Source organism: Pinus tabuliformis, chromosome 2_1 (genome assembly GCF_031772625.1).
Source record: "Pinus tabuliformis cultivar Carrire ecotype Pingquan chromosome 2_1, CPIR1, whole genome shotgun sequence".
Lineage (NCBI taxonomy): Eukaryota > Viridiplantae > Streptophyta > Pinopsida > Pinales > Pinaceae > Pinus > Pinus tabuliformis.
The window spans coordinates 617766449-617838537 of NC_142299.1; positions in this window are offsets into that span (position 1 = coordinate 617766449).

A 72089-nucleotide genomic window follows, 5' to 3' on the forward strand; every position below is an offset into this window, starting at 1 on the left:
TGCATTCATATTAGATTGATAAATAAGTACCTCGATCCATTGTGATCACTCATCAAGAATAATATATTGCTAAGAGATAATGACTCCACATCTTCAATCCATGAATGATAGCTACCAACTCAAGATTGTGAGTCATGTAGTTCTGCTCGTGATAATTCAACTTCCCTGACTCATAACATGCTACTTGTCCTTCCTACATCAAGACTCCACCAAGTCCTCTCTTGCAAGCATATGTACATACCACAAACTCCTTATCAGGATCTGCAATATTCAATACTGGAGCATTTGTAATCAAATGCTTCAACCAATCAAAACTAATTTCACACTCTTAAGTCCATTCAATCTTCTTCCCTTTTTGATGCAAATATGTAATAGGATAGGAAATTCGTGAGAAGTTCTTGATGAACCGCATGTAATAGCATGCTAGTCCCATGGATGCCATAACCTCATCCACATTCCTAGGAGTTGCCCACTCCATGACAGCTCTAATATTTTCCAGGTCCACAGCTATACCTTCCTTGGAAACAACATGTAACAAGTAATGAACTTCCATCTAAAAGAAACTGCACTTACTAAGCTTGGCATACAACTAATGCACTCTCAAGAATCTTAACACTATTTCTAGGTGTTCTCTATGCTCTTCCACATTCTTAGAATATATCAATATATCATCAATGAACACTATCACAAACTTATCCATATAATGACACAACAAACTATTCATCAAACAAATGAAAGTAGATGGAGCATTAATAAGACCAAAAATAACTACCACAAATTCTTAATTCCCATACCTAGTAGAGAATGCGGTTTTTTAGATGTCCTCTTATTTGATGCATACCTGATCATATCCTGGTCTCAAGTCAGTCTTCAAGAAAATTGTTGCTCCCTTCAACTGATCAAACAAATCATCAATATGAGACAAAGGATACTTGTTCTTGATCATCACCTTGTTCAATTTCCCGTAATCAATGCACAACCTCAGAATTCCATCCTTATTCTTTACAAATAATACTGCTGCACCCCAAGGCAACACACATGGCCTAATGTATCTCTTATCGAGCATTTCCTTATGCTGCAACTTCAATTCCACCAACTTTGGAGTGCTCATCCTGTAAGGTGCTTTAGATGTTGGTACTTCTCCCGGCATCAACTGAATAGAAAAGTCCACTTCCATATGATGCTGTAACTATGAAATATCTACTAGAAATACATCATGAAATTGGTGTGAAACAGGGTCCCTCTTTAAGACTTCAACATCCTCAACATCCTTCCCTTTGTCACTAGAAATATGAACTTAAGAAAACACACAAATTTTCTTGCTACTGCACTTTTCTTGCATAGTTGTAACCATTCTCACTAATGTAGGCTTCTTCATACCTTGCAAGATTCTCCTCTCTCCATCATCATCCAAACACTCAATAACCTTATTATAACAATCTACCTTAGTCCTGTGAATGTAAAACCAATCCATACTCAACAACATATTGTATGATCACAATGGAAGCACATTTATATGCGTTGATGTAGACATACCATTTAGCTCAAATGCACAAGATATTTCCCAATGATGAACTATTTTCTTAGTACCTGTAGCCAATTACATCGACCAATTTCATGCACTTGTTTATTCAAGCAATACTTATCCACCAGGTTAAGATTGATATAAATATAGTTAGATCGCAAAGCTTGCGTTCCATCTTGATAATAGATGCCCAATGATTAACCTACCTATTATCTAGTGCTGCATAAATTCGAGGAATACTCTGTCCAACATCCCCAACTATTTGTACCTCCTGAGCACTATAAATCTGAGGTCTACCACCCTGATGTTGTGGACAATCTATCATGCGATGCTCTCGACCACAAGTCCAACACTGCAAGGTCTTCCTACCCTCACCCTTCTTCTTCTTGTCATACTAAAATCCTTGTCCTTTGTCAACTGCATTGAATTTCTTGTACAACACTGCATTCTCCTTCTTACCTACATCATGAGGTCTTACTTGCTTCTTATCCAACTTTCCCTTACTCTTGTCATGACCTTTCCAACCCTTCTTAGGCTCTGACTTTCACTTAAAATATTGATAAAAATGCTTCAACTTCCCAATTACTTCCTCTAATATCTGAGGCTCATCATACTCAATCCAATCCTTAAATGCTAAAGGAAATCCACCAAAAAATCTTTGAACCTTCATCTTCTCATCCCTAAGATATGGTACATACCTCAACAACTCCAAAAACTTAGTCATATACTCTTTGTCTGTCATAGATCCCATCTTAAACTCGTATAAATCCTTAGACTTATCATCATGGTATCTCTTTGACAGGTACTTCTTTCTGAAGAGTCTTTTGAACTCATGCCAACTCAATTCCTCTATCTTGATGCCTTCGACACATTTCACATCTTCCCACCAGATGTATGCTTTTCCTTTGAGACTGAAAATAGTTATCCTAGTTTTAATGTTCTATGTATAGTCATGCTTATTGAATAAATTCTTCATCCCAAGAAACCATGCTTTTGTATCTTCCGGTTTCTTCAGCTCTCCATCAAATGTAGGAGGTTTGGATTTCTTGAACTCATCCGGTAAGTACTACTTCTCATTCCTCTTGTAAGGATGATAACGATGATTACCATGTTGTATCTATGATCTAGAACTATAATAGAACCCATAACCACTACCTCTCCTATCAAGTGTATCCATCCATCTACTAGCTTTGACCATGTCATCCCTTTCTGACCTGTGTCCTCCATGAGACCTGCTATCATACGCCCTATTTTTCCTTACCTCCTGTCCATAAATGATATGTGGTTGTCGCTATCTCTAGAAGTATGATGAGGTCTGAAGGATCATTGCATTTACCTCTTCTTCCTTTTCTTGTGCCCGGGAAAGTCTTTCATGTGATTGAATGATCTTGTCGTTATCTATCTTACAACGTCTGATTTTTTCCTTTAAATTTCTCAAGGTGTTTTCTATGTCAGGAGAGTACTCATATCCCTACTTCTCATATGATCTATAAGGAGAGTCACGTGAACTATAATCCACCATTTTTCTTGTCATATTTGATCTTCTACTTCCTACAAAGATACCATATCAGATAACTAAATATTAACATAATCCAACATACCTCAATGAAGTTTAGGGGAGGTTATCTCATATACACAGTCAATATGGATTAGCACAACATATGTATATCCGGATTATAAAAACATATGTATATATAATGAAATCAACATATCAATCGTGATAACACACTAACATCATCAACCTCAACATGATGACACCAACTGTGACAGTGACCATCACGAGAAATAACCAACATGCATGCATGAAAAAAACATAAAAAATCATATATGCATACATAAAAATCACATCTACCCTGAGGGCTAGTGTTGCAACCTCACTCAGATACCAATCTATAAACACCCCTTCCCACATTTACCCAATTTCACCGGCTTACCAGGGTAAAAATGAGATGAAGAGTTACTATGACATGACTCGACCTCCAAGTTCCGGTTAAGGAAGTGAGGCCTAAAAACTGACAAAAAACTCACAAATCACAACATCCCTCAGGGTTATAGGACACTCATAGGCCAAAGGACCACCCAAGGTGACCAAACCTTGATTTGGGGCTCTTTTCACTGACCTAGACTCCCAACCGCATGCATGGTAAGGCCTGGGTGTGGTTATAGGCGTCCAACCGCAAGAAAAACACCACCTCCATGTGGTTGTGACCCAACATGCCCAGTGTAAAGGGTGAAGTCTTGATATCTGAGCCACAATTCCAGGTCAACCTCCAAACCACTACCCAAAATTGTATGAGATTTTCCATAATCATAATTGACATGACAAAAAATCTAAACATTCAAACTTGGAGGCATAACTTAACCTAGATTGCCCAGAAAACAGTAGACATTTAGTCAAACACATGGAAAACATGTAGCTATAGGTCATGAATCCATATCTGATCATAATAGTTTGAGATTCACCAGAGAATCACCAAGAAGGCCCTATGCCCTCTCTAGATAGTTGCAACAACACTTATTAGTTCATATATGTTGGAAATAATACTGAGAGGGGGGGTGAATCAGTATTATCAAGTTCTTTTAATAAATCTTCCTTATTTATACTTTGAATTATTTTTGCATGTCAGTACCATAAAATAATGAGCATGAACAAGAAAAACAGATAGTCACACCAAAGAACACCAGATATAAAGTGGAAACCCAATGTGGGTGAAAACCACCCGTTGCAATATGTCTCTATCTTCTTTCAAGTTAGAAACTCCTTTTACAATGATTTTGTACTGGTGCAGTCCTTTACCAGTACGCAGGCTGCAACCTGCAGAGAGCTACAACTCTCTCTCGTTTTCCAGTCTCTTCTGGAAGGGAGCTACAACCCCCTACTTCTTTTCTTTCAAGGACCACTTTTCATAAATTTTCAAACTGGATCCAAGAATATCAAATAATCATCAAGTACATGCAAATTACCCAAACTCCTTATACAATCAACCAAGAGTCACCCAACTTCTCAGAATGCTGTAAACAGAAAGACAGTACCAGAAATATAAACCCAGAACTCTGCAGCAATAGATAAAAGATAATCAACAAATGTTTTTAAGACAGATCCACAGTTTTTCTTTATCTGGGCTACGGGGCTTCGCACTTCACCTTCTGTGCCTCTGTGTATCCCCTCAGAGTGCCTTGAACTGCACTGCGTATCCACGCACTGTGCCTTTAAATACGCCGCATACCAATACTGTGCCCCTGCACCCATTGCTTCTATCGCACCGCGTACTTTCATTGTGCCTCCGCAGTCATTGCTTCTATCGCGCTGCGTACTTTCACTGTGTCCCCACACCTGCGGCTTCTGTCGCACAGCGTACCTCCGCGCTTCTACTTTCTCTTCACTGCGAACCACTGCACCTAGACTTCTGTTGCGCTGCGTACCCACGCACTGTGCCTTCTTCTGCTGTGCGTACCCCCGCACTTACACCGTTAATCACCTGCGAACCTCTGATTAGGGCCAAATTGGCAGTCCACCAGTGTGCCACAGATAGTCAGATGCCCAGATCTGATCATGCGCCCGAGAGATCACACTTCATAGATTCACTTTCAACTTCACTTTTATATAGATCAAGCTTTTAAACTGATAACCCAATATTTCAGATCTTAAGATATTCAATTTGCAAAAGATACTTTAGCCAAGTGATCTCCTTCCCTATTTATAGTCAAGCCCTTATTCACACCATGGGACAAAACCATCAATAACCAATACAAGGGATCCAAATCGGGGCTAAATTAGATCCTATACCACGGGCCAAAACCATAGAATCAAGAACGGCGGGCTAAATACCACGGGCCAAACATAAGAAACCCCACGTGAGCGCACTTCTCTGCCTTGAAGTGAGTGAACTGGGGGTCCGCACCTCATGAACGGGTAACCTGCGGGTATGAACGCACTTCCTGGCCGGCGTACCTGCGGGTCCGCACCTTTTGAACCATTCACCTGCGTACCTCTTAATTTCCAACATTTTGAGAGCCTGAACAGAGCATTGCCACTTGAGAGTGTTGCCATCAAGTACAACATCTGTAACATAGAGCCATACCAGAATCTGTTGAAAAGTGTGCAACAAGAAATGCTTGTTGAGAGTGCAACAAGATGATGGAGCTTAGTGAAAAGAGTCGCCTTCACTAAGTGGGCCCGCAGACTATTTTTGGCGCAAGTCTATTTTTAGACATATGGATCATGTCTATGGATTGCAGGTTGCTGTTTATGGATGATTGATCAAGTTGGGAAAAAAATAGATGGACTTCTATTTTTGATGAAAGTGTAAGTGATCACAGTGTGAGTGATCAAAGTCAAAAATAGAAAAGTCAAATATTATTATCTCACAATAATATTTGGACTATAAACTTAATCTTATTCTCTTTGAGCACTTCAGGATGAGCTACGGATGTGGTACATGCAGATCCCAGAGGGAAATACGTGGTTACCTATGGGATGACTAATATTTGCATGCATGACTTCAGTTAGAACTCAATCAGTTGAGTTTGGTGGAGTTGATGGAGTTGTGTTCAGTTTAGCTTTGTTAAACTGGTTGTATTTAGTCTAACTGATCAATAGACTAGAGATGAGTTGGGTGAATTAGTTATTAATTAATTCACAAGTTATTAACTCATAATACAACTAATGACTACATCAGTTAACTCAGTTGCATGTCAGTGCATGTTCATTTCAGCAGGGACAGGTGTTAGAGAATCAGATTGTTATCAGTTGTGACTATAGTTGTGCACCAGATCTTGCACAATAAAGGGATTGAGTATGCCAATGAGTTTGCTCACGTATTTTCCCACATTATAGCTTGTGCTCACGTCCAACAAAGTGTGAGTGACTATTTTGCAGGTGAAATACGAGTTTGGGAAGCCATTCTCATCAGTTCTTGAGCAGGTATTGAGCAGTGGAGGCAGGCAAGCAGCGGGGGAGATTTGGAGATCAAATCTGAGCTGTATTGTGTGTAACAGGTGGAGATACTTGTGAGAAGTATTATGCTGTGTAATGTTACATGATTCAATCAATATAATATACAGATAGTTGGGGTTTTTAGCGAGATGCTTTCCCCGGGATACATACTGTGTTTATGAGTTTGATTGATGCTTCTATGTGTGCCTGTGAATGTTTCTGCTTCTGTAAATTGATGATCAACGTAGAGGAGATTATGTATTATACATGTTCCGCTTATAATTGTATGATCAGGATAATCTCTGTGAATATGTGTTAAATTATTCAAAATTTCTACATGGTATCAGAGCTGCTTGATTTGTAGAAGAGATTTTTACAGGATATCAAGTGAGGATTGATCATCAGATCTACTATTCAGGAAGTGTTTACATTCTATTTCTTCAGGCAGAGTCTGTAATCGGGCCAGGTAGCCTCTGGATTCATCCTTCTTTTGGAAGGTGAGATATCCGGTGAATGCGCATATAGTCAATCTCTGTACAAGAAATAATTTGTTCTCACGAATTCTAGATCGGAAGCGGTTGAGTTTTGAGCTGGTGGAATTCGGATTTAATTCCAAAGCAAGAGATAAAACTCAGAAACATTCAGTGTGAGAATGGAGACAATATGCCCCAGTATCTCACAAAGTTCACCCAATGCCGGGATGAGCTGGGAAGTGTAGGGGTGACTGTCGGATGAGGATGGTGAGTCTAGCACTCCTTGACCTTCCTAAGAGTTGGGATAGCTACCAGGACTCGGTGAATGGAAGGGAGAAACTGCCAGGATGGGAGAGAATTTGGTCGGACCTTGTACAGGAGGAGATTAGACGGAGCACCAGAGACGGTTCTTCATCCATGCAGGATGAGGAGAACTGTGCCGTAGCGAGTAAGGCGAAGAAGGGGAAGGGGAAGGTTTCTCTTTCTGAATCCAGTTCTTCCAATGATGGGAAGAAGGTTGACAAGGCGAAGGTGAGATGCTTTCGTTGTCATGAGTTGGGTCATTATGCTACTAATTGCCCAAAGAAGAAGTCCAAGAAGGGATCCGGGGAAGGATCTGAAGGTGAGGCAGCCTCACTTGCTTCACAGTTTGAGTTGGACTTCACACTCTTCGCATGCATGGTTTCATCCATGGTGGGAAGCGGTTGGTTTCTTGACAGTGGAGCTTCTTTCCACATGACCGGTGACAAAAGTTTGTTCAGTACTTTGGAGGAGAAAGATCTCCAGATACTCATAGGGATGGGTAATGATGAGAAGTATAGTGTCTCAGGTGTAGGCACGATTATTTTTCAGAGGGAGCATGGAGCTCGCCTTACCTTGACCGATGTCAAGTATGTACCAGGACTGAAGAGAAACTTGGTGTCGATCGCGATGTTGGAAGACAGAGGCTATGATGTGGTCTTTAGTAAGGGAAAGGTTTTCCTTAGACACATCATCACTAGACAGGTGAAGCAGATTGGTTCACGGGTCAAGAACCTGTATGCTCTTGAGGTTCAAGATGCATGCAAAGCCTTGAGCAGCGAGGCAACTGATGGAGACTTGGTGGTTGAGAGGGAGCGTATATTACCTCTCAACATGCAGAGCCAGAAGAAGTCTCAGACGATTGTGGAGGAGCCACGATTGGTGCAGCAGCTTCAGGAGATTGTGGAGGAGCCACAACAGGGGAAGTTGAGAGGAGATCAAGTAGAGATATCTACTCATCCAGAGACCTCCAGTAGGGGGAAACTTCAAGCTAGGTGGGCTGAGGGATCGCATGCAGCCATACCTCCAGGTAGTAAGTGGGGTGATGTGGATTGATTGTCCCAAGGAGGAGGGGCAGGATCCTTGAGGTACCCAACCTCTTGGATGAGACCTTGCTACGGGAACCCCGATGTGTAGTAGCAGGAACTGACTGATTGGGTAGAGACGGATGCGGATGGAGCGGCAGAGAGAGCGACAATGCAGGGAATCCCAGAACAACACATAGCTAGCAGGCTGTAGCAATGCGAGAGGCACAAGTGTTTTGCACAGTGCTAGGTGGCACAGAGAGGTGTGCAATGGTGCGAGATGCATGGAGATGTTGCAGTAGCGCAGATGTCAGAGAGGGAGCACTTGTCAGCAGCAGGTAGAGTTTCAACATCAGAGGGTGTTTCTATCCCAACAGGGAGGTCAGTTGGGAGGTGCAGTGCGGATGCAATGCTGGGAGATAGAACCAGCAGCAGCACGGAGGCAGTCAGAGATCAAAGTGACAGAGGCTAGAGCAGTCAAATACTGAAGAGCACAGAGATGCAGAGTTTCAGTCGACAGAGGCAATAGCAGTCAGAGACTTTGATGACAGAGCAAGTGGACCGGCCAGATGTGTTGCATGGAGAACATTCCAGAGTTACAGGATCGGGTTTGAGAGGAAGCCTTTCTTGTTGAGAGGGAGTGTTGAAAAGTGTGCAACAAGAAATTCTTGTTGAGAGTGCAACAAGATGATGGAGCTTAGTGAAAAGAGTCGCCTTCACTAAGTGGGCCCGCAGGCTATTTTTGGTGCAAGTCTATTTTTAGACTATGTCTATTTTTAGACATATGGATCATGTCTATGGATTGCAGGTTGCTGTTTATGGATGATTGATCAAGTTGGGAAAAAAATAGATGGACTTATATTTTTGATGAAAGTGTGAGTGATCACAGTGTGAGTGATCAAAGTCAAAAATAGAAAAGTCAAATATTATTATCTCACAATAATATTTGGACTATAAACTTAATCTTATTCTCTTGGAGCACTTCAGGATGAGCTACGGATGTGGTACATGCAGATCCCAGAGGGAAATACGTGGTTACCTATGGGATGACTAATATTTGCATGCATGACTTCAGTTAGAACTCAATCAGTTGAGTTTGGTGGAGTTGATGGAGTTGTGTTCAGTTTAGCTTTGTTAAACTGGTTGTATTTAGTCTAACTGATCAATAGACTAGAGATGAGTTGGGTGAATTAGTTATTAATTAATTCACAAGTTATTAACTCATAATACAACTAATGAATACATCAGTTAACTCAGTTGCATGTCAGTGCATGTTCAGTTCAGCAGGGACAGGTGTTAGAGAATCAGATTGCTATCAGTTGTGACTATAGTTGTGCACCAGATCTTGCACAATAAATGGATTGAGTATGCCAATGAGTTTGCTCACGTATTTTCCCACATTATAGCTTGTGCTCACGTCCAACAAAGTGTGAGTGACTATTTTGCAGGTGAAATACGAGTTTGGGAAGCCATTCTCATCAGTTCTTGAGCAGTGGAGGCAGGCAAGCAGCGGGGGAGATTTGGAGATCAAATATGAGCTGTATTGTGTGTAACAGGTGGAGATACTTGTGAGAAGTATTATGCTGTGTAATGTTACATGATTCAATCAATATAATATACAGATAGTTGGGGTTTTTAGCGAGATGCTTTCCCCGGGATACATACTGTGTTTATGAGTTTGATTGATGCTTCTATGTGTGCCTGTGAATGTTTCTGCTTCTGTAAATTGATGATCAACGTAGACGAGATTATGTATTATACATGTTCCGCTTATAATTGTATGATCAGGATAATCTCTGTGAACATGTGTTAAATTATTCAAAATTTCTACAGAATCATAATGCCAACAATCTCCCCCTTTGGACTTGATGGCAACCTCAAGATCCTCAATGTCATTCTCCCCCTTTGACATCAAGGGCAAAGGGTTATGCTCCCCCTAAGAACATGCTCCCCTTGACTATAAACCAGATCTACAAAGAAGCACCATAATCCACCAAACACCATAAATGACCATGAAAGAGATAGAGACATATTGCAGCAATATTCAGACCAGTATCCATGATCTCCTTCTGTACTTCCTCTATAATGCCAACAATGCATTATATGCTCCCCTTGAACCTGTACAATTCGATCTTCGACCAATCCGCAACCCAGCATATGTACGCATATACCCCAGATGAACCTTGCGTACAACCAACAATCAGAAGAGATTCAATCAACAAGATGATGCATCAACAACCCCCAGATTTTGCCTGAGGTATTCAAAGGTCTCCCTGGGCAATGGTTTGATGAGTATATCAGCAACTTGTTCCTTAGAAGGAACATACTCCAACTTGACCTTTTGTTCAAGCACTTGTTCCCGGAGAAAATGATACTTGATTGGTATGTGCTTGGTCTTTGAATGCATGACTGGGTTCTTTGAGATGTTGATTGCACTTGTGTTATCACATAAGATGGAGATAGGTGGTGTACAAGTGATTTGAAAATCCTGCAAGGTTTGCATCATCCAAAGGAGTTGAGTGCAACAAGATGCAGCAGCAACATATTCCACTTCAGCTGTAGACAAGGCAATCAAACTTTGTTTCTTGTTGAACCAAGATACTAATCTGGAACCCATAAAGAACGCACCACCACTTGTGCTCTTCTTGTCATCCACGCTTCCTGCCCAATCTGCATCTGTATAAGCATGAAGTGTGAGATCTGTATCTCTAGGATACCATAAGCCATAATTTTGAGTCCCTTGAAGATATTTAAAGATTCTCTTCACTGCTTGAAGATGAGTTTCCTTTGGATTTGCCTGAAATCTTCCAACTATTCCCGTTGCATGCATGATGTCTGGTCGGGTACCTGTCAAATAAAGTAGACTTCCAATCATAGATCTGTAGGTTGGTTGATGCACTGCTGCTGATTCATCATTTGCACTGAGGCTACATCCTGTGACCATGGGTGTGCATACTGGTTTTGCATCTTCCATGCCATATTTCTTCAAAATCTGCTTGAGATACTTGGTTTGAGACAAGAAGATCCCTCCTTCTTTTTGTTGGATTTGCAAACCAAGAAAATATGTTAGTTCTCCAAGCAAAGACATTTCGAATTCTTTCTGCATCACCAATACAAAGCTTTGACTCATAGATTCTTCATTGCTTCCAAAGATAATGTCATCTACATACACAACAAGTATTAGCAATTTGTCATTTTCAATTTTTATATAAAGATTGCTATCTGCTGATCCTTTTGAAAAACCTTGTTGATGAAGATATTTGTCCAAACAATAGTACCAAGCCCTTGGAGCTTATTTAAGACCATAGAGAGCCTTTTTCAATCTGCATACAAGATTTGGATCATTTCCAAGAATGAAACCATCTGGCTGCTCAATGTATACTTCTTCTTCTAAGTCTCCATTCAGAAAGGCTGATTTCACGTCCATTTGAAATACTTTGAACTTTTGAAAGCTTGAGAGAGCAAGGAACATTCAGATGGCCTCAAGTCTTGCAACAGGAGCAAAAATTTCTTCAAAATATATTCCTTCTTGCTGCATATACCCTTTACAAACAAGTCTGGCCTTGTTTCTAATTACTTCCCCATTTTCATTCAACTTATTTTTGAAGACCCATTTTGTCCCTATAACATTCTTATCCTTTGGTCTAGGAACCAACTCCCAAGTGTTGTTCTTTTCGATCTGCTCAAGTTCTTCATCCATTGCTTTGACCCAACATTCATCTTTGCATGCCTCTTTTACATTTTGTGGTTCAGTGGATGAGAGTAATGCCAAATAGCTTGAAGCTTCTGCAATTGTTCTTCTTGTTTGTACACCTGCTTCTTTCTCCCCCAAAATTTGAGATTCTGGATGATTCTTCTGAATGTACCTGGATGGAGTCTTCTCTTCTATCCTTATCTGTTCCTCTGGTGCTTCTTGAGGTTCTTCTTCTTCATCATTCTGTCTTTGAGGGTAGTCTTCATCTTCTTCGATATTTTCATGATTTACTTGCCTAGGAATGTATCCCTTTTCATCAACCACAACATCAATGTTGTCAACAATTCTTCCAAGTCTTTTATTGTAGCACTTATATGCTTTGCTATGTGGAGAATAACCAAGAAGAATGCCTTCATCTTCTCTAGGTTCAAGTTTGCCAAGTTGCTCATCAGTATTCTTAATATAGCATTTGCTCCCAAAGATTTTGAAATGCTTTACCAAAGGAGTCTCACCATACCAGAGCTCATGAGGAGTTTGAGTGCTGTTCACTCGGACATTTGTTTTGTTGAGAATAATAACCGCAGCATATGCAGCTTCACCCCAGAAAGTTGCGGGAGTTCCAGAATCATCAAGCATAGCACGAGCCATTTGTTGGACTGTTCTGTTCATCCTTTCCACCACTCCATTTTGCTGAGGAGTTCTAGCTGTAGAGAATTCTCTTCTTATTCCATGTTCTTCACAGAAATCGAAAAATTCATTTGAGGTAAACTCCCCACCTCTGTCGGACCTGAGGCACTTAATTTTGTAACCTGATTCATTTTCAACCAAGGCTTTGAAGGATTTGAATTTTTCGAATGCTTCGTCTTTGTGCTTCATAAGTCCTAACCAAACAAACCTGGAGAAATCGTCAATGAATAATATCAAGTATTCTTCTCCTCGAGGTGTCCTTTTTCTAAATGGACCACATACATCTGTATGGACTAGCTCAAGAGGCATGCTAGCTGATCCTTCCTTCTCAGGAAAGTTAGTTCTAGTTTGCTTTCCAAACTGACATGATTTGCATATGGTGTTGTCTGGAATTTTGATATCTGGAAGACCACGAACTGCCTGGTATTTGCATGCTTTCCTTATTTGTGAAAAGCTTAGATGCCCCAACCTCCGGTGCCATAACCAGTGTTCATCATCCTTGCTCAAGTAGCATTGTTGTTGTCCTTCTTCAAATATGTATAGATTATTTGGAGTTCTTCTACCTTTGATCACTGTTTCACCTGTATCAAGATCACGAACACGACATTCATTTCATCTAAATATTACCTCGGTTCCTTGATCACACATCTGGCTGACACTTAGAATATTATGCTTCAATCCATCAACATATAAAACATTTCCAGCTTTGACCTTTTCCTTCAACTGAGCAGTGCCTTTTCCTTTTATAGCTGTAGGAGTATCATTTCCAAAAGAAACTTTCTTTCCCTTTTCTAAAGCAGAATATGATTCAAGTTTTTCCTTATCACCTGTCATATACTTCGAGCATCCATTGTCGATGTACCATAGATTTTCCTGTCCCTCTGCATAAAAGGCTATCCCACATCTTTCTGTTTGTGGTTCCTTTATTCTCCATGTTCTGGTGCTTGAGGCTTGTTCCTTTTTCTGCTGAAACCTGCTCCTGCATTCAGAATCTTCATGACCAAAGTTATTGCAAATAGAACATTCAACTTCATTTTCAAGAGCCAAAAGGTTGTTATAGGTCCTTTTTGTAATCCCAGTCATACTTCTTTGTTTTTGAGCTTCTCTAGTCATGATTGTTTTATATGCAACACATTGAGCTGCTTTGTGACCAAAGTTATGGCAAGAGAAACATTGTCCATTGAAGAAACTTCTGCAGTTATCAAATCTACCGGCCAAATGATTGTAATTTCTATTGTCATCCATTCTTGAACCAAATTGAGAAGATTTTACCTGTGGCTAGTTGTAGCTTTTGTTCACCCTTAAGACGGATTGCCCCTGATAGTCTTTGTTTGTAATTCGTCCCTGCTTTACCTGGTGATCTCCATTGTGCTTTTGCTCATTCCTTCTTGCTGCATCAAGATAACTTCTTGAGGTGGATGCTTGAGAAGTTTCCGCATTATACCCCAAACCTGTCTTGTTTAGTGGAGAACGTTGTACATTGATGATCTCATCCAGAGTTTCAGATCCTTTGACAAACTTAAGATTAATAGCCTTTGTTTTCTCAATATCTTTCCTAAGGCCAACAATTTCACCTTCTAACTTTTCAAGATATTTTTATTTTTCATCAATTTGAAGTTGTAGAGTATCAATGATCATATTCTTTTATTCTATACATGTCTTGAGTCTAGAAATTTCATCATAAAAGCTATCCACATCTATAGCATCCACGTAATCATCATCTTCAAGGGCCATTAAAAGTTTATAGTCATTACCTTGTTCATCTTCATCACTATTTGATAGACCATCACTGTCTTCATGAGTGTAGTAGCTTTTCTTATTTGCATTCTGTCACTTGTTCCATCTAGCAGATTCCTTTCCTTTGTCAATCTTATCCTTATGAGGACATTTGGTAGCATAATGACCTACTCTTCCACAAGAAAAACATTTAAAAGGTAACTTACCTCTAAACCTTCCAGTACCCCGTTGAAGATTTCTGACAAAATTTGATTCTTCTTCTTCTTCTGGCACGTGACTTGCTTCATAGTAGTCTCCTTTGCCTGAAGCCTTGAAAGCAGCGTCTCTCCTGTCTGATGGACCTCCTTTTCTCATTTCATAAGCAGTTAGAATTCCGTGTAGCTGAGACACAGTAAGAGTTCGTAGATTTTCCTTTTCTTCTATTGCAGACACTTTAGATTCAAACTTGGGGGACAATGATCTTAGAACTTTTTCAACCACAATAGCCTCTTTTATTTCTTCACCCAAGTTTTTCATGCAATTAACAATCTCATCTACCCAAAGGAAATAGTTAGCCACACTTTCATCATTATACATTCTGAGATTCTCATACTGAATCCTGAGGGTTTGAAGTTTAGCACGCTTTACCTGTTCATCTTTTTCGTAGCTCAAGACAATCTTGTCCCATATTTCTTTTGCGGATTTATATTGCATAACCTTCATGAATTCTGTTTGAGATAAGCATCCCAGCAGAGTATTGACTACTTTAGCATTTGTTTCATATTTCTTCTTTTCAGCCGGATCTGTAGGAGTCGCTGAAGGAAAAGTGTAGCTTGTATCTATGATATCCCAAACTTCTGTACCAAGAGATTGAAGATAAGTAGTAACTCTTACCTTCCAATAATTGAAGTTTGTCCCATCAAAAATTGGTGGATTGATTGATGCTTCCCTCTTGTAGTTGCTCATGATGAATGATCTTCCTTCAAGCGATCAAGCTTCTCTGAAGGACCTTCTCTGATACCAATTGTTGGAAATAATACTGAGAGGGGGGGTGAATCAGTATTATCAAGTTCTTTTAATAAATCTTCCTTATTTATACTTTGAATTATTTTTGCATGTTAGTACCATAAAATAATGAGCATGAACAAGAAAAATAGATAGTCACACCAAAGAACACCAAATATAAGGTGGAAACCCAATGTGGGTGAAAACCACCTGCTACAATATGTCTCTATCTTCTTTCAAGTTAAAAACTCCTTTTACAATGATTTTGTACTGGTGCAGTCCTTTACCAGTACGCAGGCTGCAACCTGCAGAGAGCTACAACTCTCTCTCGTTTTCCAGTCTCTTCTGGAAGGGAGCTACAACCCCCTACTTCTTTTCTTTCAAGGACCACTTTTCATAAATTTTCAAACTGGATCCAAGAATATCAAATAATCATCAAGTACATGCAAATTACCCAAACTCCTTATACAATCAACCAAGAGTCACCCAACTTCTCAGAATGTTGTAAACAGAAAGACAGTACCAGAAATATAAACCCAGAACTCTGCAGCAATAGATAAAAGATAATCAACAAATGTTTTTAAGACAGATCCGCAGTTTTTCTTTATCTGGGCTGCGGGGCTTCGCACTTCACCTTCTGTGCCTCTGCGTATCCCCGCAGAGAGCCTTGAACTGCACTGCGTATCCACGCACTGTGCCTTTAAATGCGCCGCGTACCAATACTGTGCCCCCGCACCCACTGCTTCTATCGTGCCGCGTACTTTCACTGTGCCTCCGCAGTCACTGCTTCTATCGCGCCGCGTACTTTCACTGTGTCCCCGCACCTGCGGCTTCTGTCGCACAGTGTACCTCCGCGGTTCTACTTTCTCTTCACTGCGAACCACTGCACCTGGACTTCTATCGCGCTACATACCCACGCACTGCGCCTTCTTCTGCTGTGCATACCCCCGCACTTGCACCGTTAATCACCTGCGAACCTCTGATTAGGGCCAAATTGGCAGTCCACCAGCGTGCCACAGATAGTCAGATGCCCAGATTTGATCATGCGCCCGAGAGATCACACTTCATAGATTCACTTTCAACTTCAATTTTATATAGATCAAGCTTTTAAACCGATAACCCAATATTTCACATCTTAAGATATTCAATTTGCAAAATATACTTTAGCCAAGTGATCTCCTTCCCTATTTATAGTCAAGCCCTTATTCACACCATGGGACAAAACCATCAATAACCAATACAAGGGATCCAAACCGGGGCTAAATTAGATCCTATACCACGGGCCAAAACCATAGAATCAAGAACGGCGGGCTAAATACCACGGGCCAAACATAAGAAACCCCACGTGAGCGCGCTTCTCTACCTTGAAGTGAGTGAACTGGGGGTCCGCACCTCATGAACGGGTAACCTGCGGGTATGAACGCACTTCCTGGCTGACGTACCTGCGGGTCCGCACCTTTTGAACCATTCACCTGCGTACTTCTTAATTTCCAACATTTTGAGAGCCTGAACAGAGCATTGCCACTTGAGAGTGTTGCCATCAAGTACAACATCTGTAACATAGAGCCATACCAGAATCATAATGCCAACAATATATTCATCAACCATTAAATAAATAAATAAATAATGACAAGATCCATAGATAATATACATCATATAACCAACATATAACCAGAAAATAGCCAACATAGAAACTAGTGAAGCTTAGCCATAATATCACCAATATAATCACTATAAGTATACATGAATCATGGTAGAAGAATATATCTTATTTAGATATGAAAATACCAACCAAGTACAGGACTTCCATGTACCACCCGACCATAGATTTGGCTGAACCATATCTTTTTTTCAGTGAATCACCCTTGCACCATATTCCAAGCATGAATGTGGGATCTCACAGAATAAAGCATAACAAAACCAAACCAGGGCTTCCAGAAATAGAAAATTTTAGGGGCGAATGTTCGCCCTTCGGAGAAATTAAGGGGTTTTAAATTTTTAGTGGGTGAATATTTTGTATCATAGTACATTTTTACAAATCACCTCAAATAACCCACCTTATTTTAAGGGGGAGGGTAAAAAAGGTAAATTTAGCCCTTGAAATTAGGAGTTACAACCTTCCATTCACCCATTGTCAAGAATAGGTTTTATTTAAGTGAATCCATTCGCCCATTTTCAAAAATAGGTTTTATTTAAATGAATCCTATGGGCCAAAGGCCCAAATACCATATTTATAAAAGAGGTATGGTAAATTAATAAAAATATAAATAAATGAGAGGTATGGTAAATAAATAAAACATTTTTTATATTTACTCCATAAGTCACCTTATATACATGCAAGGGTGTAAACAAATAAAAATATTAGTAAAGTGGAGGTATGGCAAATAAATAAAACGTCCTTTTATACTTACTCAAAAGGTATGGTAAATAAATAAAAATATAAATAAACTAGACGCATGGTAAATAAATAAAACCTCTTTTTATATTTAGTCCATAACCCTTGTTCTATTTATGAAGGCTCAAGAAAGAGGTTTTATTTAAGTGAATCCTATGGGCCAAATACCATATTTGTAAAAGAGGTATGGTAAATTAATAAAAATATAAATAAACGAGAGGTATGGTAAACAAATAAAACATTTTTTTATATTTACTCCATAAGTCACCTTATAGGTATGGTAAATTAATAAAAATATAAATAAACGAGAGGTATGGTAAACAAATAAAACATTTTTTTATATTTACTCCATAAGTCACCTTATAGGTATGGTAAATTAATAAAAATATAAATAAACGAGAGGTATGGTAAACAAATAAAACATTTTTTTATATTTACTCCATAAGTCACCTTATATTTACGAACACTCAAAAAATGCGTTATATTTAGGTGAAATCTATGGGCAAAATACTATGGGACAAATACCATGGACTAGATTGTTATTAATACCATGCAAAAAAACATTATTAACCCTAATATTAGTATTAATAAAAATAAAAATGGCACATGGTATTGACCCATGGTATTCGCCTGAAATGTAGCCTATTTAAATGGGGGAATTAAACTAGCATAGATCCATCTTTACTCTGGATCTACTAACCTAAGAGGTATCAAATATCGTGATATGAAAACTAGCATAGAGTGAAAAAATATTTGATCCGATCAAGAGTAAAAATGGATGTTGTAATTTAATGTATGTTAAACATTTTAGCTTGGTTAAAATAAAAAATAAAATAAAAATCAACTATTAATTTTATTATTTTTTATAAATTACTAATAGTAATTTTTAAGCTCCAGGTTTATGATAACCCATGGTATTCATGTGAGCATAGACTATTTAAAGGGGAAATTCTATCATCTTAGATCCATCTTAATTCTGGGTCTACCAAGTGCTCAGAGGGATAAATAGATTTCATCCCCCTAAGAGTGGTAGATGTGGAGTTAAGATGGATATAGGTTGGTTTTTATGATAATGAAGATATTAAATAGACTTAGGAAATTATATTGTAAAAACATCTTAAGGTGAATGGTTAAAGCATAGACATTGGACAAGTATATTAAAGGAATGGATTGATTGCACTAGTCATCCTTCTATAACTTTCCAACATATGCTGGAGTAAATAGATTGTAATTTGGGTAATTTTTCTAATTGCAAACATGAACATACTTGTGTATTGGTAGGGTGGTTACGACGTCCCTAGAAGTGATGAATTTGAATTTTTATTGGTTTTGTATATAGTATTAGGTTTTTTCTCATGCTTTCTGTGAATGGCACGGGTGAATTTTATCCTACACCCACTAGGTTATCGATATGTAATTTCGGTAATTTTGATTTCAAAAGATATTTTAAAGAAATGCAATGATTTCATTTGTGTATTCAATAAACACAAGATTTTATAATTGAGTAAAATATTCGCCATGCCTGGTGAGAGATTCGCCAAAAAATTATATATACATATCATATTATCGATAAAATCGCCTTCCATTTTTCCTATATACCATGGAGATTCGCCCATTTATTATACATGTAAATTTAGGGGGGGGTTCTTAAAATTTTCCCTGCTTCCAGAGGCCTAACCACCTCAACCCTTATCCACAGTGATTCCACCTCCATGGTCAGACATCACTAACACTAACCAGATCAATCTTTACCCAAGTTGTCTAGTGCTCTAGGAACTAGTAACTCAACCCACAAACTTCTAGGGCTCCAACGCATTTGTCCAACCCAGTTCCAGGGACTAGTAAATCAACCCACCAAGGGATCCAAAGCATTTGTCCCATCCTAGGCTCTTGGACTAGTAACTCAACCCAAGCTATTATAGGGCTTCTAGAGCATTTGTTCCAACCCAAAACCATAAGGCACATGAGAACCAATAAAAAAAATAACAAGTGGAAAAAACCACAACACCATGGCTACCTAGAAAATGGAAAGGCAAGGATAAAACCATTGTCAATCCAGGAAAATCTCTATACCAATGACAACACATAACCAAAAAATCACATGCATATGCCTTTCATCCATAAATCAACAAGGAAATCAAACCTGCAACTTATTACCTACAAATAAATTCAACTGTAGTTGTTGATCCAACTGTTCCCTTGCACTTTCCTTTGCCTTCTTTCTCCAAATCCAATATATGCTAAAGTTCCCCAAGCATGCTCCAAGAATGCTCCAATATTTCTCTAAGTGTGCAAGAGTACGAGAGAATGAGAGAATGGAAGAGAGCTCCACCCAAAAACTGTGAAAAGGCTAGCAACTGATCCTCATAAGCCTTTTTATCATTGAGGTCTCTATTTTCTTCATTTTCCTTCAATTTCCCTCTCATGCAAATATGTGTCTCTTCACCTTCCTTTTCTCCTATTTTCCTTTATTTCATAAATAAAATGCCAATTAATGCAACTTTTTATTTTCCAATGCCTTTGCTAATTTCCATAGCCATTAATTAATCATCAATGACACCCAATCACTATGTTTTGCCCAACATTCAGCTTGGAATACATGTCTTGTAACCTTGGTTTTTATTTTATTTACATAGAAAATCAACCAAGGGTTGTTACAAGATTTCTCCCAAGAGGCCAAATGTACTAAAATATCTAGGAGGTCTACATAAGTATCTAGGAAAAGAAGGTGATGTTGTTCAAGCCAAGAATAGTGGAGGAGGTTTATGTATAGGCACAATACCTAGAAAACAAAGGCTAAAAAAAGGGGCATTTAAGTGGTTTGAAAGAGAAAGAGCACTAGGAAGCTTCCAAGAAGTGGAAAAATAAGTGGAAAGGGGGGAGAATAAGAAGATAATAGCCACTACACATTATTTTAAGGATCCTAGCAATCATTGCAACCACTACATCATTGTTGGTCACATCAAGGAGGAGAGCTAGAAACTGCACTCAGCGTTGAAACTTAAGAACCATAATAAGGATGGAAAGAGAGAATATTCTCACCACAAATTTGAGTAAACAAGTGGAAAGAAACTTCGATGTGGATGAGAATATTATCTACACCTCAGTATAAAATGAGGTAAATTTTAGTATCATTCATCATCAAGAAGAGAAGGAGATGACCAAACTCTTCCACATTGAGATACATGTTAATAAAATCAAGATCAATGCCTTGTTTGACCTAAGTTCACATGATAATATCATAACAATGGATCGAGTCAACAAACATGGTTTAGAGCTTCACGATTATTATAGCCCATATTCATAAGTGTGGGTAGACAAGGTTTTGGAAATTAAAGTAACAAAACAATGTAGAATAACATTTGCTATCAGTGTTGAATTTATTAATGACGTAGAAATGGGTGTAGTACCACTTGATGTATGTGGAGTCATGTTTGTATGTCCTTACATGTATTTGTGAGATGCAATATTCATGCATAGAGCCAATTAGTACAACCCAATTAAGGATGGAAAATAATTTATCATCAACATGAACAGAGGAGGGTCCAAGATTTCATTGGTAAGTGCCAACCAAGCAAACAAATTGATTCTTTCTAAAAATAAATATGTTTTACTAATTTTAAGAGAAAATCAGTATAGTGAGGAGTCAATAAGGGTAAAGGCATCCCTAGAGGGGTGTACTAAATAACAAATAAAACAACCTAAAGGTTTTCTATAGGCATACACGAGAGTGCTTTAGGAGCTTGAAGGGATACCATCCAAGAGGGAATTGGAGCACATAATCCAATTTTTGTTGGACTCTCCATTTCCAACAATGGGTTGTATAAACAATGCATTTTGGAAGCAAGCAAAGTAAATAAACAATTGCAACAATAGTTAGAACATGTTGTAATTTGACCAAGCACCTCACCTTGTAGGTCACATATCATAATTGTGCAAAAGAAGGATATGACTTGGTGAATGTGCATCAATTATAGAGAACTAGACAAAATTAAGCTCAAGAACAAGTACCCTTACCCAGGATTGATGATCTATGAAGACTGCCTTTAAAGTCAAAAAATGTTTTTATGACTCATTATTAATTCCATTTGGTATATGTAGTGAAAAAAATCTAAATTCATGAAATTATTGAATGATATATTGCACCCTTATCTAGATTCATTTGTTATTATTGGTTCAAATGATATAGTAGTTTACAATTTAGCCTAGGAGGAGTAGATGCCACACTTGATACAAGTGATAAATACTTAAAAGATGCACCAATTATTGGCAAATCTTAAAAAATGTGTTTTAACAAAAATCATTGGTATATTTAGGCTATATGATTGGTGTAGGGTAGCTTAATATAGATCATGTGATGATGGAGGCCATCATGAAGTGGCTAGTGCCAAAAAATGCATATGAAGTTAAGAGTTTCATTGGAGCAATATAATACCTAAGGAATTTCATAGATTCATTTTTAACAGTAACTACACCACTCCATGTTATAACAAGAAGTGGCAAGAGTTCCCACTGGGGGAAGAGTGAACATAATGTCATTCCAATTCTCGCATTACCAACCTTGCAACATCCTTTCAAAGTAGAGACATATGTTTGTGTGTATGTCGTGGGAGCAGCCTTAATGTAGTGATGAAGGCCTATATTCTACCATTTCAAAGTGTTGATGGGGAATCATCAACTGTGATACGTATGAAAAGGATCTTTATACTTCAGTGTATGCTGTCAAAAAATGGAAACACTATATGGTGGGAAATGATACTATCATCCACATAGATCATTAGCCATTATGGCGCTTGCCGACCTAGACTAAGATATAACAAACCAAACACTACAAGCAAATGGGGTTCTTACAACAATTTCATCGAATCGTAAAGTATAATAAGGGTATCACAAAAGTTTATATGTCATGATTTCAAAGCCATGCAAATTATATTAGAGCTTTGGGAACACTTATGCACATATATATTTTCACCCATGATGCATATAGAGAGCCATATATAGAGGATGAGGATTTCAAGGAGGTGTTCCAACAATTGTAGAGCCAAAGTCAAGCAAATGATGGTCACAACGTAGTTGATTATCATTTCTAGAATGGGCTACTCTATAGGCTAGAAAAGGTTTGTGTTCCTAAAGGTAAGTGACTACAACTAATTAGAGAGGCTCACACCTATAATGTCATAGGGATTTTTGGTGTAGCGAAGACTATGGCCAACTTATAGAGGTATGTACATTGGTCTAGAATGTAAGAAGATGTAGCAAGGTTCATTAGAGGACGTATGTTTTGTTGTACCATCAATATTAGTAACAAGAAACGAGATCTATACCATCCCTTACTAGTAAGTTCACTACTAATTGGGAAATTATTTCCATGGACTTTGTGGGAGATTTACCAACAACCAAGAAGAGACATGACTACTTGTTTGTGGTAGTTAACATGTTCAGGAAGATGTGTGTTCTCATGCCTTGTAAAAAGAGTCCCATCAAAGGGAAAGAAGCAACAAACTTGTGCTTTGAATTGGTTGGGGTGAACTTTGGGATACCAAGGAGCATCATTTCAGATATGGACACCATGTTTTTAAGTTCATTTTGGATTACATTGCGGGATATATGAACATGGAGTTAAAGAGGTAAACATCATTCCATCCAAAAATAGAGGGGAACATAGAAGTGTTCAACAAGACTTTGGTGTAGCTTATGAGGGGTTACAATAAGAAGCATATGAAAACCCAGGATGAAAATATGGTCAATATACAACACACTTATAACAAAATGATCTACACTTTTATTGGTAAGTCCCCATTTGAAACTTATTTTGGATATTTTTCATGTTCACCTTTGGATGATGTATATGGGAAATAATTGTGAGTGAGGGAGGATCTCATAGGGGGTGTTTTAAGAGTATAAAAGTTCATTGAGATAATTAGGTAGATATATTTGAAAGTGTAGGAGGTGTTGAAGAAGTCATAGGAAAAATACAAGGCCATTAACACTGATAGAGGGGTGGGATGAAACATATGTTTATATTTGAACAAGAAGAGGATATATGGTCTAGGTAAGAAAATCAAGGCTCTAGAATATGGTCCTTTTGAGATATTAGAAAATGTGCAAGCTAATTCCTATTGACTTAGTCTACCCCCATATATGCACATTTACTCAATGGTGAATGTGGAAAATATCAAATCTATGAGCCTTTCCATGTTGAAACAAGAAGAGGATAAGGACTTCCTTTCCTTAGAGGAGCTAGCACTACAAGCCCTGGTAGAGTTGACATATAGTTTTGTAGACAAGATTCAAAACTAGAAGATAGAGGTAGCATGACTTTTGTTAGATTAGGTTGAAAGGGAAATTTTCAACCAAAGAAAAATAATACTCCAACGAGAAGGTAGAGGAAACATTTCCTCGCCTCATTTAGTAAAGGTTTGGAGACTAAAGCTTCCAATAATGGGAAGTTATGATTTGGAATGGATCATTATATAATTTGTAATCTATCTTGATGCCTTTAGAGTGGAAAAATAGTAGGAATCAGTTTTTTGGAGCAGTTTTATTGGTAGGACCCAGTTTGTTTAATTGGGGTCTACAACCTTCTATGAACAATTTGAGGTCTTAAATGGTGTTTTTTTTAGCATAAAAATTTCCTAGATAAATGTAGGACTTTGTGATGGTTTTATACACTAAGAAACATTTCACATCAATTATGGATAATTTATGCCTCCTCAAAGTTGATCTATTCTTTTTGACCACCATGGCATAAGTGGATTCCACGTCAGCCCCCGCTACTTATGGAAAAGGGGATATCCATGTCATAAATATGAAGAATAATCTAGAAGGGTCAAATTTGTAACTCTAGTTGGGAGTTGGAGTCAAACATGACCCGTAGTTGGCTATTGTGATATGTAATAATTGAGCCACTAAGACGAAACCTATTTCCATTCTATTTGGTTGTATCTTGTTCCTTACTAGAGTAGGGAAACTAGGAGTGGGAGTGAGAGAGCATAAAAGAGGGGTTTAGTGTTCTATAATAGCTTAATAGGACACATGTATCAAGTAACTGCATAGAGAGTGCCTTATCCTCTGTACTTGAATTATTTCCATTTAAGAGAAAAAGAGAGCATAGTAGCCTCACTTTTCTACTGGGTTTTTTTCTTGGAAGTTTTTCCTAGAGCAAATCCTTGTGTTCTTTGTTAGTGTTTGATTGTACTCGTGTTCTCCATTTTCTTCTATTTATCTATTTCATGCATAAACAACAAACCAATAATTAACAAAATACAGAATCTAAACGAATTTAAACTTCATATTATAAATTTCAGTTTATCTTTATCATATCTACTATGATAAATTATCTAGTGGAATATCCATCATAATTTAGAGATCATATTGTTATTAGAGCAGGTTTCTTTAGGGAATCTCATGGAAAGTTGCAGGGATCTAGGAAGTAATCTAAGAAGATATTTGTAAAACCCCAACCATGGTCAATAATCTATTTACAATAACCCTAATATGTAGAGGAGATATTCTTGAGGTTTGAAGCACAAATTGTTGATATTAGTCATAAAATGAGCCTCCTTATGGAAATTTTAGAAGAAACATTTGGAATTAGAGAAAAATGTAGGTTCCAAATAAGAGGGTAGATGTTGGGTTTGGAGCCTGGTTATCTTCTTTATTCAGAGCTATCACTGCATTGGAACCTAGTTCATCATGTGGCAACAATGTCGATCGTCAATGTATGCTGCCAGGGAGGTCCAGGGGGGGTGACAACAATTATTTGGAGCCCCCTCGGCGGGGGATCAGGGGTAGCACCCCCGAAGCTAAAAATAGATGTAAAATTTCCTTGTAAAATGTTGTAATTTCGTAGTCAATCTGGGCCGTCCATTAGGCAGATATCTGACGATAGAAGTTATGTTTAATTTAGGGTTTTTTTCCCTAGAAGGCAACTCCTCACTATATATGAGGGAATTGTATTCCGTCTATGTAGATTTGTATTTCTGAGTGAGAAAGAGAGAGGAGATTGTGTGAGAGCAAAGAGGGAATTATAGTGGATCTATTGTAGGTTGTATCTCTTCATTTTGCTAGATAATATAAAAGGAAGGACTGGCTGTTTCTCCGTGGATGTAGTTGAAACTGGGTGAACCACATATATCTGCGTCTCTCTTGTTTTGTGTGTTTTTTGTGTTTATATTTTCGCAATATATTTTATGTGTTCCATTTCTCTGTAATATATAATTTTCTAATAGTAGAGAAAAGGGAAACTCAATGGATAATCAAGTTCCCTAAAAGGATTCAGGGAAATAACATAAAAAAGAGTATCCAATTTCAAGTGTCATTATCCATTCACAGTCCTTGTTCAATATGGAAGTGAAGGTTGACATAAAATCATACTAAGGTGAGATAAATGCCCTAAAATTTAAATACTCGCTACCATAATTAGAGAGGTATATTTTAGTATTAACCACAAATATGTGGAGTAGAAAATATTATTTGCTAGACTGAAGTTAGAAGGCCATGCCCTAACCTGGTGGGAAATCTATAGAAGGAAACTTAAGCTATAGGGCGATCCCTTTGTAACTAAGTGGAAGGACTTTAAAACCATCATAAAGTCTCAATTATACCTTATCAAGTCTGTAGGACCAATGGATTCAATGGAACTACTGTTGGTAGAAGTAGGGGAAAAGTGTACAAGAATGCGACACTAAATTCAAGAAGATGGTTGTCATATTGGGTATCCTTCAGAATATCCTAGATGTAATCCCCAAGTATCAGGTGGGTTTATGCATCCATATGGTAAATTAGGTGATGTTGTTTAATATAATAACATTGGACAAGGCTTGTGTATAGGCGCAATAGATGGAAAGAAAGGCCAAAAGAGAGCAAAATCAGGTGGTTTGAAATAAAAAGAGCACTAGGAAGTTTCCACGGAAGGGAAGAAGAAATGGAATTGGGGAAAGGATAAGAAGGCATCAACCACTAAAAGTTAGTGCACAAATCCTATAAATCAATGAAGCCATTATAATATTGATGGTCAAACCAAGGAGAGGTGCTGAAAACTACATCCACAGATGAACTCAAAGAACCGGTAGAAGGATGGAAAGAAAAATAATATTTTTTCCACATATTTGAGTAATCAAGTGGAAATAAAATCCGATGTGGAAAGTAAGATTTTTCAAACCTCCATGTAAAAGGAGGCTAATATGAGTATCCTTCTTCAACAAGAAGAAAAGGAGATGACCAAGATCTTCCAGATTAAGATATAGGTCAAGAAGATCGATATAGATGCCTTGTTAGAATAAGGTTCACAAGATAATCTCATGGTAGTGGATCTGGCCAACAAACTTGGATTGGAGGTTTGATATCATCCTATCCCATATCCATTGGGACTGGTAAATAAGGATGTGAGAATTAAGGTAAAAAAATAATGTAGAATAAAAATTTCTATTAGTGTCTATATTATTGTTGAAGTAGAACTGGATGTAGTACCCCTCGATGTATCTGGAGTTGTGTTTGGGAGCCTCTATACGTATATGCGAGATGCAATATTCATGCAGAGAACCAACCAAAACTGCCTCATTAAGGATGGAAAATTATTCATCATCAATGCACATAAAGACAAGTCTAATATTTCACTAATAAATGCTAATGAAGCTAGGAAATTGATCAATTCTAGTGAGAAATATGTTTTCCTATTTTTTAGAGAAAATAAGTCTAGTCAGGAGTCAATAGAGGGAAAGGTATGCTTGGTGGGGTTTACTAGAAAGGTTTCTACATGAATATAGGGGAGTGTTCCAGTAGCCTAAAGGGATAACACTTAAGAGGCAAGTGGAGCATAGAATCCAATTATTGTTGGACTCTCCATTGAAAAACATTGGGCTATCCAAACAACCCATTTTGGAAGCAAGTGAAGTGAATAAGAATTTGCAGCAACTAATGAAGCAGGGTGTGATTATACCAAGTAGCTCACCTTGTGGGTCACAGATCATAATTGTGCAAAAGAAGGATGTGAATTTGTGGATGTGAATTCATTATAAAGTGTTAAACAAGATTATGCTCAAGAATACAAACCTCTATCCAATATTGATGATCTATTAGATCAATTGAAATAAGTGAAATATTTCACTAAGTTGTATTTAAACATAGGGTATCACTAGGTTTGAGTCAAGGAAGAAGACACTTGGAATATTGGCTTCAAAACCAAACAAGGTTTGCATGTGTGGTTAGTCATGCCATTTTGTTTTTGCAATGCACCAATTATGAACATGAGACTAATGAATAATGCAATACACCCTTATCAAGATTCATTTCTTTTTGTTTATTTGGACAATATACTAGTTTACATTGCTACTAGGGAGGAGCACATCTCACACTTGATGCAAGTGCTAGATATTTTAAAGCACCAAATACCAACAAATGTCATGAAATGTTAGTTTACATAGTATACTTTGGTGTATTTAGGCAATGTGATCGTTGGAGGGTAGCTTAAGATAGATCATGTTGAGATGGAGGGCATCATGCAATGTTTGGTGCCTACAGATGTATTTTAAGTTATGAGTTACATTGGAGCAACAAAGTACTTGAGGATATTCATAGCTTCATTTCTAGTAGTAGTTGTACCACTTCAGGCTATAACAATGAGTGGAAATAATTTCCAGTGGGTGAAAAATTGGGAGAAGGAATTTGAGTAATTGAAGAGAAAATATAACAAAGCACGAGTTATTTCATTACCAAACTTGAAACAACCCTTTGAAGTGGAGACAAAATGCAAGCAGACATGCCATGGGAGTGGTCTTGATGCAGGGAGGAAGGCCCATATGCTACCATTTTGAAGTATTTGATGGGGAAGTCCTCAATTACCCTATCTATGATAAGGATCTTTATGCTTTAGTGAAAGCTACCAAAAAGTGGAAATACTATCTGATGGGAAAGGATACCATCATCCACATAGATCACTAGCAACTATAGTGCATGCAAGCCCAAAGTAAGCTACAACAAACTAACCATTATAAGTGGATGGGGTTCTTATAACAGTTTCATTTGGTCATCAATTATAATAAGGGAAATAGAAAAGAGTTGGATGACATGCTTTCAAGGCCACCCACATAAAAAATTAGAGATATGGGAACTCTAATGCACATGGAGCATTTCACCCATGATGCATACATAAAGGCATAAATAAAGGATGAGGACTTTAGGTAGGTCTTATAACACTTGTAGATCTCAAGTCATGCAGATGATGGCGACAAAACAATTGACTATAATCTCTTGAATGTGTCACTCTACAAGATGGACAAGCTTTGTGTTCCTAAAGGTGAGAAACTATGGTTAATTACAAAGGCTCACATCTCAAAGGTTACAAGGCATTTTGGCATACGAAAGACAATAACCAACGTATAGAGGTATGTGTATTGGCCCAAAATGCAAGAATATGTAGGAAGGATCATTATATAATGCATTCTTTGTTATACCAGCTAGCTTAGTAATAGTAAACAAGGTTTATAACAATCATTACTAGTATCCACTCATCCTTGGGAAAGTATTACCATGGACTTTGTAGGAGGTTTACCAACAAACAAGAAGGGAAATGACCATTTGTTCATGGTAGTTGACATGTTAAACAACATGTGCATTCTCATGCCTTATCAAAAGACTATCAAAGGGAAAGAAGTAACAAACTTATTCTTTGAATATGTCTAGTTGTAGTTTGGGATACAAAGGAGAATCATTTCAAATAGGGAAATTAGATTTATTAGTGTGTCTTAAACTATGTTATAGGAGAAAATGGGCATGAAGTTGAAGATTTCAACAACATTACATTCACAAATAGATGGGAAAACATAAGTAGTCAGTGATACTTTTGAAATACTAAGAGAGGAGGCAGATATTGTGTAGAGATTCAGTCCACTACCATACATGCACATTTACTCAGTGGTGAATGCCGAAAATATCAAACTAGATGAGGCCTCCATGTTGGATAAAGAATAGGAGTAGGTAATACCTTCCACAAGGGACCTAGCTATATATTCCCATGTAAAGTTAATAAAGGATATAATTTTCTAGAAGAGGGCTAGAACTATAGGACATTGGTAACATGACCTTTGGTAGATTGGGTTGAAAGGACAAGTTCCAACCAAAGGTAAATGATACTCTAGGGAAAGGTAGAGGAAAAATTTCTTCACCTCATTAGGTAAATATCTTGATACTTTCAAAGTGTGAAAATGGAGGAATCAACTTACAGGAGAATTTTATTTATGGGACCTAGTTTGGAGAATTGGGGTCTTAAAACTTTCAAGGCCATTTTGAGGCCTTAAATGATGGTTTTTTGGTGGTAAATATTTAGTGCTTAAGCATAGGACCCTGTTACACAAAATATTGTCACCATGACTATTTGCAGTCAGTATGGGTCTATCATCATTCATACTGTCCTCCTTAGCAAGTCTCAAACCTCAGCTCTTCATGTCAAGCTTTAAAAATGAGAGAAAGACTTTGAAAATCAATAAGCTCTGGCTCCGCACTTTCTCTTACTGTTACCTGCGGTCCCGCACCTCTTATTCATGTTACCTGCGGACCTGCCCGCTCTGTTTCTAAAGGAGTGGGTGCAAACCCCTGTGAAAGTAAAAAAGGCGCAAGTTTATTCTTAAAAACTCACTTGTGGTTAATTCTGGATGATTCTAGAAGGAATCTTGACGTGGATGGTTTGCTCCTAGGTGGTTCATGCATCCCAAAACTAAAGGAGCTAATCCCTTGATGAGAGGAGTTTATCCCTTTGAAGGAGGGCTTTATCCCTTTGAAGGTGGACCTAGTAACTTCCCTCCATTGCACTATAAATTAAGGCATTGGGCTAGTTGCTAGGGAGGTTAGAAGCTGAACATTTTTTAGGGTAAATGCTGTTGGAATTGAGACTTCCTAGTTAAGCTTGAGAGGAGAGATTACATACCTTTTGGCTTCATTGGGAAGAGAGTGAAACTTGTCAAAGTAGAGGAGATTCTTGCTGGACCCTGGGAGGAGCTTGTACAGCATCAAGGCACCAAGGTTGTAAAGTTCTTCTTTGATTAAAGTTAATACAATCAGATTCATTTTTCTCAATAAATTGTCTTATATGGTTTGTTTCATGAATTCCTTGATCATCATGATAAATATGCTTTGTTATATTGGATTTTCAGGTGCTATTTAATGTGTGTGCTTGTTTGTGTTTGCAAATTCTTTACAAGGGAGCTCATTTGGATCAACGGAGCGTGGCTTCCACAAACTTGCATTGGACCCAACGTAGGCCTAAAACACGTTTGCCTTTATTTATAAATTGCATATTTAGACAAAGATAGAATTTGTTTGGTTTGCTTGTTGCTAGATATCATTAGATACTAGGGAGGTCGGTCTTGTCCGCAAGAACGACTTATCCGGCCGACAATGGTGACCATACTGGGGACTTGAACTTTTGATTTTTTCCTTTGCTTTTACTTTGACTTGAGAAACTGTGTCTTTGATTCTGTTTTTGGCTTGATGTGTGTGGGATTGGGTAGGTTTAGTAGATCTTGAATTATTTTTTGTTTTTCGTACTTTTGGGAGAGGACCAAACCCTCTGCTTGTAACACAGTGCAGACATACCCACACTTTTTCTTTACACACAGAGCGCTACCGCACCTGGGTAAACTGGGGGCCTGCGGACCCTGTCAAAATTTTGAAAAACTTAAAATTTTCTCTTGCAGTCAGCTTAGGATTTGTTTATGTGTTCTTAGCCTCTGCCCAGATATGCATGTGACTTGTCAAGAACTTTCCTTAGGTTAATTCCATTGGCATTAAGGTTTTAGGTGAAATTCCTAGAAGTTTTGTGTGTCGGGCTTGATTTTCGTTTGGTCTTGTAGTAACTCAGAGCTTAGAAGCCTTAGAAACCTCAGATCACCTTGGTTTTTGCTAGCCTTCTTATGAGTCTGATCGTTTGCAAAATCTGCCTTTGTTGAGGAATCCATCTTGTTTTTCTCTTTGCGAAACTTCGAAAGAACTTGTGTTGAAAGTTTTGGTTTTCATTTTTAGAAAAGAAAACAAAATCTGGTTTTTTTTTGACTGATTTGTGATTCTGGACAAATTAGTCCTTAGTTTGCTCATAACTAAGTAAAACATCCTTGAAAAGAAATCTTGTAAGCTTTTATTTCAAATAGTTTTTAGAATTTATAGATCTCAAGATTAGATTTTCAATAGTTTTGAGTGTTTTATAAAATTTAAAAAAAATCTCTTTTGAAAAAGTTTGTTTTAGTAGTATTTGAGTGTTTGAAAAGAAAGGGAAATTTTCGTGAGCATAACTAGTTGTCTCGTTTTTGAGTGTATTGAAAAAGACAAAAAGCTCTTCTTTTTATTTGTTTGTTAAGGAAAGATTTGTTTTTACAAGCATTTGCATTCTCAACTCCTTCTCTAGCTAGAAATTCATTGAAGAAAAAGGATTGTTTTTTATCTTAAGTACATTTTTAGTGATTTGGAGTCAAGTCTTCACACCATAAGTTTCATCTCCACACCTTTTGACTTAAGAAAAAACCAATAAAATAACGCTTAAAGTAAAATCTATCTAGTAATCTTTTTATTTCTAGGGCTCTTTATCACCAACGTAGCTTAGGCTAGTATCTTGGAGTAGGGAGTAATTAACTCTCCAAGATAGTAAAACAAACAAGTTGCTGTATCTTGTGGTAGGAGATAAATTCCAATTGTTACATCTATGCTCTGGGAAGCTCCTCTTATAGGAGTCAAGCACGAGATTGTGTCCGAACCAGTGGGGTAATCAATCCTTCCTCATTGGGAATGATACTAGATATACACGTATTAAAAATGGTAAATCTCGGATTAACCATTGTCGAGGAGCCTGGGGTCACTTGTTGGTAAACCTTGGATTATGTCAAGGAGCCTTCAAGGGGATTGAGCTTGCTACTCTTCCCTTGTGTGTGTATCGGATCACAGAATGTTCCCCCAGGTATATTTGTTTCTGTTGGTAACCATAGTGACCATATTCTATAGGATTCTTTCCTAAGGTGATGGTGGAGGGAAGATCCCACTGTACCTGGAGTAGACGTCGGCTAGACTCGCTTGGATTTTCTAGGGGGTTCTCTTCACTCGAGACGGTTTAGTGGAGAAACTTGTGCCAGTCTATTCATGAAGCAGGTTGCCAGGGTAATTGTTCCAACTGCCATTTCTGTATTGAATTCTGCGACGCTGGATTTCATCACCAACTAGTGTTTTCGGTACGGAAAGTTACTATTTGTGTGTGGTTTGACCTCCTAGATTCTTTAGGCGTGTGATTCAAAATTGTTTGGTTCTTTAGAGACTTTAGGTGGTTTTCATTGAGATTTTACTTTGTTTGCATGTGAAGTAGTTAAAATATTTAATCGTGGCTGAATTACCGAGGAAGTCCCGTAGACTTTGGGGCCAACCTCCTGAGTTTTCACCGAGCCAGCTTGAAGGGCTTCGAGCCCTTGTAACTCCTAGTGACAGTAGAGTTAGGTCACCTGAAGAAGGAGAGTCTTCTTTGGTTGTACATCCTGATTACCAAGTTCAAGCACCAGATTATATTTTAGAACCTGTTTCTTTTTCCGAAGTTACTGGTAGTTTTTCTTCTACTAGTGATTTAGCTGAGGAACCTGAAATATCTGAACCTGAAACTGAACCTGCTGCTACTCCAACATCAGGATTTGCCTCTCTAACTTCCAATGGTCCTGGTTCACCCAGGGTAGAAAGATTAATTACCCAAAATCTTCCTTCTGGACTTATTGCTATTGAAGAACTTGTTACTCCGGAAGAAGGTATCCCTATCCCTGAAAATCAACCAGCTATAAAACTTAGGGAGCGTCAATCGATCTTTTACAGTCCACCTAGGAGGGATGCTTGGTATCTTTCATTGACCAATTTTTTGGAAAACCCGGGACTAAGTTTTTCACCACCTCGCGTTCCTTTTCATCCAACACCTAAGGGTTATTGTCCTCCGTTAAATATGTCAAGACAGTCATCCATGTTTTCTCAATCTCCAGAAACCTTTTTATATGGCGGTCTTTCTGTCCCCTTTGGGTATCAGTCACTTACTAGTACTTTTTCGGGAGCATCTCCTCAACCTATTGAACAAGGGTTATTAACTGGTAATAACGGAACTAAGCCGTTGAATGTAGAAGATATTCTTATGATGTCAGGTACTATTCCTAATCCGCAACCTCAAGGTGGCCAATTACCACCTAGGGGGCAGCCTCAAGGTCCTTAATTACTAGGGTTATACTATTCTTATGATGTCAGGTACTATTCTTATGTTTTCTGTATAGAAACGTGTCGGTTACTAGGGTTTGTTGTTTCGAAAGCCGGCATTCGCGTCGATCCCTTGAAGGTTGAAGCCATTGTCAAATTGCCTCCTCCTTCGAGTCTTCGCCAACTCCAAAGTTTGCAGGGGAAAGCAAACTTTTTACGTCGATTCATTCCTAACTACACCAAGATCACAAAGGGTTTTACCCAGTTGTTGAAATAGAATACTCCATTCTTTTGGGATTAGATAGCTGACAAATCTTTTGATGCACTAAAACACGTGTTGACCCATGCACCGTTATTGCATCCTCCCAACTACAACCAGGACTACTTCTTATATCTCGTCGCCTCGCATTCCACCATTGGAATGGTGTTAGTTTAGGAAGATGAATTCGATAGTGAACATGTGATATATTACCTTAGTCGAACCTTAAATCCAACTAAGCTAAAATATTCACATGTGGAGAAATTGGCATTGGAAGCTATTCAAGCTGTCCAACGTTTTCGTCATTACATTTTACTACGCAAAACTACAGTAATTTCCGATTGCAACCCTATGATCTACATTTTGACCAAACAATTGCTAGGGGGCAAGTACTCCAAATGGATTGGGATCCTACAGGAGTTTGACTTAGACTTTGAAAAGTCTAAGTCAAAGAAATCTTTAGTTTTTATGGAGTTGATGTGTGACTTCCCGCGTGCTGACACTGAAACTGTGGCAGAGGAGCCCATTGCGGACAAATCCTTGTTTCTAATCAGCACTTTAGATCCATAGTATGGGGATATCATCGTTTATCTCCAAACCCAATCCTTTCGGCCAAAAATTTCAAGATCAGAGCGTCGAAAAATACAATTCCAGTCCCAACATTTCAAAATTATTGGAGATACACTTTATCGTCGTGGGACGGACTCTGTTTTTCGACGTTGATTAACTCATGAGGAAGCTGAAAGGCTTCTAAATGACTGTCACTATGGAGCATGTGGCAGTCATATGTCTGGGTTTGCCACAACCCAAAAGATATTGTGCGCTAGCTATTTCTGGCCGTCTTTATTTAAAGACTGTATTAACGCGGTCTGAAAATGCCACAACTGCCAAATTTTTGATTAAAAGATGTGCGCTCCACCTGCTCCTCTCCACCCTATAATTGCTGTCAGTCCTTTTGCGAAGTGGGGTATCGATTTTATTACATGTAACCCTCACTTGGCCGGGGGGCATGCGTATATCATCATTGCGGTAGATTATTTTACCAAGTGGGCCGAGGTGATGCCTACATTTGAGGTAGACGGCAAAACTGCTGCGATTTTTCGTGTTCAATCATATAATTGCTAGGGTTGGTGTTCCACAAGCGATTATCACTGATCATGGGCGTCATTTTCGAAATATTATGATGACTGAACTTACAGACCAACTTGGTTTGCGTCACGATAGTTCAACTCCATATTATCCATAGGCCAATGGTCTAGTTGAAGCCATCAACAAAGTTCTAGTCATCATGATCCGACGAATCATTAGGATTCATAGGTCGAATTGGCACAACATGCTATTTTCAGCGCTTTGGGCGTATCGAACGTTAGTAAAAACATCAACCGGGTTCACTCCTTTCCAACTAGTTTATGGTTTGGAAGCTGTGTTACCCATTGAATGTGAAATCCCGTCATTGCAAATGGCCATAGAATTACTTCCAGCCACTTCCGAAGAGGAAAAACGTTTTTTGTACTTGGCTCAGCTAGATGAGAATCGACGAGATGCTCCACTAGTAATCGAAGCTCATGCCAAACGTATTAAAGCTCAGTATGATCGAAATGTTACCCCTCGTAATTTTTCTGAAGGAGACCTAGTCTTATTGTACGATCAAGAAAATGATAAATTAGGCGCTAGAAAATTCGTACCCATGTGGCATGGTCCTTATGTTGTGAAGCGAAAGCTGGCAAAAGGGGTCTATGAATTGGTAGACTTTTACGGGGTCTCTTTAGGTAAACCCAGAAATGGTCTTTACCTGAAGAGATATTATGCTTAAATCTAGGTGTGGAGATTTTTTAGTTAGGTTAGTTTTCTTTCTAGCTGGTGTGTTTTAGATTAAAAAGTGTGCTTAGCTTAGAGAGTGTTTTTTGTCCTTATTCCTGCTTATCTTGATTTTACTCTTGATGTTGTAGATGTCAACGTCTCTCCAAACATACATTGGTTTTGCTGATGGTGTTTGTGTAATACACGGAACATTTCTTCCGCGGCTTGGGTCATCTATTCGCCCTCTGACGAGTTGGTATCTATGCATGGGGTAAGCCTTGGTCAAACAACGAACAACATTGCAGAGTATAGTGCAGTGATTGAGTTATTATCTGAATCCATCTCATTTGGGATTCGGAGTTTGATTGTGAGTTTAGATTCTAAACTCGTTGTATTACAACTTAATAAAGTATATGCCATTAGAAATCCAGTTTTATTGAGATTATTTTTTAGAGTTCGTCTCTTGGAACGTGAATTTGACTATATTGAATATCAGCATATTCCAAGATATTTAAATACATTAGCAGATACAATTTCTTCTCGAATGTTAAGTAGACATTTGCAATAATCATACAAGTAAATTCAAAAACATTCCATAACATGTTTTATAAGATAAGCCAGTAATAGTGATATAGTATAACATAGAAGTGTGTCAAATATACATCGTCTTCGATCATAGGTTGAAAAACACCTTATGATCGGCAAAAAATGATAGTACAAAAAGCAAAAATGTCATATGTGTCTACAACAAGCGATCATCCTATCACTGGAGATGATCACGATAAGAAACCACTGTACGGGCCACCCTACAAAGGAACCTCCTGAAAGGTCCTAGGACCCCAATCACATAGCGCTGTAGCCTAAGAGGAATGTCATCTATGCTGGTCTCCGGAATTTCTGCTGTCAAACGCTCTAGATGACTCTCCAATTCGGCCAAAGTCTTTGTAGATTCGTCCTGTGGGGCTGGTGCTGCTGCAGCTGGCTGTTTCCTCTCATAAGTCCAGAGAGTGGTTGGTCGCCGTGGACCTACATCTGCATTTGAAACTTTTACTATCAATTTTGGGACGATTTGAAAACAACCAAAAAAAAATTTAAATTAGAAAATGTTGAAAATGATTTTACCTGAGTCATCTCGTTGCTCTCTTGGTGGAAGAGCCATGTCTGGGTCACCACGATAATCTACCCCAGCATAAGGAAAATCCTGAATGGAAAATACTTGGTTCTCCAACCAATGAAAATACTCAGGAGTAAATCGAACGAATTCTGTTCCCTCCTCAGGATGACGGGTCATAACTGCAACCCAACACATCAGTTTGGGCTCTCGAGGAAGACCAGCTCCAACGGTAAGATGTTGTGGGACCAACATTGGGACCCTCTCTAGAACAAAGCTCACAAATAAAGCACCATATCCAAAGGTCTTTAGTTGTCCGTTCTTCGCTCTAGTTAGTTGGCCTTTTATATTAGCCAACATAGCCTCGCACCAGTTGAAGCTGGTGCCTCGAAAGCAGTCTACTGCCATCTACATTTGGGATCCAGTGGCCACATGTAGTGCTACACTTCTGCAGAGCCTGGTAACAGTAAACGCAATCACTTTGAGCTCAGGACGGGATATGGTTTTGATATCAATCCCTTTGTCTCTAGTTTGGTCGTTGCAAAACTCTAGTCGGAGGCTATCGACAGACTGGCCACCTAGCCTAGTCCCGAATAGAGTCAAATGTTCACCTCTCTTAGGTAAACCAGTCAAAAAGTAAATGTCTTCTGGCTCCATTTCGAGCTGGTCGTCACCATTAAAGAAGCACTGGTCCTGTATATTCCACCTGTCTACCAGCCACTGCAAAAAGTCCACCTGGGCCCTCATGCCAGGTATGGCCCAGAATTTGTATAAACCACATGCCTTCAATGCATCAATCGAAGGTTGATGATTAATTGCGGTGAGATCCACATCCTCGTGCTCCCGTTCCCGCCAATCAAGCATGATGTATACCCTACATTCAATAAAAAGGCGGATTAGAATATCTAAAATCAAAATTTTTGGGTGGAATTTGAAAAATTTAGGTTTAAAAACCTTTGCTGCGGGGACCGCACCCTCTCTGTTAGAGACAGTGCGTAGGTCCGCACTCTGCCTTCACGGTAGGTGTAGACCCCTGACTCTTTTCCTTTTACGAAAAATTTGGGGTCCGCAGGTTTCCTACGCTATGCCTACGGACTCCCGCGCGCGGGTTTTTAACCTAGAAATTTCCTAAAAAACAAAATAAAACCCTAAAAACGATTTTCAAACGGATGAAATGAAAGAGTAAGATGATGTGGATTACCTGGAGGAGACGGCGTTTGATTCCAAAGGACGGATTTTCCGCAATCTTCACGGGAAGTTTCTGACCAAAAGCTCTCTTTTCTCACTCTGAAGTCAAACAGTAAAAATGAATTTACAAAAGCCCTTTTTATAAGCTTTTTTGAATAAATGAGTTTTTAATTTGTTTATTTTTCACTTTAAAGAGGTAACATTTGAAGCATTTTTATCTATTTTAAACAGGAATGAGTAATGTTTGAGTTTTTATGCAGGATAACGGATTTTTCAGGCAAAATTGATCATTTTTGACAAAAAACATTAGAGTCACCTTTAAGCTCTTTTCTAACTCCTAAAATATGAAAAGATTGCCAAGTTTTTCTTTTTAAGCTCGTTAAATTGGAACTAAAAAAATGGTCCACTTACAGCCCTTTTCTGACCGTAAAAACATGAAAAGATTGTCGGATTTTTGTCGTTTCAAGTTCGATATTGGTTATAAAACGACGTGTCATTGATCACTTTTTTACTTTTTCGGATCAGAGGCACTAATTATGAAAATTACTCCTTGGTCGTAATGATCAAGTGGTTCTCTCAAGTATTATTTTATACTTTTTCGGGCTTGGGAGACACAAATTTACAAAAAAGTACAACCATGGAGTTTTCTTAAGTTTTTTCAGACTCTCTAAAATTGAAAAACGTCGAGTTTCTCCTATACTGGACTCGTTAAAATTTAACAGTAAAGGACCTGTTCAATTACAAACAGGAACGGACCACTCCTTCTTAGGGTTCGAATTTAAACTAAGTTGGACTCATCCAAAGGATGAGCTTATAATCAGGCAAATATTATCCTCCTCAAGCTTGTTAAAAATAAAGAGGTACTTGCCAGAAATGGTGGGGGAAAAGAGAGAAAAATGAGCCTGTTTGTCATACTTTGTGTCTCAGAAAAACATTTAACCACTCTTGAACATGACACTTTTATTCACCTGGGTTGGGAAATCCTTTGCCTAACAGTTGATCAAACCATATTGAGTCTTCAGCCGGTTTCTGGGTATTAACTTTGGGTTAATTGTCACCAAACCATCTGCTGTGTCGTTATGTGTTCAAGAGGTCAGTGAAAATAAACCATTCATCTGCAAAATATCTGTCATCCATCTTGACCATCCCTGAGTCAGTCCTTGCAACTATATTTCTTCAAACTTGATCTATGATTTCGTGTTGTGGGCTTTCCTACGACGGATCGCTTTCTATCGACTTCAGCTCATTATCTAGAAAGATGATCTAGAAATCGTCAGTACCTTGGGATCTGCATGCCCCAATGGCAGGTTTCTCACCTTCGATGATAGGTTGCATCATTGACCTTCGATCAAAGGATTCTGTGACATGTTCGACATCGACACATCTATTCACATCTCATGGATTGTACTGAGTACTTTGAGAGCCATTGACATTACTGGTGGTTTCTCTCACACTTGTTAATAGTTTACATCATTGACTAGTAATCAAGTGGTTTCTACCATATTCGACTTCGACACATTCATTCACATGGATAGAATCGTACTATTTCAAGAAGTAGAAATCAAGACCCTAGATCTAGATTCCACCATCCAGGCTGCGAGGAATTTTGTATTCATTATACAGTAGACTATTCATAAACAAATGGCTGCGTCCATACTGTGTCTACATATGTCTATACTTGTGATGTATTACAAGATCATTCCTATATCAGAGTAGTAGTTAGTTTTCTAGTCAGTTTTGATCTGAGTATGGGAATGCCTACCTCAGCGATGATATGATCTCATATATATATTTTGTATTGAATGTTTTTACAAGTTCCAACTGGGCTCTCCACAAGATGATCATCGAAATGATAAAGTACTTCACTCTTCTTAGATGATAAATGAAATCCTCATCTACTACAGACTTCACACTTTAGGGGGAAATCTGTTACACAAAATATTTTCACCATGACTATTTGCAGTCAGTATGGGTCTATCATCATTCATACTGTCCTCCTTAGCAAGTCTCGAACCTCAGCTCTTCATGTCAAGCTTCAAAAATGAGAGAAAGACTTTGAAAATCAATAAAGCTCTGGTTCCGCACTTTCTCTTACTGTTACCTACGGTCCCGCACCCCTTGTTCATGTTACCTGCAGACCTGCCCGCTCTGTCTCTAAAGGAGTGGGTGCGGACCCCTGTGAAAGTCAAAAAGGCGCAAGTTTATTCTTAAAAACTCACTTGTGGTTAATTCTGGATGATTCTAGAAGGAATCTTGACGTGGATGGTTCGCTCCTAGGTGGTTCATGCATCCCAAAACTAAAGGAGCTAATCCCTTGATGAGAGGAGCTTATCCCTTTGAAGGTGGACCTAGTAACTTCCATCCATTACACTATAAATTAAGGCATTGGGCTGGTTGCTAGGGAGGTTAGAACTGAACATCTTTGAGGGTAAATGTTGTTGGAATTGAGACTTCCTACTTAAGCTTGAGAGGAGAGATTACATACCTTTTGGCTTCATTGGGAAGAGAGTGAAACTTGTCAAAGTAGAGGAGATTCTTGCTGCACCCTGGGAGGAGCTTGTACAACATCAAGGCACCAAGGTTGTAAAGTTCTTCTTTGATTAAAGTTAATACAATCAGATTCATTTTTCTCAATAAATTGTCTTATATGGTTTGTTTCATGAATTCCTTGATCATCATGATAATTATGCTTTGTTATATTGGCTTTTCAGGTGCTATTTAATGTGTGTTCTTGTTTGTGTTTGCAGATTCTTTACAAGGGAGCTCATTTGGATCAACGGAGCGTGGCTTCCACAAACTTGCATTGGACCTAAGGTAGGCCTAAAACACTTGTTTACCTTTATTTATAAATTGCATATTTAGAGAAAGATAGAATTTGTTTGGTTTTCTTGTCGCTAGATATCATTAGATACTAGGGAGGTCGGTCTTGTCCGCAAGAACGACTTATCCGACTGACGGACCCCATAAATTATTCTACATTTATATACCTTTCTAATGGTGTAATAATCCATCAATCAATGTTTGAATGCAAAATTTATGCCCCTTATAAGTTGTCCTACTGTGTTCGACAACCATGGCACAAGTGGTTTCCATGTCAGCCCATGTTACTCATGAAAAAGGATCTAGTGACATGAATACTATCAAGTTTGCTACAAAATGGTCAAAAGCATAACTCTAGTTGAAAGTTGGAGTTAAACTTGATTGCTAGATGGCTATCAGGCTACAATATAACTAGGCAAATAGGAGGAAAAGAGTCTCCATTCTATCCAATTGTATCTTGTTACATAGAAGAGAAAATAAACTAGGATTGGGAGTGAGAGAACATAACAGAGAGATTTGGTGTTCTATAGTAGCCTAACAAGAAACAAGTTTGAGATAAATCCATAGAGAGTTCCTTCTCCTTTTTACTTGTATTATTTCCATTTTGGAGAAAAACAAGCCAAGGTAGCCTCACTTTCCAACTGGGTTTTTCTACCATAAGGGTTTCACATAGCTAATCCTTGTGCTAATTTTTGGTGTGTGATTGTTTTTATTTTTATTTGTTTTCCACATTTTATCCATTTCATGCATAAACAACAAATCAATAATTAACAAAATCTAGAATCTAAATGAATTTAACGTTCATAGTGTAGATTTCAATTTATTTTTATTAGATTTGTTGTGAAGCACCTTCTAATGGAATATCCATGTTAGAATACAAATCATATTGGTATATCAATTCTATTTGTGGAATCTCATGGGAAGCTGCATGGGATACATGAATAAGTTAAAGTAGAAAGTTGTAGAACCCTAGCCAGTTCAGTTCAAAATAACTCTAATTTTACATAAGAAGAATCTCGAGATTGGAAGTGCATGTTGTTGATATTATTTAAAATAAGAAACTCCTTAGATCATCCATAGGAAAAAAGTTTGGAATGATAGAAGATGGAGGTTCCAACTTAGAGGTCAAATCATAGGGAAAATCATGGGAAAATGAAGATACATAATAGGGTTCATGGAAAGAACTTAGAAAAGAGTATCCAAGTTCAAGTTCCCTTACCTATTCACAATTGTTGTTCAATATGGAACTAAATTTTGACTTAAATCTATACCATGGTGAGACAGATGTCATAAAATTGAATCACTTGCTACAACAATTAGAAGTATATTTTATTGTTCACCAGATAAATGGAGAGCATAAAATATAATTTCCTAGATTTATGATAGAATGTCATGCCCTAACTTGGTAGGAAGGAATATAGAGACATTTAGGCTAGAGGGTTATTCCCCAGTAACTAAGTGGGATGACTTTAAAATCGTTATAAAATCCCAATTTTAACTGATCAGGTATGTAGAGGACCAATGGATTTGATGACACTACTTGAGGCAAAGGTAGGGGAAGAGTGTACATGAGTACACCATTGAATTCAAGAATATGGTCATCACGTTGTGTATCTCTCCTAATAGCCCAAAAGTGCTCTATAATGTTTTAGGGGGCATACATAACCATGATCTTTTCCAAACTATAAAAAGTGGAAGAGGCTTGCATATAAGCACAATCCCTAGAAAACATAGACCAAAATAAATGGAAGTTAGGTGGTTCAAAAGATAAATTTCACAAAGAATCTTCTAAGGAAGTGAAGAATTAGTGGAAATGGGGAAATGATAAGAAAACAATAAACATTACAAATCAGTTCATGGATCTTAACAATCATTGGAACCATTGCAACATTAATGGTCACACTGAGGAGAAGTGATGGAAACTATGTCTAGAGTTGGACCTAAATAACTGTAAGAAGAATGGAAATAAAAATAACATTCTTGCCATAGGTTCAATAAATTGGGTGGAAAGAAACTTCCATGTGGACGAGAAGATTGTTTGCACCTTAGTGAAAAAGGAGGAAAATCTAAGTATCCTTCATCATCAAGAAGAGAAGGAGATAACCAAGCTCTTACACATTAAGAGGTCAAGAAGACCAATATTAACACCTTGTTTGACCTAACGTAACATGATAATATCATAGTAGAATATGTGGTAAATAAATTTGAATTGGAGGTTTGATATCATCTTATCCCATATCCATTGGGATGGGTAAATAAGGATGCACAAGTCAAGGTAAGTAAACAATGTAGAATAACATTATTATTAGTGTTGATTTTATTGATGAAGTAGAATTGGATATAATACCACTTGTGTGTGTTTTGGAGTCCATACATGCCTATGTGGGATGAAATATCCATGCAAAGATCCCATTAGTACTACCTTAACAAGGGTGGAAAATCATTCATCATCAATGTGGGTCCATATTTCATTGGTAAGTTTCGACTGTTACACTAAAAAATGTCACCTTGACTACTCACAGTTAGTATGGCTCAAATCAACAGTCATGCTACCCTCTTAGGCAAGTCTCATGCCTCTGTTATCCATCTCAAACTCAAAGAAGAGAGAAAGTCTTGTAAAAACTATGTTTATCTCTGGGGTCGCAGGTTCTCTCTAGCCTTACCTGCGGGGACGCTGACCATGTTCACAAAATCTGCGTCCATGGACGCTCTGTATGTTAAGGGACAGGTGCGTCCCTCTGTAAAAGGCAAAATGCGCGAGTTTTATCTTGAAAAAGTTACTTGTGGTTACTTCTAGAACATTCTAGAGGTCGGTTTGATGAAATGGATGCGCCTCCAGTTGGTTCATGTATCTCTATTAAGGGGGAACTTATCCCATCAATAAGGGAGCTATCCCACCCAAAGAGGGGGATGATCCCATTGATAGTGGACCTGAATAACCTCTTTACAGCACTATAAATAAAGGCATTGAGCCAGAAGGAGAAGAGGTTGGAGCTATACATTTTCTTTGGGTAAATGCTGCAGGATTTAGGTCTTCCATTAGAGCCTTTGTGAGGAGAGATTGTCTTCACTTGATTCTACTTGGGAGAGGGTGAGCTTTGTCAAAGTAGAGGAAAACCCTTGATGGACCCTGGGAGGAACTTGCACAACACCAAGGCCAGGTTGTAAGAGTTTCTTTGTTTCGTTATTAATACAAACTGGTTTATTTTTCTCAATAGCTTGTGTTAATGAGTTATTTCATGTGTTCCTTGGTCTGCATGTTGAATATATGTTTTATTATATGAAATGCAAGTGCTTGGTAATTGTTTGATTGTTTGTGGTTGCAGGAATTGACTTGAAGGAGGAGCTCATCCGGATCGTCAAGAACGGACTTCAACAACAGCGTTTTGGAATAAGGTAAGCCTAAACACTTGTAGTTTTCATGTTGTAAAAGGTGTATTTAGAGAAAGATCACTCCATTTTGTCTTGTTTGTCATTAGAATGTCTTAGACTTCTAGGAAGGTCAGTCGTGTCCGCACCCTTGACAAATTCCGTGTGACAAATTGGCGACTCCGCTGGGGAATCCATTAATGAGAGAGTCTTTTCCTTTATATGAACTTTGCTTTGAGAAAATCATTTTTATTTTCTGGTTTTTGACTGTGAGAATTAGTATTTGGGTGGCTTAGCTTTAGATTTAGTTAGATTTGGTTTTTCTTCATTTTTCCAGAAGGACGCACCCTCTGAGTACTGCACAGTGCGTCTTTGGACGCGCTGTTGCCGTCTGCACAGAGCGGGGCCGCACCTGTGACAACGGGTTGCCTGCGTCTTCCTGTAAACTTTAAGAAAATTCCATTTTTGCTTTAAATTGCTTTTAGATTTTGTTTTTCCTTAGTGTTTTCTGCCCAGATCCTTTAGTACCCTGTCAAGAATTTTCACCTGAACTAGTTTTGTGAGCTTTGAGTGTTTTAGTGGTTTTCAACGAAGTTTAGACCTAGGGTTTGATTTTTGGAAAGGCTTTGTAGTGACTTTGATAGTAGAAAGTTGTCCAGCCTTAGATCTCTCTGGTTAGTCAACCTTCTTAGAAGTCGGGCCTGTCGTAAAGTCTCCTTTTGTGAGCAACTTGCCATTTGAGTTGTTTTGGGTCAAATTTCGAATTGCTTGTTTATAAAGTATTGATTTCCATTTTACAAAAAGAACAAAAAGATTAGAGTTTTGTTTTGACTAGTTTTTGGTTCTGCAATAAGCTAGTCCTTGATTTGATTGTGATCAAGTAAAACACCTTAGAAATAATCATTGTTAGTTTTGGCCTCGTTAAGATTGCTTAGAGTAAATTTGCCTTTAGTTTGCTTATGAGTGCATTTTCATAGATTTTAAGAGTTGTTAAGATTGATTTTTGGTTATATTAGATTTATTTGCTTTATTAAAAGAAAAATACAAAAACATCTTCTTAAAAAGTCTTGTTTCAAGTAGCTTTTTGTTTTTGAAAGAAGAAAAGAGTTTTTTCGTGCATGTAAAGAGAGGTTATGTTTTTATGCTTGGAAAAGAAAAACGAATTGTTTCTTTGATTGTCTTCAATTAAGAAGTTGCTTTTATAAAGATTGCATTCTCTCAACTTTTTAGTTAAGCAATTCATCGAAAAAGTAAAGTAGTGGATAAATCATTCTAGGTGCATTTTGTAGTGGTTTCGAGTCGAGTCAACACACCACTGGTTTCACTTCCATCACCTTTTGACTTAAGAAACAACCTTAAAAGTAACGCTTAAATTAAAATCAATCTAGTAATCTTTATTTTTCTAGGGCTCTGAAGCACCAACATAGCTTAGGCTAGGGTCTTGGAGTAGGTGAGTACTTAACTCTCCAAGACTACAAAACCAAACAGATAGTCTATCTTGAGTAGAACAAATCCAATTGTTTCAGTTACATTCTGGGAAAGCTCCTCTTAAAGGAGAAGCACGAGCTCGTGTCCGAACCAGTGAGGGGATCATTCCTCCCTCGTTGGGAACGACGCCAGGCAGTACGTATTACAAACGGTAAACCTCGGATTAACCATTGTCGAGGAGCCAGGGGTCACTTATCGGTAAACCTTGGATTGTTGTCAAGGAGCCGGTAAGGGGATTGGAGCTTGCTACTCTGCCCTTGCGTGCTGTCGGAGTTTAGACTGTTCCCCCAGGTGTAATTGTTGTGATTGGTAACCTTAGTGGCCATAATATCTAGGATTCTACCCAAGGTGACGGTGGAGGGAAGGTCCCACTGTACCTGGAGCAGACGTCGGTTATACTCACTTGGATTTTCTGGGGGGTTCGCTTCACTTCGAGACGGTTAAAGTGGAGGAACTTGGTCCAGTCTATTCATTAAGCAGGTTGCCGGGGTAACTGTTCCACCCACCATTTCTGTACTGAATCCTGCGAGGTTGGGCCTAATCACCAACTAGCGCTTTTGGTCCGGAAGACTACTGTTTGTGTGTGGTTTGACGCTCTAGATTATTTAGGCGTGTGCTTCAAATTTGTTTGGTTCTTTAGAAGACTTTAGGTGGTTTGATTTGAAATTTTTTACTTTGTTTTCGTGTGTTGTAGTTAAAATCTTTAATTGTGGCGGAATTACCGAGACAGTCCCGTAGACTTCGGGGCAAGTCTCCTGAGATTGTTACCGGAATAGATTTGTTAAGAAAACTCCGTAAATCGCGGGGTGAATCTCCTGAAGACATTCCGGGTCATTTAGAAGGGTTAAAGGTCCTTGTAACTCCTCCTAGTGGCAGTAGAGTAGGTTCACCTGAAGAAGGAGAATCTTCCTTGGTAGTCCATCCAGATTACCAAAGTTTAGAAACAGGTTACAATCCCGAAGCTGTTACAGTTTCCGAGCTTGCTGGTAGTTTTTCATCTGCCAGTGAAACAGGCGAAGAACCTGAAATTTCCGAACCTGTTACTCCAACTCCTAGTGTTCCTGATTCACCAAGAATAGAAAGAATTATCACCGAAAATCTTCCTGTTGGATTAATTGCTATAGAAGAACTTGTTCCAGAGGAAGAAATAGGCGTTTCTGATTCTGAAGATCTAATTACCCTTGATCTAAGGGAGCGTGAATCCATCTTTTACAGTCCTCCTAGAAGTGAATCTTGGTACCTTGCATTAACCAATTTTTTAGACAACTCAGTAGGTTTTTCTACACCTCGTACTCCGGTTCCACCTAGAGGAATTCATTCTCCTGTAAATATGTCTGGTCAGTCATCTGTGTTTTCACAAAGTCCTGAATCATTTTTACATGGCGGTCCTTCTGTTCCTACTGGGTATCAATCACTTTCTGGTACCTTTGCGGGAGCATCTCCTCAACCCATTGATCATGGGTTATTAGTTGGAAACAGTGGTAATGTACCATTGAGTATAGGTGACGTTTATATGATGTCAGGTTCAACTCCCATTAACCAACCTCAAGGTGGCCAATTACCGCCTGGGGGGCAACCTTCGTTAATGCCTGGGGGGCAACCTCAAGGTACTTCATTCGTGACTGGGGGGCAACCTCAAGGGTATCAACCCCAGCCTCAATATGTACCCCAAAGTCAACCTCAGTATCAATATCAACCTCAAGGATGGCAACCTCAAGGATGGCAACCCCAAGGGTATCAACCCCAAGGGTATCAACCTCAAGGATACCAACCTCAAGGTCAAGGTCAACCCCAGTATTCGTATTTACCTCAAGGTTATCAACCTACGGGTCAATACCCTGGTCAAGGTTATCAACCACCTCAAGGGCAATCATATGGGACTGCACCTTACAGTTATCAACCCTATCCTCAATACGGCTATGGATCTCAGTATCCTCAACCTGTTACGAGTCAATACCCTGGAATGTTAACATGGGATCCGTCACAGGGTCAACAGATGTCGCAACCAAGTATACAGTCGGTACCTCAAGCAGGACAACCTGCAGTTCCTGGTCCACCCCAGCAACCGCAACCTGTCCAGTCAAGTGTTCAGACCCCTGTAACTTCTGTAGTTACTCAGCCGCCAATTGCACCTGGTACTCCACCTCACACGGCTGCAGCAACTACCGCTTCATCTACCATGCTTACTTCTGGAGTATCGGCAGCTCCGGTTTCTACTGTCCCTGTAACCACTCCTCAGACATCTGTACCGTTGTCTGGACCCACGGTTCAAACCACAGTCCAGATGCCTGCAGGCCAACCTGGTACAAGTACGGTTGTTACTACTCAACCTCAATTTGTTCAACCTCCGTACCAGGGACAGTATCAACCTGGGCAAGCTGCCCAACAACCGGTTTACCAGTATCAACCGTATCCTGGGTACACTTATCAACCACCTCAGCAACCCCAGTACGGTCCGGTTAATCCTGGTTTTCCAGGAGGATATAATATCCCAAATGCGACTCCTGTTCCTAGTTATCCTGGATATCCTCCTCCTGGGGCTGGTATTGTGACTCAGAGTTTTAGAGATCCTAACCGGCAGTTACCGTTTATTGCGACTTTAGATTTACCCGACTTGACGCGCCTAACGAACGATCCAATTCAATATCTTCAGTTCTGGCCGCCAATGCCAAATAAGTTGCCCAGCGATATACCCAAGTTCGAAGGTAAGTCTGGAGAGGATCCGTCTAATCACGTGATGACTTACCACCTCTGGTGTGCATCAAATTCCATCTCAGATGATTCCATCCGCTTACGTCTTTTCCAGCGTACACTCATTGGTCTCGCAGCCAAGTGGTACATTGAGTTACCACGGGCCTCTTTTTACAACTTTAGCCAGTTAGCTACCTCGTTCTTAACTCATTTTCAGTTACCAGTCAGATACGATAATGGTACAGAATTATTAACTTCGCTAAAACAATCGACATCCACGTACATTTCTGATCACATCCATGAGTGGAGACGTCGAAGAAGATTAGTGAAAGTTTTTATCCCGGACCAAATCTTAGCTGAATGGTTTGTCAAATCATTATTACCAAGAATTACTGAAGATGTAGCTAAGGCCGGAGTAGTTACTGAGGAGCAAGTCATTGCTCAGGCACAATACCTTGACTTAGTTTACACTCAGTCGGGTACGTTACACGAGAAAATTCCGGATCTTCCAAAGTCAAACCAAATCGCTGCTGCTCCTTCGGGATCTCATGCCGCTGATGGTATGATTGGTATCGTGACTACGAAGAGTAAGAAGAAGTCTTCCAAGGCCTCCAATACTCCAATTATCACTTTGCCTGATTCTCCGACAGGAGAGTCTTCTCCTCCTGAACTTACCGCCGACATTCACGCTGTAGAGTCATCTACGGCCAAATCAAAAAACGGTGGAAAGAAGAAAGGAAAGAAGAAGGCTAAAGCAGACAAGGCTCCAAAGGAGAAAACGGAAAAGTCGGAAACCAATGACGAAAAGCGCAAACCTCGATATCCTTGTCTCATTTGTGAAGAAGATCATTTTACGAGAGACTGCCCTCATCGGGCCGAGGTAGTGAAAATAGTCAAAGGTTCTCCCACTCCTGCTGTGTTAAAAAATCCATTTCCAGAGCAGGAGAATAAGATGATAGGTTCTTCTTCGAATGCCAGTGAAGAACCCATTTTGATGATGTCTCATGTCAGGATTGCGACTCGATCGCAAGATTATGGTAGTAAGGCTCCTGTTGATGGTAAGGAAGCAGAATCTTCTCACTCTAACCCATCAACCTCAGCTCCTGGTTCCGATCCACTACAGATCGAAAAACCTAACCCAGACTTAGTGATTAAGCCGCCCGCCAAGGGTGTACTTCGAAGGTCTGCTTTCAATCCACATGCGAGAGCAGCCCAGAATTACAACATTGTTGAAGACTTAGCTGTTTCACCTTCAGCAATGTCGGCACTCGAAGTGCTGCAATCATGTCCAGCGCAACGAAAATTGCTTTTGTCGGCTATTGGAGCTGTCGATGTTCAGGACCCGAACCTAATGATCTTTGATCTAGAAAATAGTACACCGCGTCTCCCCCATCAAATGGCTTTCCAAATTCCAGTGATAGTCAAAAACAGGCCTATTCATCGGACTGTGATTGATGAGGGAGCTTCTACGTGTATTATGTCGATTCAATGTTGGAGATCGCTTGGTTCTCCTTCGTTGAACCAATCCCCCACCATCCTTAAGGCCTTTGATGGCCGTGGGTTCCGTCCGTTTGGTATTCTACAAGAATTGCCTATAGGGGTCGAAGGTAAAACCGTTAGTCTGGATGTGGAAGTGGTTGATGCCCCTCTAGACTACAACCTTCTTTTGGGTCGAAGTTGGTCATATGCTATGACAGCGGTCGTTTCATCGGTCTTCAGAGTCATTAAGTTTCCACATAACGGTAAGATCGTGACTATTGATCAGCTGACATACTTTTCATCCGACCCAACCTCTTCAGAAACTATCCAGCATGTTGGTAAAACGACAATCCCTTATAGGGACATTGGTGTAGGTTTAGTTAAGGATTCCGGTTTACTGGGAACTTTTCCTCTCCCTCCACTCAATGCAGACCCTTCGTTTGCAACAATTCATATGATCACGTCAGAAAACATTATTTATGATGATCCTTGGTATGTTCCCTCTGACTCTGAGCTAGACTCACTCGGTGATGTTATGCCGTTGAGTCCGTATGAGATTGCTTATGAAGCTCTTATGTCTTTTACCGACTTTCATTCAACCGAACCGACCAAATGAATGTGGTCAGTGAAGAGTCACTTTTCACCTCACCCTTAGAACGGATAACGTTTCCCGAAGAAGTGTCATCTGACGAACAACTTCGCGAAATCCTAAGTGTAGATGATCTACCATGGGAAGATCTCCATCACAGATCTTCGTTTTTACCTAAGGATGATGCATTTGAAAATGATTTTTCATCTATCTTTACCGCTGAATATGTCAAAGACGCTCAGGATCCAACGAAACATTCTGATTCAGAGCTGAATTTAGGGAATATTTCTCGTACTATTCCCATTGATATTTCAGTGAAGCCCGGAATCGAGGAGAACATTCATATAGGTGCCGCATGTACTGAAGAAGAAATCCAAACTTACAAGGCCCTATTCCAAGAATTCCGCGACGTGTTTGCCTGGTCTTACGAGGAAATGCCGGGAATTGATCCTGCCATTGTTGTTCATGAAATCAAAACCTACCCGGATGCTAAACCCATTCGGCAACGGTTGCGTCAGATTCACCCTCGAAAAGCGGCTGCGATTAAAGCAGAAGTCGAAAAGCTGTTGAAAGCAGGTTTCATTTATCCGATCCCGTTAACGGATTGGGTATCGAATATTGTTCCCGTCAATAAAAAACAAGGAACAATAAGAATCTGTATCGACTATAGGGATATCAATCGAGCTTGTCCAAAAGACAACTATCCTACGCCTTATATCGATCAAATTATTGATGATTGTGCCGGAAGTGAGATGTTTTCCTTCATGGATGGTTTCTCAGGCTATAATCAAATCAATATTCTACCTGCCGATCAACCAAAAACGGCATTCATTTGTCCATGGGGGACATTTGCTTATTGCAAATTACCTTTTGGACTTAAGAATGCCGGGGCCACTTTTCAACGGGCGATGTCTTATGCATTTCATGACATCAAGCACATTGTGCAACCCTATCTCGATGATTTGCCTGCTCATTCTTTACATCGAGCTGATCACCTTGTCCACCTACGAGCAATCTTTATGAGGTGTAGGCATTATCGAATTCGGTTGAATCCCCACAAGTGTGTTTTCTGTATAGAAACAGGTCGATTGCTGGGATTTGTTGTTTCAAAAGCCGGCATTCGCGTCGATCCCTCGAAAGTCGAGGCTATCATCAAATTGCCTCCTCCTTCGAGTTTGCGCCAACTCCAAAGTTTGCAAGGGAAAGCGAACTTTTTACGCCGATTCATCCCAAACTACGCCGAGGTCACTAAAGGTTTTACACGGTTGTTGAAACAGAACGCACAATTCTTTTGGGACGAGATTGCCCAACAATCTTTTGATGCATTAAAACACGCGTTGACCCATGCACCGTTATTGCATCCTCCCAACTACAACCAGGACTACTTCTTATACCTCGCAGCTTCGCATTCCACCATTGGAATGGTGTTAGTTCAAGAAGATGAATTCAAAGCAGAGCATGTGATATATTATCTTAGTAGAACCTTAAATCCCACTGAGTTAAAATATTCGCATGTGGAGAAATTGGCCCTGGCAGCCGTTCAAGCTGTCCAGCGTTTTCGTCACTACATTCTTCTCCGCAAGACTACAGTTATTTCGGATTGCAACCCTATGATTTATATTTTGACAAAACAACTGCTAGGGGGCAAGTACTCTAAATGGATTGTTATCCTGCAAGAGTTCGACTTGGAGTTCGAGAAGTCCAAGTCTAAGAAATCTTTAGTTTTTGCGGAATTGATGTGTGATTTCCCGAGTGCTGACACAGAGACTGTGGCAGAGGAGTCCATTGCGGACGAATCTTTGTTTCTTATTAGCACTTTAGATCCGTGGTATGGGGATATAATCATCTATCTCCAAACCCAAACCTTTCGGCCTGAAGCTTCCAAGGAAGACCGTCGAAAAATTCGGTTTCGATCCCAGCAATACAGAATTATTGGAGATACACTTTATCGCCGGGGGGCAGACTTAGTTTTTCGACGTTGTTTAACTCACGAAGAGGCTGAGAGAGTTTTGAATGATTGTCACTCTGGAGCATGTGGCGGTCATATGTCTGGGTATGCCACAGCTCAGAAGGTGTTGCGCGCTGGCTATTTCTGGCCGTCTATGTTTAAAGATTGTATCCTTGCTGTCAGAACATGCCACAACTGTCAAGTGTTTGATCGAAAGATGCGCGCTCCACCTGCTCCTCTCCACCCTATAATTGCCGCTGGTCCATTCGCCAAATGGGGCATTGACTTTATTACTTGTAACCCTCACTCGGCCGGGGGGCATGCGTATATCATCCTCGCGGTTGATTATTTTACAAAATGGGCCGAGGCGATGCCTACATTCGACGCAAGCGGCAAGACAGCTGCAGTTTTCGTATTCAATCATATCATAACTAGGTTTGGTGTCCCACAAGCAATCATTACTGACCATGGGAGCCATTTTCGAAACGTCATGATGACTGAGCTTACAAGCCAGCTTGGTTTGCGCCACGATAGCTCTACTCCTTATTATCCGCAAGCCAACGGTTTGGTTGAGTCAATCAACAAAGTTCTAGTCATCATGATTCGACGGATCATTGGTATCCATCGAACGAATTGGCATAACATGTTATTTTCGGCGCTATGGGCATATCGAACTTCAGTGAAAAATTCAACAGGTTTCACCCCTTTCCAGCTAGTTTATGGCTTAGAAGCTGTGTTACCTATTGAATGCGAAATCCCATCACTTCAAATGGCTGTCGAATTACTTCCAGCTACTTCCGAAGAGGAGAAACGGTTATTATACTTGGCTAAATTAGATGAGACTCGACGTGACGCTACTTTAGCTATCGAGACTCACGCGAAACGAATGAAAGCTCAGTACGATAAAAATGTAACCCCTCGAAGTTTTTCGGAAGGAGACCTAGTACTATTATATGATCAAGCTAACGATAAGCTAGGTGCCGGAAAATTCGTTCCCATGTGGCATGGGCCCTACATTGTAAAGCGAAAGCTAGCAAAAGGGGCTTATGAGTTAGTTGATTTTGATGGGGACTCTTTGGGTAAACCCAGAAATGGACTTTACCTAAAGAGGTATTATGCTTAAAATGATGGGTATGGAGAAATTTTTAGATAGGTTAGATTTCCTTTCTAGCTAGCAAGTGTGTTAGTTTAGTCAGTGTGCTTAGCTTAGCGAGTGTGGTTTTTCGTCATTATTCTGGCTTATCTTGGTTTTACTCTTGATATTGTAGATGTCGACGCCTCTCCAAACATACATTGGATTTGCTGATGGTGCTTGTCGTAGTACACGGAATATCTCTTCCGCAGCTTGGGTTATCTATTCGCCCTCTGACGAGTTAGTTTCTATGCATGGGGTAAGCCTCGGTCAAACAACGAATAACATTGCAGAATACAGTGCAGTGGTTGAATTATTATCCGAATCTATTTCATTTGGAATTCGACGTTTGATAGTGAGGTTAGATTCTGAACTTGTTGTATTACAGCTTAATAGAGTTTATGCCATTAGAAATCCTGTGTTATTAAGGTTGTTTTTGAGAGTGCGTCTCTTGGAACGTGAATTTGATTACATTGAATATCAACATATTCCAAGGTCTTTGAATACATTAGCAGATGCAATTGCTTCTCGAATGTTGGACAGACATTTACGATAATCATGCAAGTAAATTTAAAAACATTTCATCACATATGTTAAACAAGATAAGCCGGTAATAGTGATATATATAGATAGAAGTGTGTCAAAAAATATATACATCGTCTTCGATCATAGGTTTAAAACACCTTATGATCGGCAAAATGATAGTACAAAAAGTCAAAAATGTCACATGTGACTACAAAAGTGACTAGTCAATCACTGGTGGTGCTCTCTGTACGACACCACTGCGCGGGCTACCTTACGCAAAAATCTCCTAAACGGTCCAGGGACCGCGACTACGAAGCGCTGAAGCCTGATAGGAATGTCGTCCATAGTAGTCTCAGGTATATCTGCCGTGAGACGCTCTAGATCATGCTCCAACTCAGCTAGTACTTCTGCTGTCGCATCCTGTGGGGCCGGTACCGGTGCAGCTGGATGTAGTCTATCATAAGGCCGGAGGTTGGCTGGACGCTGTGGACCAACATCTGCATTTTGAAAAATTTACTATTAGTTTTGAGACGATATATATAAAAAATACAAAAATACATAATTAGAAAACTTGTGAAAATAAAAGTACCTCTGTCGTCCCATTGTTCTCCCTGTGGAAGAACCATGTCCGGATCACCTCTGAAATCCATTCCGGCATACGGAAAGTCCTGTATCACAAAAAGCTGGCCCTCTAACCAGTCAAAATAACTATCTGAGAATCGAACTACTGTCGCGCCCTCGTCAGGATGCCGGGCCATCACCGCAACCCATCGTATCAGCTTTGGCTGCCGAGGACCCAAGATATCAACAGTGAGTTGCTGAGGGATCAGCATTGGAATTCTCTCCAAGGCAAAGCTCACGACTATAGGCCCATATCCAAAAGTCTTTAGTCGTCCGTTCTTTGCCTTGGTCAGTTGGCTCTTCATATGAGCCGACACAGCTTCACACCAGTTGAAAATGGTGCCTTGGTAACAGTCAATTGCCATCCGCATTTGGGATCCGGAAGCAATGTGTAAAGCGGCCGCGCCGCAAATTCTGGTAACCGTGAACGCTATGACTTTGAGTTCCGGTAGAGTGATGTGTTTTATCTCTATGCCTTTTGAATGGTGAGCCCCACGTGTGCACCAATCCTCGCGGAGACTATCAAGGGATTGGCCACCCGGCCTAGTCCCCGCAAGACTGAGTTGCTCACCTCTGTTTGGCAAGCCAGTGAGAAAGTATACATCCGAGGGCTCTATCTCGAGCTGGTGCCCTCCTATGTAAAAGCATTGTTCTTGAACGTTCCATCGCTCAACCAGCCATTCCAAGAATCTTACCTGGCCCCTCATGCCCGGTATGGTCCAATATTTGTATAATCCGCATGCTCTTAGGGCATCCAGGGAAGGTTGATGATTTATTGCAGCTTCATCTTCCTCTACATGCTCTCTTTCTCTCCAGTCTAACATGATTAATGCCCTGCATATCAAAAATAGCAATTAGAAATTGATTTGGGAATTTTTGGTGGTTTTTTGAGAGAGTTGGGGTTTTGAAATGCGCGTTTCTCGGAGGACGCACCCCGGCTTTGTAGCACAGGGCGCCCGGACGCAGCTGGCCTGAAGGCGGGCTGCGTCTTCCGACCGTTTTCCCGTATGAGAAAAAGTCGGGGGACGCAGGTCACCCGAAGGGCACCTGCGTCCGCCGAGAGGCGCATTCCAAAACCAAAACCCCCCCAAAAAATGAAACTAAAACCTAAAAATTGATTCTAAACGGATAGAAATGCAGAGTAGGATGTGTAAAATACCTGGATGAGACGGCGTTCGATTCCGACGGTCAGATTTTCCGCAGCACCACGGGAAGTTTCTTGTCAAAAGCTCCTTTTTCAACCTCAACAGTGAAACGGTAAAAATGACATGGTAAAAGGTCTTTTTATAGGTTTTTTGGATGAATTAGTTCATTTTTTACCATGAAAAGATGTTTTTGAATGTATTTTTGCCTATTTTAAACAGGTATGAGTAATGTGTTGCTTTTGTGCAGGACAAAGGGATTTCGAGGGAAATTGTAATTTTTCACAAACAAAAATATCAGAGTCATCTTTTAAGCCCTTTTCTGACTCCTAAAACATGAAAAGATCGCCGAGTGTTTCTTTTTCACTCGTTAAAACGGAATTAAAAGACGGTCCCCTTTTAGCTCTTTTCTGACCGCAAAATCAGGAAAAGATTGCCGGGTTTTTGTCGTTTCGAACTCGATAAGGAAATAAAACGACGTGTCCTTGATCGCTTTTTACTTTTCAGGTCAACGACACTATTATGAAAGTACTCCTTGGTCGCAAGATCAAGCGGTTCCCCCAGGTATTATTTTATACTTTTTCGGGCTTGAGGGACACAAATATACGAAAAAGTTCAACGTGGAGTCTCCTTTAGTTTTTTCAGACTCTCTAAAATTGAAAAACGCCGAGTTTCTCCTATACTGGGCTCGTTAAACTTTTACAGTAGAGGACCTGTTCAATTACAAACAGGAACGAACCACTCCTTCCTAGGGTTCGAATTTAAACTAGGTTGGACTCGTCCGAAGGATGAGCTTATAATCAAGCATATGTTATCCTCCTCAAGCTTGTTAAAAATAAAGAGGTACTTGCCAGAAATGGTGGGGGAAAAGAGAGAAGAATGAACCTGTTTGTCACCTTTTGTCTCAGAAGAAACTTTATTACCACTCTTGAACACGACACTTTTCATTCACCTGGGTTGGGAAATCTTTTACCTCACAGTTGACCAAATCACTTTGAAAGTCTTTAACCGGGTTTCGGGGATTAACTTTGAGTTATTCGTCACCAAGCCATCTGTTGTGTCGTTATGTGTTCAAGAGGTCTGCAAGCAAAACTTTCATCTGCAAAATACTTGTCATCCATTTGACCATCCCTGAGTCAGTCCTTACAGCAACATTTCTTCAACTTGAACAATGATTTCGTGTTGCGGGCTTGCCTGCAACGGGTCGCTTTCTATCGACATCGACACATTATCTAGAAAGATGACTTAGGAATCGACAGTACCTTGAAGTCTGCATGCATCAATGGCAGGTTTCTCGCCTTTGACGTCAGTTTACATCATTGACTTTCGATCAAAGGATTCCGTGAAGTGTTCGACATCAAAACATCTATTCACATTTCACGGGTTGTGCTTGGTACTTTGAGAACCATTGACATTACTGGTGGTTTCTCTCACGCTTGTTAACAGTTTACATCATTGACTGGTAATCAAGTGGTTTCTACCATGTTCGACATCGAATCATTTAATCACATGGCTAGAATCGTACCAATTCGGGAAGTAGAAGTGAAGACCCTGGATCTAGTTTCTACCATCCAGGCTGCGAGGAGTTTTGTATTCATTATCTATGTAGACTAATCATAAACAGATGGCTGCGTCCATACTGTGTCTACAAAAGTCTATAAAAATGATGTACTGCAAGATCATTCCTGTATCAGAATAGTTAGTCCATTAGTTAAAGTTTTGAATCTGAGTATGGGAATGCCTACCTCAGTGATGATATAATCTTATCCATGTATTTTGTGTTGAAAATTGCAGGTTCCAACCAGGCCATCCACAAGACAATCCTTGAAATGATAAAGCGCTTCACCCTTCCTAGAATTACAAAACCCTATTCTATTCCAGGCTTCGCACTTTAGGGGGCAATCTGTTACACTAAAAAATGTCACCTTGACTACTTACAGTTAGTATGGCTCAAATCAACAGTCATGCTACCCTCTTAGGCAAGTCTCATGCCTCTGTTATCCATCTCAAACTCAAAGAAGAGAGAAAGTCTTGTAAAAACTATGTTTATCTCTGGGGTCGCAGGTTCTCTCTAGCCTTACCTGCGGGGACGCTGACCATGTTCACAAAATCTGCGTCCATGGACGCTCTGTATGTTAAGGGACAGGTGCGTCCCTCTGTAAAAGGCAAAATGCGCGAGTTTTATCTTGAAAAAGTTACTTGTGGTTACTTCTAGAACATTCTAGAGGTCGGTTTGATGAAATGGATGCGCCTCCAGTTGGTTCATGTATCTCTATTAAGGGGGAACTTATCCCATCAATAAGGGAGCTATCCCACCCAAAGAGGGGGATGATCCCATTGATAGTGGACCTGAATAACCTCTTTACAGCACTATAAATAAAGGCATTGAGCCAGAAGGAGAAGAGGTTGGAGCTATACATTTTCTTTGGGTAAATGCTGCAGGATTTAGGTCTTCCATTAGAGCCTTTGTGAGGAGAGATTGTCTTCACTTGATTCTACTTGGGAGAGGGTGAGCTTTGTCAAAGTAGAGGAAAACCCTTGATGGACCCTGGGAGGAACTTGCACAACACCAAGGCCAGGTTGTAAGAGTTTCTTTGTTTCGTTATTAATACAAACTGGTTTATTTTTCTCAATAGCTTGTGTTAATGAGTTATTTCATGTGTTCCTTGGTCTGCATGTTGAATATATGTTTTATTATATGAAATGCAAGTGCTTGGTAATTGTTTGATTGTTTGTGGTTGCAGGAATTGACTTGAAGGAGGAGCTCATCCGGATCGTCAAGAACGGACTTCAACAACAGCGTTTTGGAATAAGGTAAGCCTAAACACTTGTAGTTTTCATGTTGTAAAAGGTGTATTTAGAGAAAGATCACTCCATTTTGTCTTGTTTGTCATTAGAATGTCTTAGACTTCTAGGAAGGTCAGTCGTGTCCGCACCCTTGACAAATTCCGTGTGACATCGACCAAGCAGACAAATAAATCATTTCTACCAAGAAATAAGTTTTACTATTTTTAAGATAAAATTACTCTACTAAGGAGTTAATAAGGGCATATGCATTCCTATAAGGGTGTATTGAAGAATAGAGACAATGATTGGAAGGGATGCTACAGGCATATAGGGGAGTGTTTGAGAAGTCTAAAGGGCTACAACCCAAGAGGTTTCAGTGAAACATGAAATCCAATTATTGTTGGACTCTTCATTGATAAACATTGGGTTGTATAGATAGTTTATTTTTGAAGTAACTAAAGTAAAGAAGCTACTACTAGATTAGGGTGTGATTCAACCAAGAAACTCCCCTTATAGGTCACCCATCATAGTTGTGCCAAATAATGATGGGACTTGGATAATATACATCAATTACAAAGTGTTAAACAAGATTATGCTCAAGAATAGGTACCCACTTCCTAGGATTGATGATCTATTATATTAGTTGCAACAAGAAAAATATTTAACTAATTTATATTTAAAATCAGGGTATCACTCGGTTCGATTCAAGGAAGAAGACACCTAGAAGATCAACTTCAAAACCAAACAAGGTTTTAATGAGTGGATAGTCATGCCATTTGGTATATGCAATACAAAATTTACATTCATGAGATTAATGAATGATGAACTATGCTCTTATTTAGATTCATTTGTAATTGTTTATTTATATGATATACTAATTTAAAATGTTATTTGGGAAGAACACATCTCACACTTGATGTAGAGGCTAGAGACTTTAAAGAAGAACCAACTTTTGACAAGTCTCAAAAAATGTGAGTTGGAACAACAATCATTGGTGTATTTAGGCTATGTGAATGGTGGAGGGGAGCTTAATATAGATCCTACGAAGATGGAGGACATGATGAAGTGGACAAAACATACAAATGTTTATGAAGTTAGGAGTTTCATTAGATTAAAATATTAATTTATGAAATTCATAGCTTTTTTTTTTGGCATTAGTTACACCACTCCATGCTATAATAGAGAGTGGCAATACTTTCCAATGGGGGAAGAGTTAACATAAGGCATTTGAGGAATTGAAGAGAAAAATCATCCAAGCATGAATTCTTACATTACCAAACATGCAAAAGCCCTCCAAAGTGGAGTTAGATGCAAGTGAGTATGCTAAGCGAGTGATTTTGATGTAGGAAGGATGGACCATATGCTACCATTATTAAATAAATGATAAATTAATCCTCAAATACCTTACTTACAATAATGAGCTCTACGCTTGGGTACAAGTTATCAAAAGGTGGAAACACTGTCTGATGGGAAATGAGATTATCATCCACATAGATCACTGACCAAAATAATACTTGTATTCCTAGAGTAACTGTGATAACCAAATATGGCTGAGAGTTAAATAATCTAGAAGACTTGGAACAAAAAGTAGTCCATTGAGGATAAAATATAATATATTGAGTAATGTGTGAAATAATAATATGGTTCAGTTAAAAATGAGGGTCGTGTATAAATACAAGGTGAGATTCCCTTTCATGGATAATCATGTACCAACTAATAGACATATCCTTTCATAATTATTAATTATAGTTATTATTATTATTTAATGATATGTTTATGTTCATAAAATTTCCTGTCCTCAAAGCATCTTGATGAAAATGTTTGATATCATTTTTTGTTTCATAATATCTTTACATATTTACCAATTATTGGAACTGTCATCTTTGATGATACAAGATGATTTCAAACTCTGAGTGTTGATTCAAACTGAAAAGTGATCTAACGATCCCAATTTGATATTATGTGGAACCTTCCACTTACTATATACTTGAGATGAATTATTTTCATAAGATTTAATTATGTTGGAATCAATATTTTTTGGAATGCAAGTTAGTTGTTTTTGTCTTAAGTGATTTTGATACTTTGAATGGTTTAGATGTCTACTCTTATGATTTGGATTTCGATAGGGAGTTCATGTGACCTAATTTCCCCATATTATGCTTGTGGAAATTTCTTGATTTACAACAGTATTGAAGTTGCTAAGTTGATTACAAAATATTCACTTGGAAATTTCATTTTCTGTAGTATTTTTTGACTTCAACTGGATTGAAATCTTTCTAAGTCATAATATTAATATGATTTGTATTTGTTCCCTTCTTTTGAAATTGTATATTCTTACCTAAAGAATTCGATGATTTTATTTGGATAAGTTGTTCTAATCTATTTTTGTAATGACTGCCTCATAGCCTTGGATTTCTTGACTTGTGCAAATAATTTCTGACCATGATCTTTTAAGCGAGATAATTTTGTCAAATTCTTCTACATCCTTTACATTTAATTTTGATTTTATTGAAGCATCATTTTTGAGATATATTTAAATTATTTTGATGAAGGTATTATTGATTTTGACTTCATTGTCATGTCATGGAATGTCATCATATTCTTCTTATAAGGAAACATCAATTTCTTTTTCTCCATGTTTAAAATGAAGCTACCCAGTGCTTTAAATCAAGGTAGATCGAGAATTATGTCAATATCTTCTTTAAACATAGTTTCAACATTAAGTTAAGATATACATTCATAATCATCAATTATTATTTACAAGTTCTTAATTTTGTGTTCAACTTTGAAATAAGGAGCATGTTTATTCTCAATGTAATTTGTGACATTAACATTAATGTAATTTTCCTCGCGGTTCTCATTGATAATAATATAAATATTTTCTCTTTGAATATTCCACTTTAATGTGCATAATCCATCACATGAGATCATACTACCTTTATAAGAGAATCTTTCTTTTGTCATTTTTGAAAAAATGATATTCAATCCTCAACAATTATATACTTTAAAACTTTTAAGTAATCCTTCTGTAGTATACCTCGGGGGAATAATATGAGCTACGGAGGGAGGTACCCAAGGTAATACTGAGATGTAAGTATAATAAATAAATGGGCCATATTTAATAAATAAAGTGGTTAACCTGCATAATGTAAGGGACCACAAGTAGTTAGGAAATAATGTGATAAGCCCATAGTATTGAATATATGGTATTGAGAAACCCATGGTTATTACCCACAGTATTGTATGTATGAATCTTATATAGAGGCTAGAGACTCTCCATTGAGGGATGTGAAAAGAAGAATTTCTATTTCATATTCTTGGATCGCTCTTGGAATTTCTTTAGTAGTTATTGGGCATATTTGCATTTTTATGTATGAAGCCTATATAGAGGCTAGAGACTGTCCATTGAGGGAAGTCGGGGATTATTGTATTGACAAGCATATGGCTTGTGGAGTTTTATCCCTCCTTAAGGAGTAGTTGTATGGTGTTACCCTACCTCAAGCATTTCGATATTAATAAAGAAGCATTTTCATTCTAGCAATATCTTGTATTGGCTCTTGGGTTTATTTTATTAGAGAATTTTATTATATATGTAGGTTAGAACTACTACATGGAGAGTCTCTAGCCTCCATATAGGCTTCATACATACAATACCATGGGTCTTTCAATACTATATATCCAATACTATGGGTTTATCACATTATTTCCTAACTACTTGTGGTCCCTTACATTATGCAAGTTGATCACTTTATTTATTAACAATGGCCCATTTATTTATTATCCTTACATCTCATTATTACCTTGGGTACCTCCCTCAGTACTCCATATTATCCCCCTAGGTATACTACACCTTCAATTATATATACTTTTCTTTGATAATTCCGTATGTATAAATAAATTTTTTATTTTTTATTTTTTAATTTAATATTTTAAGTTAGCTCTTTAAAAAACTTTAATTGGAATTGATAAATTTTAATTATCGAACTTTTAAAAAGTGTCATTGAATATCATTTTATATGTAACCTTATATATATATAATTTGGAACCTTTGAATACTTTTTTATTTTAAACCAAAGTGTGTGTGTGTGTTTATTTGAATAATATTTTTTATAACTTGAATTAGAAATTTTTGAATAAGATTTATATGAGAGCCTTCAATTCGATGCCATTAAGCTTTACACATGGACATACATTTTTTTTTTTTTTTTCAATTTATAAATATACCTTTGAACGACAACACTTAAAAAAAAAGGATTATACAGAAAAGTATAATAGGTTACTGATATGCTAGAAGGGAAATTGGACTAGTAACACAAGCTCAAAATTTCTAGATTGATGATATCCCTTTTAATTAGAACATCCTTAAGGAAGAAAACATTATAAACAAGATGTCTATGCCAAAAATTCACATCCATTGTCATAACTAAAAAAAATGTATCACTAGAAGTATAAACAAAATTCCAACATAGCATGTTAAATGAGGAGGATGATCCTTGTGCATTTGCGACTTCAAATCACCTTCCTCATCCAAGAACAAGGTGGGAATGGTAGATGTCTTGGATATAATGGTTAGCTTGAGGTCAATGAGATTAATTTTGTCCTCCAATTCTACAAGTTTAATTTCATTTTCTTGCTAGGTGTCTTCTTTGTCACTATGCGTGGATAAACTACTGTCGGTAGGCTGAATCCTTTCTTGGTGAGAGGCCTAGATGAGGAGGAGCTAAATATAATAAATGCTCTAGAAAAATTGGCATGGTTAACTTTGTATACCATCCACGTTTTGAACTATGTACCATCATAGTAATTGAGATCCTAAACACGGAAACACCGAGATTTCATCATCCAAAAGCAGGAAGTAATCTTGGAGGTAGGATGTTTCAATGGAAAGATGAGATGAAATAACCAAAAATTCAAGGATTTACAAAACCGTAGTAATCCATTTAAATTTGTAATGGTAATCCCCGTGGAAGACTTCATGTTTGTATAATAATTCAGAGAATCTAGAGCGATTGCTCTCCCACTTATGAATCAAGCATGGTGAGTGACCACTTTAACCTCCAACTAAGCACACCCATACTCTTCCTTACCATCTCAACTACTAGATTTACTTTTTTCCCTCATGCTCATTAACTTCTTTTTCCCTTGAAGTGATGTGATTGCATACATTACTCCAAGTGGGGGACGTACACCACCCACCATTTAATTTCCTCATAACCATATCAAGGAGGAATGGGGGGAGCTCACTCTTAGGCGCCTTACATGGGGGATAATTGGATGTAAATATTACCTTTATAATTTTCTTTAATTTTGTTTATATATATATATTAACTTTATAACTTTTGAACACACCCCTTAAAAATTTAAAAATATAAAGACACTTCATGAAAGATGTGATTGTCTCTGTAGACATAGGAATAATTAAAGTATTGGAAAATTGAAGGCATGGATTTTTATATAATTGTGTTAAATTTGTGTGTTGTATATAGACGATTATATTGTACAATGTGATAAAATTTGGATGTATACGATGAATTGAATGGGTAATACAAGAATGGTATAGATCAAAGTTTTAATATGTATGGCTAGTGGACATGACAAAGTATGGCGGTATCATAACTAACATCGTACAAAGTTAAATACAACCTTAACAAAGTACAACAACAATAAAGGATCAATTGGGTGTACATAATCACATAGATTATGTTGACTACATACGAGATGGTGTGGTAGTGTATGTCCCAAATGTGTACAAGTTGATGTACATTGACAGTTGGATACAAACTTGTACAAAAATGATGACTATGTTACGACTTTGTACAATAAAGAGTGTACAGATAGTATAAATGGGAAGATCATACAGATCGATGGAAATCGATGTACGAATACTGGATTGTAGTGATATTTTTCCTGTAGTGAAATAAAATTGTATATACTTTAGCTGGTTGTATAAACAAGGTTTTTGAGGTAATATACATATTATACGGTAGCAGAGTGTTTTTTTTCTTTTAATATTTTTTTCTTTTGAATTTGTAGTGAATGGAAATCTTATTGAATTAGGATTTTGACTTTAAATGGCCAAGGGATGGAGAGTTGTTAAAGACCAAAATAAAATAAATCCGGTGATAATGTGTGGCCAATGAATAGGATCAGATAACACGGCCTTGATACCAAGTGTGATAGCCAAACATGGCTCACAGTTAAATAATCTAGAAGACTTGGAATATAAAGTAATCCTAGAGGATAAAATCTAATATATTGAACAAATTATAGGTCAAAGAATGATATGGCTAGGTTAAATGAGGGAACTATATAAATACTAGGCAAGGCGCCCTTTCATGAATAGTCATGTCCCGAATAATAGACACATCCTTTCATAATTATTACTTATACTTATTACTTATTATTATTTATTGATATATTTATGTTCATAATAGTAAGCTACAAAAAACCAGACACTAAAAGTGGATGGGGTTCTTACAATAGTTTAATTTAGTCATCAAGTATAAAAAAAGAAACACAAACAAGTTGGATGACATGCTTTAAGGCCACACACACAAAAAATCACAACTTTGGGAACTTTGATGCACATGGAGCTTTTCACCCATAATGCATATAGAGAGGCATATACAGTGGATGAGGACTCCAAGAAGGTGTTATAACAATTGTATATCTAGATTCATGCAAACAATGGTGACAACATAGTTGACTATCATCTCTATAATGGTTTACTCTATAGGGTGGAAAATATTTTTGTTTGTAAAGGTGAGAAACTATAACTAATTAGAGAGGATCACACCTCGAAGGTTGTATGGAAATTTGGTGTAGGGAATATAATGGCCAACTTATAGAGGTATGTGTAATGGTATATAATGCAAGTAGGTTTAGAAAGAATCATTAGAGGATGCATGAAAGTTTAGTAATAGGAAATAGGGTATATACCACCCTTTACTTGTACCTAGTTTTCTTTGGGAAAGCATTCCATGGACTTTGTGGGAGGTTTATCAAAAACCAAGAAGGGAAATGAGTATTTGTTCATGGTAGTTGACATGTTCAAAAAGTTGTGCATCTTCATTCCCTGTAAAAATACCATTAAAGGGAAAGACAAATTAAACTTGTTCTTTGAGCAGGTCTGGGTGCACCTTGGGATTCCAAGGAGCATTGTTTTAGATATGGACACTAGGTTTCTTAGTTTATTTTGGACTACATTTTTGAAGAAGATAGACAAAAATTTGAAGATGTCAACAAAATTCCTTTCACAGATATATGGACAAATAGAAGTAGTCAACAAGATTTTGGTTCAACTTTTTAGGGGTTACAATTAGAAGCATTAAAAAACATATGATAAAAATATGGTCAATATACAAAAATATTATAACAGAGTAGTCCACATGCTTATATTGGTGAGTCCTCATTCAAATATTTTTTTGAATATTTTCTTCCTTCACCTTTGGATGTTGCATATGGGAATCAAGGTAGAATGAGGGTGGATATCACAAGGGATACTTTAAGAGAATAAAAAATCACTGAGAAAATTTGGCAGATCTATTTACAAGTATAAGAGGCGCTAAATAAGCCATTAGAAAGATGCAAGGTTGGTCATGTTGAAAAAAGGGAAGAGAGTTCATTCAGAGCGGGAGACAAAGTATGGTTATAGGTGAACAAGGAGAGGATGCAGGGACTTGATAAGGAAATCATGGTTCTATGATATGGTCATTCTGATATATTGGAAAATGTGGTGGATAATTCCTATAAACTCAATATATCCCCATGCATGTGCATTGATTGAGTTTCGAATATGGAAAATATCAAACTCTATGAGCCTTCCATGTGGGATCAGGAAGAGGAGTAGGTCCTACCTTCCATAGAGGACTTAGCCCTAAATGACTAGGTAGAGTTGACATAGGATACATTTTCTCAAAAGATGCTTAGAACTATAATATAGGGGCAACATGAAATATGGTAGATTGGCTTGAAAGGAAAAAATTTAGGTAAAAAAAAAATGGTACTCCACAGAGAAGGTAGAGAAAATATTTCCTCACATCATTCAGTAAAGATTTTGGGGACCAAATGATCCAAAATTATGCATGAACACAAAAAATACAAATATACACATAAACAAAAATATGCAACATAAATAAAACTTCATTTCATTAATATCAAAGAAATGAAATATGCTTAAATACATAAATGGAAATAAACTAGCTCGGGTGATGGTAGCTTATCTATGAGAAGAGATGTGGTAACTACATCCCTCTGAATTGTGTTACAATGAGGATTCAGGGAATTTTTATTATTCAAAAAGAAGGGAAAACCCTAAACAACCAAAACCCTAACCCTAGGAGCTGGAATGCCAAGAGTTTGTGGTTCCCATTGGGGTTAGTTGGGTAGCCAACTTCCTGGGGTTGTAACTTGGTGATATTATCTTCGTTTGGCGTGTACGATACCTCATTGGAAACATCTCTCTGAGTACTATAGGATTTGTCATAGGCCCATATCCATAGCTCAAGACCTCAAAAAAATGTTGTTTAGGGGGTCAAAACTACTCCAGAAGTTCAGGACCCAAAAAACTACTAAAAATAGTAAATGTTGCTATAAACAAGGAAACATATGAAACCGACTTGAGGTCTATGTGGAATAGGCAAGTGGCCACCAATATCCACCTAGATCATTCCTTCCTCCTTAGGAAGCAATGGTCCCCATTGCATGCAGAGCCTCCATGAGGTGAGGAAATTTCTATTGAACCTAGTTCCAAGTGAACCAGTTGCCCTAGTGAATGAGTTGGCCCTCTTTGACAACTCAATATAGCTGGATCCTCTATTAGCAAGTGTTCTTGATCTATCTGTCCATGATCCAATCAGTTGTGGCATGTTCCATGCAGTATGGGGTTTGCAATGTTGGATGTGTCAAGAAATGGTGGAAAGTATTGCTGAAGGCGGTCCACATTAAGTATTAGGTGCAGGCCAAGGAACAGTGGAATGATGAGCTCGAAGATATTTTCACCTACAACCTTGGTGATGGTGTATGGACCATATTAGAGTGGGCGAAGCTTTCGGTGGGGCCCAGCGAGGTGTTCCTTCTGCAAATGTAGCAAAACTTTATCGTCCACTTGGAACTTATGTGGCACCCGATGTTGATCATGTCCCTGCTTGTACTTAGCATTCGCTATGTCCAATATATCATGGACCTACTAGCAGATGTGCTGAATATGCTCAATGAAGTTTTTATCCCTGTCAACTTCAGACTCGACATGAGTCAAATCTGCATGAGTAGCTCCAAATGGTATGGTCTCATCAATGGGATATAGTGGTTGGAATCCCAATCCCACCTAAAAGGGGTTGTGGTTAGCTGAGCTATGGAGAGCTCTATTGTAGCTATGCTTGGCATAAGGGAGGATTTCATCCCAAGTGTGTGGATGCTTTGAGTTGTACATGTGTAGAATTTGTACAATCATCTTATTGACGACCTCTGTTTGGACATCAGTTTGGGGGTGGAAATTTGTGGACTTAGTGAGCTTGGTATCCAACATCGATCAGAGACTTAACCAAAATGTACTTACGAATCTATTGTCCTGATTAGATATAATGGACTGTGGGATACGAAAGTCTACCCACACTCGTTCAAAGAAGAACTTAGAAGTGGCTTATGTTGTGTACTCTTCTTATAGGCCACCAGAATGGCTATCTTAGAGAATCTGTTGACGACCACAAAAACACAGTCATTTCCATGCTTAGTAAAAGGAAGGTCCGACATGTAATCCATGGAGATGGATTCCCAAGGTCAACTAGAAGTAGGAAGAGGAGTATATAGATCTTGCTTCTTGATGGTTGGTTTGGAAATGATGCACGTAGTGCAGGATCTAATGTACTTCCCAACATCTTGTTGAAGGTTCAGCCAATAAAATACTTTTGCAGCGCTGCCATTTTTTCTCTATCCCAAAATGTCTAACGACCCGACTGTAGTGTTCCTCACAAATAATCTTGGCACACTTGATTGAAGGAACATGGAGGTGTCCTAGATGGCATAATAGTGCATCGTGAAGGAGAAAATTTGGAACTTGCTTGCCTTCCAGGAGCGTCTGGTATGTGTTGTTGAATTATGGATTTCTCTTGTAAAGATGCATCCATCCTGCAGTCTCGTGCACACAAGAGTCAAGCACAGTGGTTATCACCATGACAGGAAATTGGCTAAGGCAGTCTGCAACATTTGTGGTGCTACCCTTCTTGTACTCAATGTTGAAATGGAACTATTTTAGGTATGTGGACCATTTCTAATGGAGATCGTTCTACAACTTCCCCTATGTCTGTATGAACTGCAGGGGTCAGTGGTCTGTGTGGATGACTGTTTCCTTCCCCAGAATGTAATGCTTCCATTTTCAGCATGTCTACACAATGGAATACATCTCTTTTTCATAGGTGGGATACTTTAAGACTGTGCCTGAAAGTGTCTCAATGTGATATTCCACTGGATGCCCCTTTTAAGTAAGAACTGCACCAATAGCATATTCAAAAGCATCTGTCTCAATCTCAAATGGATGATGCAGGTCTGGTAATGTGAGCACTGGTGCAGAGCAGAGGTGATGCTTCAACTCAACAAACGCCTTATGTTGGGATGCAGACAAAAATAACTTTTCTTTTGCTCCTCCCTTGGTGACTTGACTCAAAGGCCAAGTGATATGAGAGAACCCCAACACGAACCTACAATAGAAGTTGGCAAGGCCCAAAATGCTACGGAGCTCTGTTAGAGTGGTTGGGGCTAGCCAATGCCCAATGAATTATATCTTAGCTATGTTAACATGCACACCCCTCTCATGTATGATGTATCCCAGATATTGAACCTGGGTCATACTAAAAGTGCATTTCTCCAAATTGGCACACAATTTGTGTTTTCGGATGGTTTGGAGGACCTGTTGAATATGGTGGAGGTAATCTTCCCAAATCTAGTTGAAGATCAAAATGTCATCCAAATAAACCACCACGAATTAGTTGGTGAAAGGTTGCAAGATGTCATCCATCAGCGTCATGAATGTTGTGGGGTCATTCATCAACTCGAATAACATGACCAACCATTCGAAAAGGCCCTCCTTAGATTTGAAGGTAGTATTCCACACATTAGAGAGCTCAATCAGTACCTGGTGATAACCGAAATTCAAGTCAATCTTCCTAAAATATTTGGCCCCTTGCGCTGGTCCAGAAGGTCATCAATCCATGGGATTGGATGCCTATTTCAGACACTGATCTTGTTCAACGCGTGATAGTTAATATAGAGTCTCCAGGTACTATCCTTCTTCTGTACCAACACGATAAGGCTCCCATAGGGTGATGAACTTGGCCTCATGTGACCTTTTTGAAATAGCTCCTGAATCTGCCTCTTGATTTCATCGTTCTCCATAACAAAGCGTAGATATATCGGTCCATTGGTTAGCAGTGAACCCAGGGTCAGATCGATGGAGTGGTTGAACTAACAATGTAGAGTTACCCTTGTGGGTGAGGTGAGTATGTTCCTATACTCCTCCACAACCTTGTCCATCTGTTGTTGCTATTATCACTTGGATTTTCCTTGAAGTTATTGGGAAGAGGAAAGGGGTCCGAGGTAACCACAAACCAACTTTTAGGTACAGAATCTAGCCAATCTGTACCCAAAAAGGGCTCTCTCTTTATGATTTAGCTTGGTTTTGAAAGATATTAGGCTAGTTGTGAAGTTTAGGAGTTTTGTTTGAGTTTGGGTGGTGAGATTCAATAGCAGAGGGTTAGGACTGAATAGTTTAGGCCATTGGGCTAATGGAGTCAAAGAAGATGGCTTAACTGGATTTGGTTTCTTAACAAAATATGGTTTCACTGGGCTAGATGGTCAAACATGGAACAAATAAAGGCTTGGGATAAATGTAATGGACTCAAAATGGGTGAAGGGAAGTTAAGAATCCTTCAAACTATTTGAAAAGGGAACTTGAACGATTAATAGTAAAGAGTAGTTGAATATTCTTTACTAAATAATCAAAGTGAATAAACTATAAAACAGGAGCAATTAAGATTTCACTGTTTATGCTAGTTCAGAAGAAATCATTGAGAATAATAACAATTGAAAACAAAGTGCAATCAAACATTTTCCGAATTACTCTTTTTCGTTTATCATTTAGATATGAAACATAGATGATATAAGAAACAAGGAAAATTTAAAACATAACGGATAGAGGACTTATTTATCCGGTGTTTGATTCAAGAAATCTGTGGAAAGTCCTTTGCATCAATTCTTTATCCAGCAAGCTATTCAAAAGTTGGTCCAATAACACTTTTATTCCAAAATAATCAGTATTACAACAATGTCTAAGAATCCACCCTCAATACTCCAATTGAGGGAGTATTTATACAAAAATTTTACAAAAAATATCTCATAACAGAGTGAGATATATTCTAGGATGACTATGAATAAGTTACAAGAAAATAGAGACAAATGGTCTCGAAGATAGGAGAAAAGGAAAACTGATGTTGTGCTGTTCCTATTCTCACTGAGTGTGCTGGAGGCAGGCCCTATGATTTGGCTTGTTGCTGTCTTCTTTGGTAACTTTGTGCTGGCTGCCCTGTTTTCACTGATACTCTTTACCTGTTCTGATACACTTTGACCTGTTTGATCTCTGTTTATCTTCTTTACCATTACTACAGTAAATAACCAAAATTTTCATTTTACCAAGGATAATTTTACAAAATTTCCAATATGTCTTCCCACCATTTTGGTTCTGGAAATCTGTGTTTCTGAAGTTTCCTCAAGGTCCCATTAGTTTCTGTGTACCTAAAAAAGGTAGGCTAAATTGGGAACAAGTGCTTTATCTCATGCTCAACATAGAACAAGTTCTCTAGAGTGTCATAGAGAACTCTACCTGTAGGCAATGCTTTTGTTCCTGATGCACTTTTTGATGAACCTGCTTGGTTGCCTACATTCTGTTCAATTTCTCCACATAGTCTTTATGAGTTACCAGTTTATCATGAATAACTAGAGGACTTGGCAACCCTTTACTCTGCAAAACATCAAATCTCTTCATGAAGGCATTGATTTCTTCCTACATGTCATGGCACCTTCTTTCTAAGTTTTGCACCAGAGTTCTTTTAGTTAAAATCCTTTTGATCTCCAAAATCATCCCTGTTCTATCTTAAAGGCCCAGTTCTTCAAGCTGGTACTTATTCCTGGTATTCAAA